The sequence below is a fragment of the Oryza sativa genome, chromosome 9 (genome assembly GCF_034140825.1).
Source record: "Oryza sativa Japonica Group chromosome 9, ASM3414082v1".
Taxonomy (NCBI): domain Eukaryota; kingdom Viridiplantae; phylum Streptophyta; class Magnoliopsida; order Poales; family Poaceae; genus Oryza; species Oryza sativa.
The window spans coordinates 18,165,248-18,236,410 of record NC_089043.1 but is presented as its reverse complement, the minus strand read 5'-3'; the positions used below and the strand labels follow the sequence as shown (position 1 = coordinate 18,236,410).

Sequence of the window (71,163 nt, the reverse complement as noted above, 5' to 3'; positions counted from 1 at the left end):
TTTGACCATTCGTTTTATTCAAAAAATTTAAGTAATTATTTATTCTTTTCATATCATTTGATTCATTGTTAAATATGCTTTCATGTACACATATAGTTTTACATATTTCACAATTTTTTTTAATAAGACGAACGGTCAAACATATGCTAAAAAGTCAATGGTGTCAAACATTTTGAAATGGAGGGAGTATAAATTAAGAGATCTACTAGTATTGTAGGATAAGAAAACGTATCATATATATGCAAATAAGCATTTGTATGCGCACACACACCGTAAACACCAATTAACAAATATTGCCAAAACATTTAAAAAAAGTGCATATACATTTAGTAGTATTATACATATGAGTGAAGTCTTATCTTCAAAATTATTATACGTAGGGAGCAGTAAAAGAAAAAGATAAAATTCTGACATATTTATACTCTTGAAATTATCAGATTTTTTTTACGGATAAAGTATAATAAATTTAAGGTTAAAACTTTACACATAAGTGTGATACTATTGGAAGTACATGTAATTTTTTTTAATTATTAGTGATATTTACTAATTGGTGTACAAATATTATATATGTACCTACCAAAAGCTTGCATGCATGGATATGTTCCCGTAGGTTAAAGACTATAGAAACCATCAAAGAGATCAACTGTCAAAGGGGAATGCTTTTACATATTTTATATATTTTTGTGCTCGTGTATCTTGGATAAATTAAGCAACATATAGATGGTGACAATTCTTATATTCTGGGGAACAGTATATAGTTCTTCCAGCAAGATCTGATTAGGACAAAGCTAATATGCTCATTCTTTTCTTCTGGGAACGAAAATTCCAAGGTCAGGTACAGCGAGGACATATAAGAATATACTACTCGTATACGGAGAAACCGCAATCCAGAGATAATGCACTACAGACTGTATTCTGTTTCTTATGTGGCTAGACAAATATATAAACTTTATTTTTCCTGGATTTTTGTACGTTGTGTTGGAGATTCGGAGGAATCAAACCATCATTAATTGGTCTCAGCTTTTACGACACTAATTAATTAATCAGCATCGTCTTCTTGTGGATGAGATATATACTTTAGCTAGTAGCTGTTTCATTGAAGTTTACATTACACATATTAGAGCAGGTACAATAGCATGCTATAAGCCAGTTATAAACATATTTTAAAGAGATAAATAAAAAAAGAGAAGAGCTGCGGGCTACAGATCTGTAGCCAGCTGCAACATGGATTCCAAGACGCAATGTGTGTATGATAGGTGGGATTAGGTATTAATAGTATAGCAAGCAACTATTATATGAATTAGCTATTACATCGGCTATAAATGATTTGGAGCTGGTAGTGGGCTATACTATTAAACTTGCTCTTAATTGTGTAGGTTTTCCTTGTTTAATACTCCATCACATTGAAGTTAAAAGGGTGTTGCTTAGAGCAAGTTTAATAATATAGCCCACTACTAGCTCCAAATCTATAGCCAATGTAATAGCCAATTCATACAATAGTTATTTAGGGCCTGTTCACTTTGATGCCAAAAAAAAAACCTTACCAAATTTTGGCATTACCAAAATTTTGGCAGGATTTCTTATATAGTTACCAAAATTTGGAAGAAAACTAAATGTAGCCACTTTTTTTGGCAACTTTACCAAAATTTGGTAAGGTTGAAAATGGCATTAAAGTGAACAGGCCCTTACTGTACTATTAATACCTGGTCCCACCTGTCATACACACATTACGTTTTGGAGTCCGTGCTGTAGCTGGCTATAGATCTGTAGCCCGCTGCTATTCTCTCTTCCTTTATCTCTTTAAAATATGTTTATAGCTGGCTTATAGCCTGCTTTTGTACCTGCTCTGGTATGCGGAGATTAGTTTGTGTAGCTGTCTGATCGCATATAGTCTCATACAATAAATTTCTACCCTCCAACAATATACTATATAAATTTATACTCTCCAATAATACACTAAAAAAATTATATGTTCCTCCATAACAAAGAGCAAAACGGCCAAACTTTTTAAATAGGAATCTAACGTTCAAAAATGATATAGAAGGGCCTATACTAAAATTTAAGAGTATTTAAGGGTATGAGTAGAACTCAAGAGCATAAAAAGAATTAGATAAAATTTTAAGAGTATGTAGAGAATTTTCTTATATATAACCTACTCCATCCATCTAAAAAATATAGCTACCTTTAACTACGAATTTAGATAAGTGCTGTTTCTAAATGTCTCTTTTAGGTGGCTCTTTATTTATAGTGATAACTAGCGGCTTGGTATGACTTAGTTTCAAAGGTAGTGCTAGTTGACCTTTCGGGGGAAAAAAGATATTTGGAGGTGCAAAGGTAATAAAAAGAGGATCTTAATGTCATGTACAATAAGGCTCATATATAGAGGGTACCAAGGAAAGCTTTCATTTGAAGGCTTAGAATTTTTTTTAAAATCAAAATCTTTCTCTTGTATTCGAAGAAAGTGGTACTTTTAATCAAAGAGAATTCTATACAAAAGAAAGTGTCACTAAATGTTCCTTCCGTAATTCTAATGAAACATTACAACGTCTCTTTTTTTCTAAATTGTTTTATTCATATGGAATACTATTTTTTATAACTTTTGGGCATCATCTGTCTACTAGCGTTGCTAATCTTTTTCAGTTGGCTGAATTCTGAACAACCAAGGCTATTGCAACTTTATGTTGGGCAGTATCACTAAGAGAAGAAATAAGAAGGAGATGTTCAAATTTCGTGCACAATTTTACACCTTGTTGTATGTGTTGGAATTAATTAAAATATTAGAGCTAGATCAGTTAATCACTTAATTATAACAATGCATACGACCAGAATTAAACCAAAGAACAACGGCCGACCTAACAAAGCCACCAGCGCCTGCATTCTAATTATATTATTGATTACCATCTGTCAATCTAATCCGCTTTTGTTGTGTTACTTATATGAAAGGGACTAATACCTTTACTTCAATTGAGGCTAAAGAGATCCTCGAATAAATTGAATCCCAATATCTACATGAGAATTAAAACACTTGGTTTCATATGCATGCATGATAGCTATAGCTAGCTTTTAGAGCTCTGCATAAGTTGGATGCCCACCATTACTACCAACGAGATGAACTTGATTAATTTTTAGATAATAGAAGCTTTATTTAGACTCAGTTAATTACATCGAGATGATACAATCAAACTGAGTCATCCCCGGCCTCCGCATAAAATGCACAAAGCCAAAAAAAAGAAGAAAGAAACAACTAGAACATCTCCTAAACACAAAAGTTTGACAGAAATATATATCTTAGTGGCTATCAATCTGTAGGTTAGACCACCACCCATGCTCCGAACTTGATTAATTATTCGATTAAACAACAGACGCACCAAGGATGAAAAGTTGTTCGGTTCATTTTGTCTTACTGAGATTAGAACTAGTACTACCTGTCCCATATCTCCAAAGGCCAAAAATATATATATGCATGCCAATCAGCCACTTTGCCAAACAAATTAATTAACTAATTAAGCGGTTTAGTTCGTACATGAGATAATGGAAGGAAATTAAGGTGCCGTATTATTAATCCATGCAGTCGTGCATGCATATACGCATGGCAAAAAAGTATGTTTCGTGACTTTCACGACGGATAGAAAGCGAGCAAGAAAGATATTGGAGTCGACGTTGACTACTGGTCGTCCTTGACACGTGGCAGCATGGCCCCTTAATTGGGACTCCTATGTCTCAGTTCATAACACGTTTTAACTTTGGTCAAAACCAAACTATTTTAAGTTTTACTAAGTATATAGACTAATATTTACATTGTCAAATTAGTTTTATCAAATCAATATGATTGAATATATTTTCAAAATAAATTTATCTTGGGTTAAAAACGTTACTACTTTTTTCTACAAAGTTAGTCAAACTTAAAGCAGTTTGACTTTGATCAAAGTCAAAATGTCTTATAACCTGAAACGGAAGGAGTACATATATGAGTTTGATTTTAAGGCCGTTTGATCTTCCATTCAAGATTTGGATGGCATTTTTGAGTAAGAAGGTTTGACGGGTGAGTAGCAGATGAAGGCCTGATGAAAGAAGCTGGATATTGTGGTGCTATTATTTTTTTTGCCCAAAATGTTACTCCCTCCGTTTTGTAATATAAGATTTTCTAACATTACCTATATTTATATAGATGTTAATGATATGAGCAATGCTAGAAAAACTTACATTATGAAACGGAGGAAGTATGTCTCAGTTCTTGGGCAGGAAAACCTAAAAGAAACTTTGTTGATGCTTTGTAATACTCTTTGGTAGAAGTTTTAGATGTTCTTTTTAGATCAGTTGCTTAGGCTCTGCAGGAGCAGCCGAAGGTGAAATGGGATGCATGGTAGATCCCACTTTTGTCAGTGTCAAGGAAATTTCTCTAGAACTATTTTGTTTTTGTTTCGGTTACGTTAATTATAAGATTTTGTCATTTCTATTAACAGAGATGGGAGGAGATAATCTCTATTTCTCTGAAAAAGAAATGTGCATATGGCTCCTTCCTCTGCCCCGATATATATGCATAACCCCATGGAAACCCTCATTTTAGAAAATTTTGGTGCCCGAAGATCTCGAGAGGAAGTAGACTCGATCATTATGTACAAGAATCTGGAATTTTCTTGGTGGCAAAAAAACCGTCAAGGATAGTATGAAAACCGCCAAGGCAATATATTTTGACGGACACTGCCAAGTCTAGAGTGATAGAGAAATTCAGATTTTGTTTTGACTGCTAACCGTGAGGAAAAGTTTTATTGGCTGTCTAATCGCCAAAAAAAACTACGGAGAATATTAAACTTTCGAAAAGCCACAAAGTATAACCTTGGTGATCTAGAGCAATAAGAATACACTTTACCTTGGGTGGTGTCGAACCACCAAGAAACTTCGCAAGAAAATTAGGTATTCTTGACAGTTTCAGCCGCCAAGAAAATTCCAGATTCTTATACAAGAAAGAGAGATATAAAAGATAACAGGGGTTGTTTGTTTTGCTATCACAATTTATCAAACATTGTGAAATTTTTAATGTAGTTTTCCCTTTGTTGCCACAGATTCATCATGTCATACTCCCTCCATTTCATAATATAAGGCACAACTATTTTTTAAGATGTTTTATAATATAAGAAGTCTATGCATGCATGCAATTAATTAGCATATCTTCTCCACTAAACTATTATTTTTAAATCCTTCACCCTCAAGATATCTAATTCTATTAGGTGCATGCATTATATTTATTAGAGTGATCCATACTAGAACATGATAATAATTGTTTCTTGATCTTTGAAGGTTAAGGGTGGTTGTGCTTTATATTTTGGAATGGATGGAGTAGTTTTTTAAGCCTTGGACAAACCATTGTACTTTCATTGATTACTCCAAAACTTAGTTAAAATATGGAAATAAATTATTAGACACACTTTAGCGAATGTGCATTAGGGTTGCGTGGATATGCCTATATTATTGAATCAAGATATGCTCCAATTAATCTACATGTGCATGCATCAATGCTCTCACTTTGCCTGCAAAGCTCTGGTCGTCGGAGAGACTAGATTAAGACCTTTTTTATTTTGAGATGCAAGAGTATTATTACCTGTCACTGAGGCAGGTCTTGATCTAACACTGTACTAAGATTTTTGTTGCTTTTAGCACCTTAATTACAATAATTGGAGACCTAACCATCATTATCACTTTCCAAAAATAAATAGTCCATCCGTATCGGTTTCCAGAAAAATATCAGTATCAGTTCAATAAAGTAAAAGAAAACTCTTCCAATCATAAATATTTGATATTTAAGATAAGATCTATAAAATTCTAAAAATCAATTTAATATTAAAATAATTTAAAATTAATAATTATAAATTAGAGTAAATTTCAGGTTATTGTAACTATTTTATCAAAATTATTAGTTTACTTCAACTTTAAATTTAACTAGACATTTCATTGAGTTGTAATAATAGAGTATGATTTTATAAGAAATTTGTAACTTTATTTGTCCAAAAGCTTCTGGCCCACATGTCTTAAACATGTAATACTCATGCCGGTGTAAGTCAGGCTCGCATATCATACACACATAGGGGGATAAAGTTACATTTTGTGATAAACTTATTTTCTGTAATTATCGTTTCGTGAAAATTACTAAAAGATATCAAAATTTTAAAGTGATCATATCTTGTGCTAAACACCAAATATTTAAATATTTATAATCGAAAGGAGTATATTACTATAAAAATGATTTTTCCATGCAGTCCCAATTGATTCTCGCAGGCGGGTGGGTAGCCCATCATCTGCATCTGGTATCTGCAAAAATCAGTATTTTTTATGCGGGTAGAGCAACCACATGCGAAAATTGTATTTCCACATGCAGACGCTTAAGCCGTCTGACTGCAAAAAGAAAAATGGCAAAAAAAAACTCCCAAAAAAAATTGAAACCCTAGCAGCTCCTGCGTCTGGGTTTCATCCTTGCAGTCGCCAACACCATCCCCGCCTCCAATCACCACCGCCGAGCTCACCACCGCTGAATCCGATGCTGCCAAGCTCCCCGTCGCTCCCGCTCCCGTTCGTCGCCAGATCCCTCCGACGGCGGTTGCTCTAGCCCACCGCTGACGGAGAGGAGAGGAGGAGGAGGAGGAGGAGGTGAGAGGTGGAGAGGAAGTGGAGGGTGGAGAGTGGAGAGAATGAGGATGAGGATAGAGAGTAGGGACTTGATATTTTAAGGATGGGCTCAATCTAGGGAGCAATTTTTGCATGTGGGAGAAGTTATGCCTCGCCTACAATCTAAAGGGGGGTCTTGTTCTAAAAAGTAGTAAAATATATATTTGTGTATTTCTAATTAAAGGTGTCGCATAGTAACGCGTGTGTGCTTTTGTGGGAAGCATCTGATTAGGGCAACTCTAAGTGGCCTTGTTACCCAAAATTTAGCAAATACAAGCCCAAGGCATCCTTCGGTGAGCTCTCTATCCTATCACACTCCCTAGTTCTCCCTTTTCCGAGCTTTCTAAATGTGAGGAGCCAAATGCAGCTCTCTATCTCATCACTCTATAATTTGACCCAACGTTGTTGGCATAATAAATTATAGAAGGATTGGGATATAGGGAGCTATTTGGAGAGCGTGCAGTAAAAAAGATTTTGGATAATATCACGGTAAGATATGCACTACTATAGTACCTTGTTAATATTGTTCTGTTGCCTACAAGATTTGGTTATAGTTGGCCATTTGTCTTAATATCATTAAAATGAATTGAAACATAACAAAGTAAAGTTAAGTGTTCAATCACGTTGAAGATAAGCTATAACACGTGCTCTTATCCTCACTGCACAATCGAACTTATCAGATTCAGACCTGTTCTTGGCATAAAAACTGTGCAGCCCACACTTAAGGTAGAGTCACTGTACCGTGAATAATACGATTATACGAGGTATATACCTAACTCGGGATTAATTCCTGCATTTGTGTATTTGTATCCCATTTGGAATACTTGGATTCAATTCATTTAGAAATGCGGTACAATTAATCACACCCTCTATGCCTATAAGCACCTTTGAACAACTGAATTAATATAACCATTCACTATATAATTTCAATGGGTAATATATGTTAGTTCACTTGTAATGTCGAGCCGACTATTTAGAAGAGCTGAAGATCCTGAAATAGGTGAAGCTAGGAGCAATCCAAAAGAGGGTGGGCCTAGGTGTCTCACCACGACCAACTTCCCGTACATATACACAATAGGAACATGATTTGGCACTGATGGTTTAAGGTTAATTTTGTTGCAATAAGAAATTTAGAAATGCCAAGTACTCCCTCCGTTTCACAATGTAAGTCATTCTAACATTTCCCACGTTCATATTGATGTTAACGAATCTAGACATATATATCTATCTAGATTCATTAACATTAATATGAATATGAGAAATGCTATAATGACTTAGATTGTGAAACGGAGGAAGTAGCTAAGGTTAGCGTGTGTTATCTCCTCCTTAATTAGCACTTTTCCTTCAAAAGGTTATTAAGTGTGTGTAATGTAAGGTCTTCTTCTCTGTCGTTGGCCGACCATGCATGCATCCACACTGCGGTGGGTGGACAGCGGAATGTACCAAACTGAACGTCTGAACCGTGCAGAGATCCATTGAACTTGCCCCGCATTTCCAGACAGATTCAGTGAACCTGGTGATGGATCCATGGGTGATCACCATGACTACTAAGCTATACTACTAGCTTGTTTCCAGAGGAATATGCATAATGAATGCCTCCATGATTTGGGAAAAAGGACAGTGGCTTGATCAGATGCATTGCAGCAACAACAACATATCAAAATTCAAACTTGTTATTCATCAGATTATTATCGCGGATTATCTACTCTCGATTATATGGATAAATTCAATATTTTGAGAAATGAACTTAGCAAATATAACAACAGGAAATCAAATCAAACTTTATTTGGACAAACCGTTTTTTTCAGAAGCATCAAGAAAATAATCCGTGGCAATAATTCAGATGAATAAAACTGAAAATAACGGAGCCTGAGATACCTTTAGACATGAACTCTGTCGGCACTATGGAGCTATATGCGATGTGGTCGATGGCCATATATTTGCCCTTTCATAATCATCATCTTTTGCCCACATTATGTGAATCGCCATCGCAGCCGACAACGATGCCGTCGACCGAAGCTGGAGTTCCGACGACGAACCACTTGGCGATCGATCGTGATCGATGGTCAGAGAAGAATACATGGACACATGGTTCCTGTCTGTTTTGATTGTTCATCAGACAAATCTCCGTCGCTGCATTACTACTGAAGCCCAAATAATTAGCTTTTTTCCTATTGAGAAAACGAAGTAGAGGAGCATCCAATGGAATAAACTGTTGTCTGTGTTTGATTGTATGCTGGGATCTAATTATAATAGGGGAATGATACCGATGGAATCAAATTAAAGGTCATGATTTCTGGTATTTGTGACATATATTTGAGGATTTATGCTCTCCACTTGGTGCATGCAGTGGTGCTGTCAATCTGATATTCTGATGGATGCATATCGTCACAGTTAAAAAGTCATCCATTTATATATGCACGGTAGACCTTTTGTTAAAGTTCCTACATGCTGAGTAAAATGCACCATTAGTACCACAACTTGTGAGATAGGTGTAATTTAGTCACCCATCTTGTAAAATGCTCAAACAAGTCACTTATCTTGTTTTAGGGGTGCAAATCACATAGAACATGTGTCATGTGGGGTGTCTGCAATGAAGTTATATGCTATGTCAATTTGTTTACAAACATGATCACACGATCCATAAATAAGCCAATGTGCAATGCGACTAAAAATATGATCTTGTTTATTGAAAGTAGAAGTAATAGCATATACATAAAAAATACGAGTGTTAATTTATAATTTTAATGCTTGCCCTGCCCACATGGCTAAAAAAATGCATGATTGGGTCAATACAACTTTCAATTTAAAAACAAACAATCCATATGACAATGTATTTGGTAGGATTTGCACCATCTAAGGAAGATAAGTGACTTATTTAAGCAATTTGCAAAATGAGTGACTAAACTACCCTCACCTTGCAAGTTGTAATACCACCGGTGCATTTTACTCAAAATCTAATAAGTGATTGCAATACTTTACAAAATCATTTTGAACCTTTTAGTTGCCCTACCCTACTCATTGTAGCTCGCTAGCTACCACCCTAGGCACCAAGCTCTCAAGATGCGATTCAGATACTTTGACTTAAGCCGACTTACTTTCACTGTCATATCGGTTCTCTTTGCTATGAACCCACATACCAGTGACTCTTCAAGTTGGGGAAAGGAGAGATTTAAATGAGGCAAATTGTTGGTGAGAGAATGTATCTGAATGGATTGGGATGAATTGGACTCGATTTTACTACATTTTAATCCTTTCACCAGCTAAATTAAGGTCCAACAAGAATTCGATTTGGGCCTTAATATACCAAGTGCGCACCATCCTTTGTCACATGATTAATCAAGAGCCCATCACTTAATTAACATGGCAACCCAACAATATATATAATGCATACCAATCATCATGTGCTTCTCTTGCTATCTAAGAACACCGGATCAAACAAAAAAAAGGCAGCAGCTGATTTGTAAATTCCAAACATGTGATTATATATCACAGTACGCACCACGTTGACAGCCAGAAATTCCGAGATTTTACACACAGCTCGAGAGTAAGACGCAGGTACAGAAATTGTCCACAAAGGAAAACATTATCAGCTTTAGAACTAAGAAAACCCCAAATAGGCTATCAGGAACTTTATTGATAGATTATGCTAAAACAAAGCATATAGGTTTCTTTCTGAGGTGAACTGAACACAGATATGTAAAGATGCTTTGTAAAGAAATGCGAAGCATAATTGAAAATGTCTAGTACCTATTTATTAAACAGATTGCTCTGAAGCATTACTAAACTGAGAAGCATGCCAGAAAACAAAAAACTGAAGCAGGCTGGTCGAAAAAAAAAGGTGAAGCGTAGAAAATTCCAATCAAATAGTATTAACCAAACTAAACAGCGTGATAAAAATACAATTATTGATACTAGTCATTAACAAAATAAACAGAGCCTATAACAAAATCTTAATCAGTGCAACCTAAAAGCAATTATGACAGTAAACTATTAAAAGAACTTCACTTGAGATAGTCGAACTATGAATCTGGCGACGGAGTTGATTTGATGTGGCTTTTTGAATCAGGATTTAAGATAATGCATTATATTGATATATCTACAAGCTGGATAAAAAATATCATCAGCATATATGTATATACCCCCATAAAACAGAAATGACAATTCTTTCATGCATATGAAGCTGCCGAGGACAACAAAACAAATTAAATGTACAGTAGTGCACCACAAGCAATCAAGCATCATTATACAGCAAAAGAACACCTTCTTTCCTGAGCCAACATCTTCAGTTCAATGGTACTAACTAAACTTTTTCTTTCACTGCATACTTGAACACATGATGCTAGCCAGCCACCAAAAAAAAAAAACTGAAAACTAGGATATAAGCACATCTGGAAATCGTAATCGTGAATGATCAAATGTTCTAGATGCTAGCGGAAGAAGGCCCACTCCTGTGCCTATAGATATGAGATCTGCTCCGGTCCAACAAAAAGTAAGTACCTCGAGGTACTGGTATCTCGAGATACTTTTTTGTTGGACCGGAGCAAATCTCTATAGATATAGAGATTTTCAGTATACGGAGTACATTAAATCCAAAGCAAAGCCTGATAAGACATTGACCACAAGCTCATAACACAATCATACTTTAATAGCAAAGGGTCATAGAGCTTGCAGCTGACATTTTCTTCTCAACTAAACAAATGCAGATTATAAAGAGCAAAACCAAGAACAGAGGAGTAAGAAATTAACACTGCCCATTGCTTAACAAGAAGAAACCTGCAATGTCAAAAGAAGAAAGATATAAAGGAATGAATGGAATATATGTGCATAGCATATATGACCAAATAAATAAAGTCAAAGCTTACTTTTGGGCAGACCGTTTATTTCTAGCCTCTAACATCGCTTTGATGTCTCGAAGCAGAGAAGCCCGTCTTTCACAGGCATCACAGAACTTGTCCAGAGACAGCAACAAGTTCCTCTCAGCTTGCTTCGTCCTCTCATCCAAATACCTATCAAATTCCTTAAGGTCGTCCTTTGAGAATTGAACCTAGGAAGACAGAATAAAACATGGATTAGTATCATCAAATCCTGTAGGTCATAAACATAAACTCATAATATCTTTTTCAGAAGAATTTGCCATGTATCAGACAAATGTGAGATAAGTCGAGGCACCACTTAAAACAAGGTGACATATCATTAGGCATTACATTAGCTGAGCTTTAAAAGTAATTTTTTCCCCCAAAATTGATCTTTCTTTTTTTTTCTTTTGCCTCTATCTTAATTAAAGAAGACCAAATGCGCTTATTTATTTTCTATGTACTTGTCTTTTTTTTCATCTGATAAGGGAGCTCCTCCCAAGACTGAATGAAGAAACACACTTGGTGTTGCAAGAGACAAATCGTGGGAAATTAACTACGGTGCAATCTATTGGGAAAAACAAAGGGGGAGAAGAAGGAGATGATTATACCTTACTGGTATCCATCCTCTTAGCGCGATCGGAGCGGAAGAAGTTGTCCAGAAGCGGCGAGGAGGAGGAGGAGGGGTTCATCTTGTGGTTAGAGGACTCGGTGCTGAGGAGACGCGGGGCGAGTCGGTCCATCACCGACATGGCCGGGCGCGGGCGCGGCGGAGGGATCGACCGCCGGAGCTCGCGGGCGACTGATCGGAGCAACGACGACGAAGACGACGAAGCCATCCTCCTCCTCCTCCTACTGAGGAATCGAAGCTGTTCTTGGAGTCTCGAGACCTAACCCTAAACCTAGAAAATTAATTAAAGCAAACAAATTTTAAAAAATCGTGTGTAAGTGCTACTTTTAGCAGAAGAGGCAGCGCTAGCGTCGTGCAGGAACCCGATATGTAGCAGTTATTCAAATCAACCCGGCGAATCCTTCTCCCCTCCTCTTTTCAAGGGCTCTACGGCACTAGAGCAGGTACAATATCAGGCTATTAATCAGCTATAAACATATTTTAATAAGATAAACGATGAGAGAGAAGAGCAACGGGCTACACATCTGTAGCCAACTGTAGCACGGACTCTAAGACGCAATGTGGGTATGACAGGTGGGACCATACATTAATAATATAGTAAGCAATTATTGTATGAATTGGCTATTAGATTGGCTATAGATGAATTGTAACTTGCTCTTATCGCCTGAATCCTCCGCAGCGCAGGAGAAAACCGTCGGTGACCTTGTTTTCAGGCCCAGCCCACATGAGGTATGATGCAGTGACTGCAGGGACAGTTTATTTGTTGTTTTGGATAATTTTTTTTAGTTTGTTTCTTTATTTTAATTTAGTTTTGCTAGACGCCAATTAATTACAAAATCATCTTATACTGGATAACATTCTACTCCTACAATGTATAGGACACCCCGCGGCTGACTTCTCGACAGTGTGGTAGCCGGTGAGCCCTAGTATGGAGCCCTTCTAGGAACTACTAATTGATCCACAAGGCAAAATGAAAACCACAGATTAACACTTGTTATCGATTGAAATGCAGTGAGCATGAACAATTGTTGAGACATTGATCAACTTGCAGTTTTTTTGATTTTTTTTTTGCCAAAAAAATTACTTATGCTTGGCAGAAAAGTGGAAATCAGCATTCGAAAATCACAAGACACTGCTTTCCAAAGGAAAAAAGAAACGAGGCAATCATAAGATCCCTTTGAATTGCGCTTCCTTATTTCCTTCGTTCAAAACGATCATACAAGTAGTAGCGGTCTCTCTAACATCAATGAGGTCAATCATTAAGGATAAGTGGCTAACCCATGAACCCACCTATAAGTCAAAATAAACGGGTTACCCACTTACACCTTTATCAATCAGATCACATCACAGAGTATATTGCTGATTTGCTGTGTCCACAACCAAGTCCTATATAGCGTGGTCAATACCTCGGGTACACTAACTAGCCAAAAGTCAAAAGTCATAACACAATCTCTCAACCAAACATATGCATCCTATCAAGAATAAGACCAATACAAACGAAGCTAGGGATCGCCACCAGATATTGTTTGACTTGATCAAACCTGTATGTACAAAAAGAAGCATTATTAGGAAAAGGGAACAAAAAACATGTGTCCAAAACAATGAACTGAACTACACACTTTTCATCATTGTCAACTTGATCTTCAATTTCTCGAAGTATATGTTCCTGCTCATCTAAGCAGTGGCACAGCTTGTCAAAAGTCGATCTCATCTTTCTATAGAGCTCGTCTTTCTTGCTTTCATGGTCTGGAATGTCAGCGGGCCTAAAAGCTCCCTCCTTGTTCTTCTCTAATTGCCTTTTGCATTTCAACAATTCATCCATTGAGTAACGTTTCTGGACAGATAGAATAAAAAAACATTAACTTGCATCTGGTGTACACAATATCAGCATATGCTATCTTTCTTTCTTTCTTTTTTTTTTGGTATAATCAGGCCATGCTACCTATGTCAGGAAGATTTTCCATGTAAATATATAGATTTAGTGGTTAGTTTTAAGCGCTTCCTATTTCCATTAATGAAAATAACAAGGTCTGAAGGTATACCAGTTTAAATTCAAGTTACTGTTCATGGTAAAAAAATGCATTTGACGTTTTGACTTCTGTGTCAGATATAGTTTAACTATGTCAAATGTGGAAATTCACTTGCAATAGTGCAATGCAAGACACTGAATCATTAAACACAACATATGTTTTATTTATTCCACTATATTAGTAAAATCTACTATTTGAATTGTTAAGCCACATTTTCTCCCTAAAACAATTTATAGATGGAATGTTATCCAGATTAAGTTATATCTGAACACTGATTACTAGAAAATTTGCCACTTTGAATAAGGCAAATGAAGAATGTGTTAAAAGTTGTAAAGAAACAGTTGCAGCATAAGGATCTAAGAGTTCAATTTTTCGCTTTGACAGTGTGTGCTACAATATTAATCACGATCTTCGTGTGGCATTTTCATGTGCGGACTGTACTTTTTATTTTCTGTGACAAACATCATTTTGTTCAATTGAAGGTAGTTGCGCATATACTGTTTTACTTCTTCCGTTCCGTTTCATATTATAAGACTTTCTAGCATTGCCCACATTCATATAGATGTTAATGAATCTAGACAAATATGTGTATAGATTCATTAATATCTATATGCATATAGGCAATGCTAGAAAGTCTTATAATATGAAACGGAGGGAGTAAGATTTATTTGTCAATCACTGGCTCACTGTTAAACTATCAGCATGATAAGGCTGCCAAGTTCTTCTGCTAAGACCACTTTATGATTAGGATTTTTCTTGTTGACATTGGTTGTGAAATCTTTTCAGCTGTTGGAGACAATAAAAACCTGTGGTGAATATTTTCATTTTGAAGTTTTGAACATGATAGTTTGCAAGAAATGGTTGAAATTGTCCACAACAAGATATCTCCCTCCTTTGGTAGTGCCCACTACTCCCATTATTTTTTCTTATGTAATTTAAATTAGCAAAGTGAAGTACAAGGAGTGATATATTTTATCCACTAACGGCATGTTTGAATACTGGGGATTTGGATTCAAATCCTTACGAATTTGAACTAAATAAGCAGTTTAAATAATTCCACACCCAAACAGTGGAAGGTCTTTTTGTGCAAAGGATTTGTGGAAACATTAATTTCTGCATTTTAATTGACTAGCCAGGACATTATCTAAAAAGAATTTTCAAAAACAAAAAGACTAGTCAGGACGATGGACATACATATAACATTTTCAGGACATTTAGAGTGACGCCGTTTTTCTTAGAATTACTCATTTTCAGAATTTACGAAAAGTTTGTCTGGATCTACAACAAGTTTGCTTAAAAGTACATGCTTCATCAAGCCATCCATTGAGAAAAGTTTCTGGACAGATGGAACAAAACATTAGCTTGCACTAAAATCTGGCGTATGGTGAATATCACAACCTTTGCTCCCCATCAGCAGGAATAATTTTTTTTAACTACAGGCAATGCTTTCATTTTGTTTTTTTTTCCTTTTCGTGAATCAGGCCGTGCTAGTATGCTGTATGCTACCACTCTCATAAGCTCGCATTAGGCTATCGATTGACTCTCACCCACATCTTATAATTCGAAGTTGATCCGAATGGAACAAACAAAACTAAATCTGTTTAATCCTGGCCCTGATTCCCCATAACAAAACTCACTAGAATGATGAATTCACACACATGTCGGCCTTGTTTGGTTTAGGTGTGGAATAATCCCCTCCAACCAATCACCCCCACTTGAGGATTAACCGAACATGGGCCGTATCTTTGGTCTCGGAGGTCCTACGGTCAATCCTCTCAGAGGGCCATCTATGGTCGTTAGCTGTCATTACTAATTTTGGGGTTTTGTTAGGAGAGTAGTGGGTTCTGCCCCTTCCCGCTGTTTAGAGTGGTAGTAAACCAGTTGCTTTCCTTGGTCTTTTGTTTTTTTCCTTCTTAGCATAAGTCGGTCTGGCTAATTGCGTTGTGTAACAGATATTATTTTCTTCTAATATATTGATGTGCAATCCTTTTGTGATGTTCGAGGAAAAAAAGAACATAGGCCGTAGGGAATTAGGGTTCCCAGAGGAGGAAGAGGAAGAGATTTATACCTGATTGTCGTCGGTACTTCCGCCGCAATCGGAGCCGAGATGGCGCCGCCGCGGGCTCTCCGCGAACGCCTGTTCATAGCCAGATTGTCTCCTCCCGAACCAAACCCGGTAGCTGGTGCTGGGGAAGAGGCGCCGAGGGATCCACCGCCGGAGCGCGCCGCCGGCGGATCGGAGCAGCGACGAAGAAGCCATAGCTTTTTTTCTTCTTTGTTTTTCCTTTTTCGGTGGGGGTAGAAAAGGAAAGAGAACCGAGTCGATGAAAGATACGTCCCGGGTCCCGGCCTTCTTCTCCTTGTGTAAAAAGAGAAAAGAAAAAAAAATCGTGTTGGGCCTTGTTTGGAATCCGGCCCGTTCAGCTTTGAGGAACTCACGTTTTTAAGGAATAAGTTCAATTTAGGTCCCTTAACTTGACCGCTAGTTTGATTTTCGTTCTTAAACTGCAATACGTCTCTCAATGGTCAAAATCGGTGCAATATAGATTCCAAGTTTGGAGATTGCACAGTGGTTTCAGCCGGCGTGGCATCTACGTGGCTAAGTTGACTCCGTCTTCATTTAACGTGGCATTAATGTGGCACATGAAGTAATATTTAACATTTTTTTTAAAAAACAAAATACATAGGCCAATATGTTAGTCAAACAATAAAATAAGAAAATAGTGTGACCCACATGTCAATGGACCCACCTCCTTCACTCATCCTCTCTCTTCTCTATCTCCCCTTCTATCTTGCTTTCTTCCCCCTACCTCTTGCTTTTCTCCTCCTCTCTTCTTCTCTATTCCTCCCATCCTTGGCTCCTCTTCCCCTTCCCATACGCGCACAAGGGAGGGAGTGAGGCCCGGCGACAGCGACCGGCCGGGAGAGGTCACGGCGGAGGTTGGAGAGGGTGGAGCAAGAGGGGTCCGCTGTCGGCGTTGGCTTCTCAAGTTGGGCATGCATGTTTGCAAGCACAGATTGGCTTGGTAAAGGAAAAAGGTCCATTGGATGTTCCTCGACTATAAGTTGAGTTTAATTTCCTCAACTGTAAAACTAGGTATGAAGGGTAACAACTTCTAATACGGGTGTAAATCAAGTCCCTCAATTGAATTACCAACGGTTTCGACTAACATGGCGCTTATTGACTTGTATTCGTCCGATGTGGCGGCTTAAGTGGCACTATACCAACAAAATTTAAAAACAAAACCCCTAATAGGATGCACATGTCAGTGGGAATCTGGTAAGGTAAAAAATAAAAACAAATATATTGGGCCCACACATGTCAGTGAGTGGTGGGACCCAAATGTCATTACCCCCTCTCCCCTTCTTCTCTCATGGCCGTGGCCATGGTGATGGTGGCGAGGGGCGATGTTTTACTGCCTAGTGCCTACTACAGAGCTTGAGGTTAAGGCTATTCTGAGTTTCTATGGACTATGGTTGGTATTTTCTGATATTTGGAACAACGCCGGTAATCTTAAGACATCAGGTGGCAGTAAATCATCTAGAATCAAAATCTGGTTGTTTAGTTTGATCAGAATCGGTTGTTTGATTTGGTCAGTATCTGATTAATTTGAAATGGCTTTTTGAATCAGATTTTAAGATAACGCATTGATATATCTACAAGCTGGATAAAGAGAATTCGTCAGCATACCATTGTATACCCGTAAGACATAAATGGCATTTCTGACATGCATACTAGTAGAATGAAGCTGCTGAGGACAATAAAAGAAAATAAATGGAGATTACTTATTAATAGCATGACTACTGGAGGCATCTCATTAATTTGCAAACAACCAAACCATTGCGATTGGGATGAATGTGGAATGAAGCTACTTCTACTTCCTTTAACAGAATAATGTTTAAGACTCCATGATTGCATAGGTAGCCAAACCAGACTAGTCATGTCAGAATAACAATTAACAGAAGGGAGTAATAATAAAGGGTTGCACTGCATTATAAAAAGAAGAACAGAAATGCACCACAAGCATCATCATACAGCAAAAGAACACCTTTCCTGAGCCAACATCTTCAGTTCAATGGTACAAACTGAACTTTTTAACTGCAAACTTGAACATATGATGCTAGCTAGCCACCATAAAATAATTACTAAACAACTAGGACATACACACATCTGGAAATCTTAATCGTGAACGATCAAATCTTGTAGATGCTAGCGGAAGAAGGCCCCCACTCAAGTGCCTATAAATATGCAGACTTTCTGTATGTAGAGTACATTATATTAAATCCAAAACAAAGCCTGATAAATCATTAGCACTGCATATTTTTGAACCATCAGGTGTAAGAAAGATATTGCCTGGTATTCGACAGATGTGAGGTACTACCACTTAAGAAGGTCATTAGCCATTACATGTAACTAGTTGATATCCCACACTTTGCCGGAGTAGTGAAAGAGGCAGCGGCGGGTGGGTGCACGGTGCGGGAGCGATGGAGAGCTCGGGAGAGGCCGGCGGAAAAAGGAAAAATGAGGAGGAGGATGCGGGGATGGATTATATAGGGGCGGAGAGGTCAGGAACGACCGGGAGTGGCCCGATTTCACCGGCCGACGTGGGGAGGTGGAGGTGGAGAGAGAGGCGGGATTCAAAATTCGAATCCCGGCTGTCTCGGGGACGCGGGCGAGCGGGAGAGGGGTTTGAGGGGTGCGGGAGGGGTGGACGCACGCGCGGGCGTGGCCGACGTGGCGCGGGGAAGGCGGGCGCGGGCGGTTGTGAGGCGGCGGCTGCGGACGGCGGGCGGCCGGAGGTTAGGGATGGGCCTGACAGGTGGGCCCCACCTGTCAGCGTCCGAGGGGGAGGGGGGCTCGGGCGAGCGGCTGGGCCGTGGCCTTCGGCCGGCCCAGCAAAGGCGCGGGAGGGGGAGGAAATGGGCCGGCGGCCCATTTGGGGAAAAGGAGGGGGAAAAGGAAGAAAAAGAAAAAGGAGAAGAATTTCCAGGGATTAAATAATGCTTGTGCTCATTTTTAATTGGTTAAAATTATTTCTAGAGCTCTGAAAATTCCACTAAAAATCTTGTTAGCATATTTCGACATGTAGAACTCAAGAAAAATCCCACATGCCAATTTCGATTATTATTTGCATTAATTTATTAGGGTTTCTCTTGCTTTGACACCGGTATTTTCTCTAGGTGATTTATAAATTCAATTTAGGCTTGGAAGAAGAACTTCAGGGTGTGACAAACCTACCCCCCTTAAACGGAATCTCGACCCCGAGATTCGGAAGAGCTGGCGAAGAGGTGCGGATGGGCGGCCTTCAACTCATCTTCCCTTTCCCAGGTTGTTTCTTCCTCTGAATGGTGGCTCCACTGAACCCTGCAGAACCTGGTGACCTTATTTCTAGTCCTTCTTTCACTGGTCTCAAGGATGCGAACTGGCTTCTCCACATAAGTCAGATCTTCTTGGATATCGATGTGCTCCGAGTCGGCTTGTTCTTCGGGTACCCTCAAACACTTCTTTAACTGGGACACGTGGAACACGTCATGGATACCGATCATGTTGGATGGAAGTTCTAGCTGATAAGCAACTTCTCCTCTTCGTTCCAAGATTTTGTATGGTCCTACGAAGCGTGGTGCCAACTTGCCTTTCGATTGGAAACGGTGTACTCCCCGGAGCGGAGTAACACGAAGGTACACGTAATCCCCTGCTTCAAAAGTGAGCTCTCTTCGGCGGTTTTCTGTGTAGCTTTTCTATCGAGACTGTGCAATTCTCAGCCTTTCTCTGACGGTTCTGACTTTCTCCTCTGCTTCAGTTAGCACTTCTGTTCCGAACAGTTGACGTTCGCCGGTTTGATCCCAGAAGAGAGGTGTGCGGCACTTCCGGCCATACAACGCTTCGAACGGTGCCATTTGCAAACTAGCCTGGTAACTGTTGTTGTAGGAGAACTCCACATACGGCAAGTTTTTGTCCCATGCTCCACCAAAATCAAGCGCACAAGCCTTTAACATATCCTCCAATATTTGATTGACCCGCTCGGTCTGACCATCGGTCTGCGGATGGTAGGTTGTGCTGAAGTTCAGCCGGGTTCCCAATTCCTCTTGCAATTTCTGCCAGAAATTTGAAGTGAATTGGCTCCCTCGATCAGATCTATCTTTTTGGGTACTCCATGCAGACACATGATTCTCGAGAGATAGAGCTCTGCCAACCTTTTGCCCGTATAAGTGGTATGCACTGGAATGAAATGAGCAACTTTGGTAAGTCGATCCACGACTACCCAGATTGAATTGTGGCCAGATGATGTCCTGGGCAGACCTGTTATGAAATCCATTCCAATTTCTTCCCATTTCCATTCCGGGATCTGAAGAGGTTGTAACAATCCTACGAGCCTCTGATGTTCTGCCTTAACTAGCTGACAAACATCGCAGAGCGCGACGAATTCAGCTATTTCCCTCCTCATGCTGGCTCACTAAAATTTTTCTTTGAGATCTTGATACATCTTGGTACTACCCGGATGAATGGAGTATTGAGTCTGATGAGCCTCAGTGAGTATAAGATCTTTTAGCTCTTTGTCATCAGGCACGCACAATCTTTCTCCCATCCAGATTGTCACATCCTGATTTTTGTTTCAGGATTTATAAATTATTTAATAAATTATTATTAGAAGTTATATTAAATGTTCATTAATTTACAAGTGAAGTTAAATGTGGGAAATAAAATTTCCTAAATATAAAGCATGGATGGATTTAATTTTTATTAAATTCTCCATGGTTAATTATACTCTCTGGAATATTCTCGGATTTTTCGGAGCTCAATTCCTAATTTTAATCATACAAAGAGCATTTCAGTAATTACCTACATATTAAATTAATCATTAAATGGTCTAATTATAATTTGTTTAAGTACTTTGAGTGTCCAAGTATTTTCAGGATTTTTCTTGAAATTATTTGAGCATTGGAAGTATTTTTAACAATTCAAAGATCATTTAAGTGATTATTTTAATTGGAAAAGTAATAAAATTCTCCTCCCTTGTCTTAGGCTGAATCGGCCCATTCCTTTCCTTCCTCTCTCTTCCGCCGGCCCAACCCGAGCCTGCATCCTCTCTTCTTCTCTCAGCCAAAGTCTGGTTTTGCTCCCTCTTCTAATCAGGCTGAGAAAAGAAAAGCCCGGCAAGAAGTCTACTTTCTCTCCCTGAGCTACTGTTCATCTTCCAGCTTGGACAGAGCCAGAGCCAGAGCCGAGCCGTGCCGTGCCTGTTGCCGCCGATCCCCTTCCAAAATCCAACCTCTCCGTTGCTCTTATTTCCGAATTGGTTGCGGGAATGGAATCCTCTCAATCTCCTCTTCCTTGTCCCCAAGAAATCCCCAAAAGTTTATATGGAAATCCTTTCCAATTTCGCGGTTCAACCTTTTCTTTTTCCGGCGAAGATCTAAACTTTCCCGAGTTTTTCCCGTCGTTGTGGGCTCGATCCCGGCCTCCCATGCTATATAAAGGACCCCCTAGTCGTCCTCTACTCATCCCCTCAAGTCCCGTCTTCCGCCGTCGCCGGAAACGCTCTCCCCACGCTCTCCCTCTCTCTCCACCTCCGGCCGCCGCTCCAGCCGCCATTCGCCGTCGCCCCGGAAGTCGGCGGTCAGCGCCGCCACCTCCCTCGGCTTCGCAATGAAGAGCTCTACCCCGGCCACCCGTTCTTTTGCGCCGAACCCCGCCGGAAGTCGCCGTCACCGTGAAGGCCGAACCGTTGCCATGTTTTAATCTCCGGCGAAGCTTTGCCGTCGACTCCGTGGTCGCCGGACCTCGCCGTATCCACTGTCGGCATCGCAACAGTGAGGAGAAACCCGGCAGCCACCTCCGCGAAGACGCAAGCCATCGGAGCACCGTCGTCACCGTGAAGCCGATCTGTTCCATCTTCAGTCGCGCCGTTCGTCGTCGTCCGTCGTCGCCCTCGGTTGCCGTCGACTCCATTGGGTTCGCAGGAGCAAGGTGAAGCCCGGCCATCGGTTTTTCTTCGCCGAAAATCGCTGAAACGTCGCCGCCATCGCTGACCCGACCCTGTCGTCGCCTCTACCTCGCTGCCGGCCGTCTGCCGTCATCTTCCATCGTCGCGCCACCCCTCAGTGAGCTTTCCTCTCTCCGATGTCGTTCACCGGTGTAGTTTATCCATAGGGTCTTGATCCAATCTAATCTAATTTGGCCTTAGTGTCGTCATCATCTTCATGTGTTGCCGCCGGAAATCGCCGTCGCCTTCTCTACCTCCCGGTGCCCTCCGTTTGCATTATTGTGCCGTGGTTCGCCGGCAACCGCCGCTCCTATGCCGTTCACCTGTGAGGTTTTCCCTAGGGCCTTAATCCGATCTGACCTAATCCGCTGTCTGTCTAGCGTAGTAGTCGTCTCCGTATGTTGCCGCCGGGTAGCCATCGTCATCTCTCTCTCTCCGATCATTTTGGTTCGGTGAGACTTCTATCCGTGTTCCCTCGGTTTAGTTTTTAATCTCTCGTTTTTGTCGTCGAGTAGCCGCCGCCGTGCCACGCTTAGCTGCTGCCCTAGCGTCGCCGCTGCGCTAGCCGCCTAGCCGTCGCTGTGCCGTAATCCTAACCCTAGCCGCGTGTCTCCGCCAAGTCGCCGCTGCCTAGCCGAGTCAAGTCGCCCTAGTGCCGCCGTGTCGCAGCTATGTGCCGCTTTAACCCAGCCGCCGCTTTAGCCGTTGCTCGGTAGCCAAGTTGTCTAGCCGTAGGTGCATCCTTAAATTCCTACCGGCCTATCGTTTGACATACCGGGGCTTTATCGTGAGTCGTGTCTAGCTCACCGATTTAGTCACAGCCGTTGTTGAGTCGTTCACTCGTTCGTTCGAATGAGGTGTTCCCCGTGCTTCGTTCGTTCGTCCGTGTTGAGCTGTTCAGAGCCGCCGGTTCCGTTTGCCGGTTTCGGTTAATCATTTGGGTGATCCCGTGTCACGTAGAATTGACTCGTTGAGTCGGTATCTCGTGAGGCCCGCTTGCCAGATCAATCTAAGCCATCCAATCTTGGTCGACTCGGTCAAGATTAATCTCAGCCATATAAATCCATTCGCTCTTTTCAGTGGCATATTATTTCTTTTTAATATATGTCATCTACCAAATATAATCTAATCTATTTCGGAGGTTGCTTTAATCTTTTATCTCAGTTATAAATCATTTGTAAATTATTTAATTAATTTGGAATAGTCTTTTCTTTAATAGGTTTAATTGGGATTAAATCTTCGGAAATTCATAACTAAATCATCGTAACTCGGTTTTGACTGGTTCAAGTTGCTAAATTCATCTAAAATCGAGATCTACATGTTAAAAATATCCACATGTACTGTTTATGCTTGTTTTTTTACTGTTTATTTAGTTTTTATTAGTCTTTTTCTTCGTTTTGCGTGTTAGCTTGTCGTTTCCGTCGTTGCGAAGGTTCGTGAGTGCGTCGGGAGTGTTCAAGAAGATTAATTGAAGACCGAATATTGCAAGGCAAGTCACAAAGATCCTAAACACAATCCTTTGAGCATGTTGATCCTATATTTAAATTCTCTATTTATTTCAACTGTGCATTTATTTTCGAATGTCACTGGGTGGTGTGAATCTATTCCTTTGTTATGGCCTGTTTGCATTGATTACTCTATTCCTTGATACCTTGGGATATTATAATTTGACTAGTTGAGCTTTATATATATTGGTTCAACTAAATGTTAGATATAATTGCTTAGCCATGCTTAGAAACATTAGCTCACTAATGGGATGAATCATATATACTACATTATTATTTATGGTTATATTTAATGGTAGCTCACGATGGTTAATCGTGTTATGATAATTAATTGGTAATTAAAATATGATTAATGGTGGGTTGTGAGCACATGGTTTTGAAGGTCGTGCTCATGGCAATTAAGGACCGGTTCGCGAGCTATTGTTGTGAAACATTAACCGTGCCAACCACAAGCCAGCGTGGGCAACGGCTTTACCTTTTGTATAACATGGTTCATTGCGGAGCACCAGACTAAGAAGTGGCGGAGATAAGCCCACGGGGGTCGCTGGGGAGTCCATGCCTTGTTTCATAAGGGGGTGATTATGATCCAGGAATGGTGCACTGTGGTGAGTTATGTTGTGCAGAGGGTATTGTCACAGCCTCTATTCGGGTACTTTCCAGTATCGCGACGCATGGTAGACATGATGTTGAGGCTGTGTCTTGTGGGTACAGTGGTACACCTCTGGCCAGAGTAAAAATATTCGAATAGCTGTGCCCGCGGTTATGGGCGGGTTGAGCAATGTTTTTCGTGATTAGTCTCACACCTCTCACAATAATTATTGATGCTATAACTGGTAATAATTTGTTTAGCTCCTGGTTTGGAGTTAGATCTGTACAGCCGGGTATGGTTGTTCAGGATAGTTGGGCCTGTGCAGCATGGGTGTGCTATTCAGTGTTGATTAAAATTTCTGATTAATTACTCGACTGTTTTACTTCTCTTAAATGTTTTGCTAAATGCTGCTTTTGCAAATGAGCCTATATTATGCCATCCTTTGGTATCCTTGTGCACTTGCATATTTGCTGTGTGGCTTGTTGAGTATGTCATATGCTCACTCTTGCAATAATCAATCAACCTCAGTTGAAGAAAAAGGATCCAGAAGGAGAAGACGTTTGGCTTATACCCCAGTTGAGCTGCATGTGGGAGTGGAGCTGAAGCCATCGCTAGACCGTTATTCCGCTGCTGTTTTCTTTTCTTTTGTAAGTGTGTAACGTTATTATTATGATGGATTTGTATATTAAATTGTCAGTTTGTGTTCCTCGGCTGATTCCTGGACGAGGATTTTATGCACAAATAAGTTCGGAAATTACTAGTGAATTTCCGGGCGTGACACAGATTGTGCCATGTTCATCCTCAAGGAAGTCTCGGGCTTTTCCGACCCTCGTATTCTTTTTCAGTTCAGCTATCTCAGGATCATTTACTTGGGCTGCTCTGACTTGATCCACGAGCGTAGGTCGTGCCTCTAGGGCGGCCACGTACCCGTGTTCAACAAGTTCCAAGTTGAAGTGTTCAAGCTCTTGCTGCAATTCCTTACACATGCCCTCGGTGCACAAAGCATTGCAGTAGCTTGTCCTGCTTAAAGCATCTGCCACCACATTGGCTTTGCCCGGATGGTAGTGAATGCTCATGTCATAATCTTTGATTAGCTCCAACCATCTTCGCTGTCGGAGATTTAGATCAGGTTGGGTGAAGATATATTTCAGACTCTTGTGATCCGTATAAACTTCGCAGCGGTTGCCAATCAGATAGCGCCTCCATATTTTCAAATCATGAACCACTGCTGCCAATTCCAGGTCATGTGTTGGATAGTTCCCTTCATGTGGACACAACTGCCACGAGGCATAAACGACCACTCTGCCCTCTTGCATTAGAACACATCCAGGCCCGTGGCGGGACGTGTTGCAGTAGACTTGGAAGTCCTTTGTTTGGTCGGGCAAAATCAGAACTGGAGCAGACACTAATCTCTCCTTGAGTTCCTCAAAACTCTTGTCGCACTCGGCCGTCCATTTAAATTTCTCGTCTTTCTTAAGCAACTGAGTCATAGGTCTGGCAATCCTGGAGAAATTTTCAATGAACCGACAGTAATAACCCGCAAGTCCAAGAAAACTCCGAATCTGTGACACGGTCTTAGGTGGGGTCCATTTGGTAACTGACTCCACATTCAATGGATTGACTGCCACGCCCTGAGCTGTAATGACGTGACCCAGAAATTTGACTTCCGACAACTAGAAGTCACACTTGCTGAACTTGGCATATAACTGGTGCTCCTTCAACTTCTCATGTTCTTCTTCAGACTTTGAATAGATAAGTATGTCGTCGATGAATACCACAACAAACTTATCCAGAAATTCCATGAACACTTTGTTCATCAGGTTCATGAAGAATGCAGGTGCATTGGTAAGTCCAAAAGACATAACCGTGCACTCATACAACCCATACCGAGTGGTGAAGGCTGTCTTGGGAATATTCTCTTCCTGAATCCTCAACTGGTGGTAGCCTGATCGCAGGTCTATTTTGGAAAACACCTTGGCTCCTTTCAGCTGATCGAACAGATCATCAATCCGCGGCAACAGGTATTTGTTCTTGATGGTGACCTCATTGAGTGCGCGATAATCGACACACATCCTCTTCGTCTTGTCCTTCTCCTCCACAAAAATGACCGGAGCACCCCAAGGTGAAGTACTCGGTCGAATGTACCCTTTCTGCAGCTGCTCATCAACCTGCTTCTTGACCTCTGCTAGCTCATTGGCTGCCATTCTGTACGGTCTCTTTTAAATTGGAGCAGTTCTCGGTGTCAAATCAATCCGGAATTCAATCTCCCTCTTGGGTGGCATAGTAGTGAGGTCCTCGGGGAACACTTCGGGATACTCGCAGACTATGGGGATATCTTCCAATTTCCTCGAACTCTTCTCCTCGGTGACCGCTGGAATTTCCACCTCAATCTGATTCAAGGAGGCCCCCTGCTTTGGTGAGACTGGTGATTTGTACACTAATGTTTCTCCCTTCTCGCTGGTCAAGGTGACTGTGCGATTCGCACAATCAATGACACCCTTGAACTTGGTCAACCAATCCATCCCAAGAATGACATCTAGGTCTTTGGATTCGAGAAGAATGAGGTTGGCTAGAAATGGTGATCTTTGGATTTCTATTCTTATAGAAGGGCTGAATTGAACCGAAGTGGAGCTATTCCCTGGGGTATGAACCCGCATTGGTGTACTAAGTTCTTCTCTTATTAACCCATGTATCCCAACAAACTTCTTTGAAATGAACGAATGTGTTGCACCAGAATCGAAAAGTACTGTTGCAGGGATTGAGTTAACAGGAAACGTACCCAGTACGACCTCTGGTGCAGAATCAAAAAGTACTGTTGCGTTGTTGACACGAGCCTGGACAAACCTTGGCCCGGCACGCCTTGGCTTCGGGCATTTGTCAGCAAAGTGGCCATGCTCACCACAGTTGAAGCAGGACCCTGGCTTTGTTCCAGTCTCCTTCTTGGCTTGGGCTGATGGAGCTGACTATGCTGGTGCCATTGGTGGGCGCGGAGCTGCACTGCGGTTGGGCTGACCTCCCTGGTGGTTCTGGCTGCCATTGGCTCCCTGGTGGAAGCTGCTTGAGTTGAAAGGGCGATGCTGGCGGACGATCATGGTGGTAGGTCCACCCTGCTGTCCAGGAAAGAAGCGTGGTCGCTGGTGGCTTCCTTGGTTGGACCGGAACTGCGCTGCCTTTCTCTTCCTGTCCATTTTGTTGCGCTGATCCTCCTGATGGATTGCCTTGTCAACCAGCTTCTCAAAGTCGGCGTAGTCTCCAGAGATCAACTGGTTGGTCAGCTCGTCATCCAGGCCTGCTAGGAACTTCTCCTGCTTCTCTGCGTCAGTGCGGACATCCTCCGGTGCATATCGCGCTAGACGATTGAACTCATAGAGATACTCAGTCACTGTCCTGTTGCCCTGGTGGAGTGCCCGGAATTCCCTCTTCTTTTGTACCACCACCCCGTCAGGCACCTGCGCCTTCCTGAAGCTGCGACAGAACTCCGCCCAAGTGACTTCTGTGCCTAGCGAACGGGTAGCCATGTGGTTGTCCCACCAAGCTGACGTGGGACCCTGGAGCTGGTGTGTGGCGAAGGCAACCTTCTCCTGATCATTGCACTGCAGGAGATTGAGCTTCTTCTCTATGGCATGGAGCTAGTCATTCGCCTCCATGGGGTTGGTGGTGCTAGAGAAGGTGGGTAGCCTGACACGTAGAAACTCCGGCAGCTTGAACTGGGGGAGAGGGGGACCAAACTGCTACTGCTGCTGCTGCTCGGTTTGCTGCTGCATCCTCTGGTGCATCTGCTGGTGCTGCTGCTGCATCATGGCTGCCATCATCTGAGTCTGATGGGTCATCACTTGTGCGAGCGTCGGGTTCTCGGGGAGCAGTGGCGGACCGTTGCCAGAGGCGCTGTTGGGGTGTCCACCATCGGTGCGTTCTTCGCTGTTGCTGTCCTCACCTGCTGCACGGCTGCCATTCCTGGTGTTGACCATCTGAAGGGAGAGCAGACGGAGGGGGAGAAAACAAGAAAAACAGATGCTCAGGAACTAAGCTTTATTATATAGGAATTTAAACTGCAATTGTTCTGATCTGAATTAAAACACTTAAAACGGCAAGCAAATCCTTATTAAGACAGTCGTATCATAGGCACATGATATCGACCGTCGACTGACCCACAAGCGAACAAACCTAGACACACAAACTAACAGGCAATTACTAAGCAGTCGATAAACTAAGGGAAAACGAGCCTAATGCTCGGAACGGCTCCTGCGGTCGGTGGAGTCGAATGCGTCCTCCTGCTCGTCGCCAGGTTCCTCTGAGCGGCTCCTGGAGTCTGGCAGATACGTCTCACCGCTGCCCGGCTCTGAGCCACTGGAACTGCTACTGCTGCGGTCGTGGCTGCCACTGGCTAGACCCCTGGCGGCTGACGCTGGAGCGAAGGAGAGAGCAGACGCGGGAGCTGACACTAGAACAGGAGCTGGGGCTGGAGTTGGAGCTGCGGGCGCTACAGGAACTGCAGGAGGAGCTGCGGGAGGAGCTGCAGGAGGAGGTGGGTTCCTGGGCGCAAGCTGAATGCGCACGGGAGCAGTCGTAGACTTGCGGGGCGTGGTGCGGATCCGAACTCCTCCTAGCGCAGAGAGACCCTTCAACTAAGCGTTCTCCTTCTTCAGGCGCGCTATCTCATCCTTTAAAGCTATGATCCTCACGAGCTTCCTGTCATTCAAGGCCTTGGATGCCTTGTGCAGATCCGAGTGCATCCTGTCCATTCCCCTCATCACGGCGCACATGTGGCCGAAGGTGGTGTCGTTCTCGCCGGCTGTCGGGCGGAAGGTGTTGACATCGTCACCACTTGCTCGACGAGGGTGGAAATGGTATGCCGTGTTGCAGAAGATGTAGTTGTGGCGCTCACGAAGTCTGGCCATCATCAGATATGCTGCCTCCTAGCAGGCATGATCTGCAGTGCCCCCAGATGCCTCAACCACCATATTAGCGAGGCAGGTGCCCACATAGCCATGAACCTCCAGACGAACACGGTGGGGAAGCTCGCCATTGAGCGGTGGAACGGTCGAGTACTCCGGCGCGTTGGGGTAGCCCACCACTAGGGTCATGCGAGCCAACTCTGCCACAAAATCATCCATGCCTTCTCCGCGGTGGTTGGGTGGGTGATCGGCCATCTAGAGAAGACAAAGGGGTAGGATCAATGCATGCTCAAATCCAATTTAAATAAAGCAGTAAAAGACTCAATGAAAGTGAACTAAAGAGAGCATAATTTTGTGTATAGACCATTTTTGCATGAGGGCGAATAAATAAGACGAACTTACATAGCGATAAAATAATGAGAAATTAGATACACACTACTAATAATAAGAGCATAAATACCTTGCAACCCATATTCCTGAGTTAGGACCTAATGCATTCTTCCCATCAAATCCCGACTGACTGTCGAATAAATCTCAAATAATTTTACTAAAACCCCAGACTGACTTGATTTGACAAATCTCACTTAAACGAGCGACCAAAATTTTTCCCTTGCACCACAAGAACAGATCCCAATTTTCCCGAAACAAATCCAATTGCAAAGAACATATGCAATGAAAAGGATTCAGAGGGCTCTGAGGTTTTTCCATTTGGCTTGTCCTACGGTCAAGGTCGGCTCTGATACCAACTTGTCACGCCCAGAAATTCCCGAATAGAATTCCAAACAGAATGTGCATTAAAATCCCCGTCCAGGACCGGCCGGTGTACACAAACGACAAATTTGACATACAGATCCACGTCTTACAAACATTATAAAAGTCTTACATAAATGCAGCGGAAAAACAAAAGATAACCGGAACTAAGCCTTGACTTTAACTGCAGCGGGAACACCACTCCATAGGCATCCTCGACGCCACGGACGAAGGCTACTCCTTGGAAAAGCCACCATCTGACGCATACTCAAACTCTGGGGTTTTGGGGAAAATAAAGCAAGACTGAGTACTACCCACTGTACTCAGCAAGTCATATCGGAACAGGGGGTATGATGCAGGATATTACGAAAGGATAGCTAGAGAGGTTCTTTTGCATAAAGCGAACATTTATAAACAGTAGTTGAAAACAGTAAAACAGTTGTAATAATTAATCAATATTAACCATCCACTGTTCAACGCTACACCACGTTGCAACAGGCCCAACCAACCACCTGAACTAATCAGTTCCATCAGACTAAACTAGGGTAAGACTAATCACGGTGAATCTGGTTGACCACCCATAACCGCGGGCACGGCTATTCGAATAGTTTTACTCTGATAAGAGGTGTACAACTTTACCCACAAGACACAGCCCCACGACATGTTTCCGTGCGCCGACATGCCACCACGACATACCGGAAAGAGGTCGTGACAAGACTCTTCGCATAACCCCCTCTAGCCAAGCACACCACACCTCAGGTTTCACCCCTGTCCCTAGCAGGCAACGGGCAGTCCCCTCTCGTGCCTAGGTGAATCCGGAAGCGACAGAGGCCGTCGCAGGGCCCGCCCCGCTCCATCACGCCCACCCTTGCCTGGATGCGTTAACTAGAGGAAAGCTACACTACAAGCCCAACCGTTGCCCACGTTGGCTTGTGGTAAGTACGATAAGTTCTTCCAGGGCATCCCGCGAACCGGTCCTTAAATGCCATGGGCGCGACCAACAAAACCATGCACCCACAGCCCACCATTTAACATATCTTAATTAACCAACACCGGAGCGATGGCATTAACCAACGTCTTACTAGAATCCGATATCTAAGCATTAATGTGATTTCCCCCATTGTGTGCTAGTTGAACTAAGCATGGCTAAGCAATCCCTAGTCCAATCTCTAGTCATGTTTATAACACAAGCTAACAAAGGAGCATGGTACAAAAATAGCATGGCTGTAACAGTAGGTAAACACCCCATAGTATCATTGTAAAACAATGCATGATTTGAAGGAAAACAATAGAACATTTGCAATATAGGATCAACATGTTCAAGTGACAAGCATGACTTGCCTTGCTCTGCTGCTGGAGGAACCTCGGCGACTATCTCAAAGTACACCAGAGCGTTGGGAGAGCCGGAATCTAAGCGACAAACAAAACAAACAATACAAACATGCTATAAGACTACTGAAACAGAGAACAAAACCATTTTTAATGGATTTTACACATTTTGCTTGATTTACTGAGACTTGAATGGGCTTAAACGGAGCTCGGATGAATTAGATATGAATTTTAGAAGATTCAATGTGCTTTTACTATGAACAGAAAAATCCTTATTTGATTTATTGCGCAATAAATAACCCTGGTAGAGAGAGAGGCGGCGCCGACATGCGGGCCCCACATGGCAGTGACTCGGGTAGGGCGGTCCACGGTGGACCGGGTCCACAGACCGGGAAGGAGCGGCGCACCACGTGGTGCACACGTGGCGCCGACGCGGCGCACACGCAGCGGCCACGTGGCAGCCACGCGGGCAGCCGAACCGACGGCACCGATCTACCCTCGGCCGGCGCGCGCAGGCGGCTCAAGCCGACCCGGGGCTATGGCACGGCGGCGGCGCGGCACCGGCGGCGACCGGCGGACAGCGGCGGCGATTCGGCAGACGGCGGCGGCGCGACGACGTCTAAGCGGCGGTGCTACCAGGGAAAAGAGAGGAGGAAGAAGGAAGGGGAAGGAGGGGCGTCCTCACCGAAGGGGTCCGACCGGCGTGGAGGGAAACGACGGCGACCGGCGACGAGGAACAACGGAGGGAGGTCGACAAGCGGCGGACGGGGTCCGGGACGACCTAAGGAACGAAATGGAGAGGATTAGAGAGGGAGAGAGAGACCATAGAGGGCGGAAACGCCGGCCGAAGGCGGCGGCCATGGCGTTTCTTACCGGCACACGACAGGGATGGGGCTCCGGCGGCGAACCTCGACGGAGGAGGGGTGGACGAGGTGGACCTCGGCCGCGCGAACCCAACGGCGGCGGCGGCCCTAGCGGCGGCTAGAGGCGGCCGGAGTAGTGAAAGAGGCGGCGGCGGGTGGGTGTACGGTGCAGGAGCGATGGAGAGCTCGGGAGAGGCTGGCGGAAAAAGGAAAAATGAGGAGGAGGATGCGGGGATGGATTATATAGGGGCGGAGAGGTCGGGAACGACCGGGAGTGGCCCGATTTCGCCGGCCGACGTGGGGAGGTGGAGGTGGAGAGAGAGGCGGGATTCAAAATTCGAATCCCGGCCGTCTCGGGGGCGCGGGCGAGCGGGAGAGGGGTTTGAGGGGTGCGGGAGGGGCGGACGCACGTGCGGTCTTGGCCGACGTGGCGCGGGGAAGGCGGGCGCGGGCGGTTGTGAGGCGGCGGCTGCGGACGGCGGGCGGCCGGAGGTTAGGGATGGGCCTGACAGGTGGGCCCCACCTGTCAGCGTCCGAGGGGGAGGGGGGCTCGGGCGAGCGGCTGGACCGTGGCCTTCGGCCGGCCCAGCAAAGGCGCGGGAGGGGGAGGAAATGGGCCGGCGGCCCATTTGGGGAAAAGGAGGGGGAAAAGGAAGAAAAAGAAAAAGGAGAAGAATTTCCAGGGATTAAATAATGCTTGTGCTTATTTTTAATTGGTTAAAATTATTTCTAAAGCTCTGAAAATTCCACTAAAAATCTTGTTAGCATATTTCGACATGTAGAACTCAAGAAAAATCCCACATGCCAATTCCGATTTTTATTTGCATTAATTTATTAGGGTTTCTCTTGCTTTGACACCGGTATTTTCTCTAGGTGATTTATAAATTCAATTTAGGCTTGAGAGAAGAACTTCAGGGTGTGACATCCTCCCACCGCTGGCCTCATCCTCCACACTGACGCCAAAGGTTTGTGTCCTCCTCCCCTCTTATTCTCCCTCCTTTCATCCCTCTATCCCTATGATCTCAACATCAGTAGTTATCTGTAGGGCAGCAGGTGGCTGAAGTTCTCCATGGTGAACAACAGCAACGAGTGGTCTTAGAATTTCCAAATCCATGTGATGAATTTTGTAAATATTGGTTATGTGATGTGTTTATTCAATGATTTGTTTTCTTGGGTATCTGTTTCTTCATTATCCAATCATCGGCTTGATTTATATGATGAAATTGTACTCCCTTTCTCTCTCGCTTTTCGATTTATTTTTGGTGGATTTGGAGCATCGGTTCGAATTGAGCCAAGTCCGTTTTTTGTTTTTCAAATCGTACAACCTATAGGTGCCGGATAACAACCAGCACCGATGAGGCCCCTCATCTGTACCGCCTAACTGAGGAACATATAGAGTATAGAGTATCATTGTTTCATATATAATAATAAACCACTGTGAGTAGAATTTTTATCCTGCGAGAAACTCAAATATTTATAAAAAATATCTTTTATCACTGCATATGTCACGTTTAGTAATAATGTAACTGTTGATGATCGTTCTCTGAAAAAATAAAGAATTTTGCTGATAGTTTGACAAATATTGGGTTGCACTGAAAATTAATCTTGGCCGTGTCTGTTCTTCACAGCCCATCAACTATCATCCACATTTCCTCTCAATGCACCGAACTACCTAATTAAATTAAGTAAGTATAGATAACAAAGCACATCATTGCTTACAAATCGACAATACATTATTAATTAATCCCAACCGAATATAAAAAAGGGAGCCAAAATAGAAGACGATATAAAATGAGTGATTACACTCGTGTACATGGTACACTTAGGGCTAACTACGGATACACCTCCAGAACATCTAATACACTACAAGCACGCAGCAAACGTACATAAATACTTATACATACATTTCTGCAATACTTATTGGATCTGCTAAATTAATTACATTTACTTGGATGCCTGCAGCCGGAGCTCCGGCTACAGTACTTAGATGGACTGCACGGCCTTGGCCATGCCGAAGGCGGCGGCGGAGGCGAGAGCGCCGATAACAGCGGTCTGGAAGGCGCTGATGAAGGGCCGGTTGCCAGTAAACCGGCCCTTGACATAGCCGAAGAAGAGAAGTGCGGCGAGCGTGACGACGACCGAGGTGGCCATGGCTCGGTCGGCCGTCGGCACAAACATGTAGGGTAGGAGTGGCACCAGCCCACCCACCACATAAGCCAGCGCGATCGTTCCCGCGCTCATCAGCGCCCTCCTTGGTTCCGGCTTCTCCAGTCCCAACTCAAACCTATAATATGTGTCCCCGATAAGTTATTATATATTTCTCCAAGTATTTAACACACGACACCCACACTGATCATGAGATGTAAATCATTTCTATTGTCATAAGAAATATGAAATTCCATAATAATGAAGTTAATTTAAATTTAATTCGATTTAATTAGTTTTTTCCCCTTACTTCATCATGAATTCGAGCCAGGCCTTGGGGTTGCTGCGGAGGGAGTTAACAACGGGCCCATACTCCTCTGGGCCCAGCCCATACTGCGACAGTATGTCCGCGATCTCCGCGGCCTCTGCCAAGTGGGGCCAAACCAATCTCAGCCGTCGAACCACCACCGTGGTAATAATAAACTCAGATGTAGTAAAAAAAAACTCCGAGAGAAATTAATTACTGTTACCGACTTAATTAATTACCTGTGTCCGGCACGGTGTCGATCTCCTCCTGCTCCCTCTGCAGCTCGCGGTGGTAGTGGTCGGCGTCGCTCTTCGCCGCCAGATACCTATAATTAAAATCAAAATAATCCAATAACAATCAAAATTAACTTTAATTCCAAGAGAGAAAAATGCAGCGAAAAAACATGGTAAAAAAGGGTAATTAATTAATTAATTTGGCTGTGAAAACGCATGCATTCATATGCTTGCCATTTTGCCAAGCAAAATAGTTGAGAAATCAAAGAAAAAACAGAAAGAGATTTGCAGAGGAAGAAGAAGAGGAGGAAAGTTTTATTTTGTTTTATTTTTATTTATTTTTGGTTTTGGGCTTACCCTCCGAGGCCCATGGAGATGGCGCCGGCGGCGACCTCGGCGAGGCCGGCGGTGAGGACGAGGGCGGAGGGGGCGTTGGCGCCGGACAGGCCGGCGGCGAGGGCGAACGGCACGGTGAGGCCGTCGGAGACGCCGATGATGATGTCGCGGACCACCTCGCCGGCGGTGAAGTGCTTCTCGGTGTGCTCGTCCAGCAGCAGCCGCTGCTTCTCCTCGTCCTGCACGAACTCCTTCACCATCTTCGATCTTCTGCTGCTGCTACTGCTTAGCTAATAAGCTAGCTCGTGGATGATTAAATCGCCTAGCTATATATAGCTAATGATCTAATCTAAGCTTGGTTGATTAGATTTTCTCGTGCTTAGTTTAGCACTTTAGCTTAGCTTTCTGTGATCGATGTGTGAGCGAAATGGGAAGGGTTGGGGAGGGGATTTATAGGGGTTAGAGCATTGGTGAAATGACCAATTTGGGCTTGGATGGTTGCCAAGAAGGGATTTATGGCTGTTTGGTCATACAAGGTCTTTTGAACTCGAATTAATGTGTTTTTCTTTTCACGACATTAATTAATTGATACCTCAATGGTAGTGGAGCAAAATTTGTTAATTGTGCCATAGTGGCATGTTTAGTTTAGGTGGTAATATTTGCTTTCCTATCTTAAAAATGCACATCGTCTATTTTTCATGTATATGACTTTTTAATTTGGAGGTTAAAAGTGAAGAACGTTAACCTAAAGTGGTTTACCTGTGAAATACCTTTATAGATTAAGGACTCTTGATTCCAATTACGAAACATGGCATGATATGCAACAGCTGTTGATTGCTTTAAGCTACTGTGGTAGTGTTTAAAACTGATGAAGATGAAGATTAAGTTGGCGCACGTAAAATGAGAAAGCTATTAGTATATTTAATTAAGTTTTAATTACTACAAACTTAACAAATTAAATGGATATATTTGATATTTTAAAACAACTTCTATAGTGGATGGATATGACAGGTATCAATTATTATTCACAGTTCGATTTCTGCTATGATACTGCCATTCACATAGGTGCCTAACTAAGCTAAATGTATAACGTACGAAATCTAACATAACTGAGTACTTACTAGCTAAGACACAGTAAGGCTGGCCAAATTTACTGCATAAAGGCTATCAATGTAATATATATCCGATAAGCCTAATGCTCGTTGCACGAACGGGTTTCAACCGCTCTGAAAAGTATAATGGGTGAACACACACGTGTGTGTTCAACACGTGAATGGATTCCGACCGCTTGTCGTGATTCCTGGATCTTAGAGGGGTGACGGGGTAGTGACTGACTGGTAATGGGTGATAGTTGATAACGGTGGCACCTACAGCGGCGGGTTGGGAGAGAACGGTTGGTGGGATCCACCGCATGGAAAAGGGTGTCAGCTAACAAAATCGTATGGGGTAATTAAAAGCACCAATAAGAGTTCCCTAGACTACTCCCAAAGCGCAAAATTACAGAATTTTAGGTTAAAGAAAATCTTTCCATCAAATCCCCAAACCCTGTACCCACAAATTGGAAGATGACCCTAGCTCTCAATCCGCCGCTTGGACCTTCTTCCTTCACGGAGCGTGTGCCGAGTGGAGGTGGAGTCGTGTGCGTATGGAGAGAGGATAATATATCCCCGTCATCGATGACCGATTCATTTTGGCACGGCCCGATGTTTAATTGTTCTGGGAAGTCAAATTATAAGCTATATGTTAGAGGCTAACATATTTTCATGTCTTTAAATCCCATTAAAGATTTTGAAAACAAGATTTAAGGGATTGAATTTCAACTGTCTCCCGGTGGTGCCTAAACTGCTATAAATGGGCGGTTTAATTAGCTCTATCTATCCTTATGCATGCCTAGTTGAAAACACTGCTCGTTGATCCTCTCTACAAATTGGATCAAAACAGCACATTATACTCCATCCATCCTGAAATATAAGAGATTTTGAACAGATGAGATATTCTCTAGTATAATGAATATGGATAAGGAGTCCTGTATAGATCTATAGTACTTGGAAATATCTCATCTGTTCAAAATCCCTAGTGTCGCAAGTGTGATGGGAGTGATCGGATCCATATCGATCGGCCGTACGTGCCCATCCAACCGACGCGTAGGGGGAGACGTATACGCGTACACGACAAAACGCCTCGCGCGCGGCGGCCATCATCCCGGGCGGGCTCCCGGGGCGGCGTGCACACGCGCGTACGCGGGCGCGCGGCACGTCGTCCCGTGGTCGTGTGGCCGCCACGAGCAGCGCGCGAAAAGGACGACGAGCTAGGGACCGAGACATGCATGGGCAGCCGCAGGCGGCGCGTGCGGCGCACTAGCGCTAGCTCGCTGGCTGATCCAAGAAAGGATAAGCCAACGACCACCAGATAAAGCTGCAGCTGCACACACACCAGCTTTCGGTTGGGAAATTAACCGGTCCAACATAAGTGCTTAACCCGATCGAATTTTAACCTACTTGTCTAGATTCAAATTTAGAAGTGGGATTTTTTGAACGGAGGGAGTACCTACGATGGGACCGAATCGATCCCAACTGATCCCGTTTCAAGCTTCAACTTGTGGAGTGATTTTATCATCCGAGGACGAAAACACGGTTGGGTTGGAATCGATGTCAATCATGTCTGCACAAATAAACGGTTCTGGGTTGATCAAAGAAGGATTTTTTTCGTATTTACCAGTTTAACTATTTAGCGACTATATATAAACCAACAGACGCGGATAGAAATTAGTGATTCGGTCTGTATGGAATTTCCACCACCGTTTTCATCGGTGCTATAACAAGTAATTTTTTTGAGAAGTTGATCGTAGCATCGAAGATCCATGCTACTATATCCATAAGTGAAGTGGTGAAAATGTGAAAAATCTAAATCTACTAATTTAGCTATATATTTAGTAATGGCATCAACATGATACTGACATAAGTTAGAAAAAAACGAATCTTATATATAGCTTGAATCGGAAAACGGTCAAACTGTAACTATTATGGAAGCGATACTCGATCGGCCGGTCTGGAATTTTTCGAAACTGTTTTCATCCCTATTTTTCTTCGGAGCTCTACAACAAGTAAATTTTCAGAACTTTGATCATAGCATCAAAGATCCATGCTGTATATTATCCATAAATTAATCAGCGAAGTGGAAAGTGGTGAAAACGAAAAGTTACCACCGACGTCTGCATGCAGCAAGCATGCAGAAGAAGAGGTCAATGCACAGCTAGCATCATGGAAAAACTGAAGAAATTAACATGCAGGCATGATGTGTGGTGGTCGATCTAGACAAAAGATCCAACCAACTCCAAACGTTGTCATCTTCTCCACTTTCTCCCTGATCACGGAGACGATGGCTAGGCTAGCTACTCACATAAATCTGCGTGCGTTTCTTCCTTTACTTAAATTTAATCATGTATACCTGCTGGAATATTGTTGCAGGATCTTGGCCCAAGTGTCTCTTGGAACAAGGGTAAGGGCGTCCCCTTCCAAGTTTTTAGTGTTTTCTAATCTTCAAAGCTGCAATCAAGGTTGGAGACTAGTTGCTTTTTTACGTGTGTGAGCAGGTCACTGCGTGCATCGCTTTCTGTCTAGGGAACGTGTCAAGATTAACATAGAAAATTTTGACAGTTCAATACAGTGCTTGTGTTTTGGAGGTGAGCCAAAAGCTTTGCCTGTAAAGTTTTGGAGGTGAACGTACGGTTTGAAAAGTTAAGAGGCAAATATTGTCCTATTTGAATTTTCAGAATTTTATAAAACTTAAAAGTATAAAATGGACTTTTTCTTGACACTTTGTTTCATGTGTACTCCCCCTGCTTTAAAATATAAGCATATATATATATTTCAGCGGATTGATTTTCTAAAATGTATCTAGATGGAGGGATGTGTCCTGGTACAACTTGAAAAGCACGTAAAAGTGCTTATATTTTGAAACGGCGTAGAACATATCTGTAGCAGGAAAAAAAGAGAGAACCGGAAATTAAACTGTTTAAATCTTGGAAAATATCTATTTCAACAGTGTGCTGGAAAATATCTCTTTCGACAGGTTCCACTCTAAATAAACTCAAATCACACGTGGGACACGGCAAATCAAATCATATAGCCCCAATCCTCTCAAGAATGATGAACCGGAGAGACAAAATGTCCATAGATATAGGCAGTAGATCGAGAGCCATGCATATTTTGACAGGTGAAAAGCAAGCATGCATATGCAAGCATAGACAAGAAGAGATATATTCCATGACAAGAAGAGGAGACAACAGGTGTCAAGGCCAAAGTAACCCAAAAGGGCCTCAACCAAAACAGCAGCCTTTCTCATCCATAATTCTGAAAAGTATAGTATTCCCTCGTTCCCTAAATGTTTGACGCCGTTGATTTTTTAAAATATATTTGACCGTTCATCTTATTCAAAAATTTTTGTGAAATATGTAAAACTATATGTATACATAAAAGTATATTTAACAATAAATCAAATGATAGAAAAAAATTAATAATTACTTAAATTTTTTGAATAAGACGAACGGTTAAACATTTTTAAAAAAGTTAATGGCGTCAAACATTTTGGGATGGAGAGAGTAGATCATTAGAGACTAATGTGTTGTTGCAACTGATCTTTCGAGGGCCCCCCCTTGCGTGTGCCTGCCACAGGCCGGCCTGAGATTGGATTAGTTCATCAGCTGCTATTATATTATACTAGTTATATTATATTCCATCACCAAAATAATGCTTGTTAATTTATGTGGATATAAACACACAAATTTATTTAGTTTGCTCACGCCATGGAGTGTGTTCGGCACAGGACATGCTGCATGGGGTAAGGTAGTAGAGACAAATTAAGTGGGTATAAGTCACTCAAAATTGAATGTGAACAACTGCAAGTGGTATTCGGTGGCTGTGTATTATGTTAATCAAGTAGGGTACGTGTTCTCGTCAACATGTTGTAAGAGTGAAGTAATTTAAGGTTTGATGAGTTGGACATTTCGGTCAACAACAATATATTGTGTCATGTAATAGAAGTTTCCGCTTTCGAGAAACACACGCTAGCACTCTCTTCGTTCTAAAATATAACGACGTCTGCCAATGTATTTGAAATAAGAGTTTGTCCAAGTACATAGCTCAAAAGTAGCTTTATTTTAGACAGAGGTATTAATATATATTTGCTAGAAAGTACTAGCGCACTATTCAGTTTGTTTTTCTTATTTGAGAACTCTATTCAATTTGTTTAAGTTAATATAACACATTGTTTCCAGGTTAATTGGATCCTCGTGAGTCATGACAGTATGCATGTATACTTGTACGTCCTGTTCAAATATATATATATATATATATATATATATATATATATATATATATATATATATATATATATATATATATATACATGTTTGTTTAGCCTAATTAGTACTCCTCCGTCCCATAATATGGATTTTGAGTTTTTGCTTGTAATGTTTGACTACTCGTTTTATTCAAAAAAAATTTGAAATTATTATTTATTTTATTTGTGACATACTTTATTATCTACAGTATTTTAAGCACAACTTTTCGTTTTATATATTTGAAAAAAATTTAAATAAGACAAATGGTCAAACATTGCAAATAAAAACTCAAAATCTATTATATTGTGGGATAGAGGGAGTATTACTCTGCCTGTCTGTCATGCTGTGCAAGAGTCACAAGGTCTGACGACGATCTGTGCAATCTTAGCAGCCTTGACAGATGACCTTCTGCAATTGTTTAAACCTCCCAACCAAAAGTTTGGGAAAGCTTAATTATATATTAGTGACATGCTTATCACTACTGTTATCTCTTACACCTAAATGGATCTTATTGTCTACGAGTGATGCATCATATTTAAGCATGCACTTGCCCTAATATATTTACATATCCTCACACCACAATTAATACACATATATTTGTTCTGTCATGACTCATGATATGATTATTGCTAGTAGCTATTATATGCACACATGCTTATAAAATTAATACTGATCACAATGCCTCCTGCCTTGCTTAAAATCAACCTAGATGGATGATGGTTCCATGGACCAAGAAGGCACTACCACCAACACCAAAGATCAAAATCATAGCCCACAGGAAGAAGATGAAAAACAAAAGGCAAGAAAAAGAGATCAATTCAAATTAATCAAACCAATCCTGATAGGTTACATGCTGCATTATTGGTTTTTTTTGGGGTTGGTAAGGGTTGGTGGGGCCTGGATGCCATGGCTGAGCTAAGCCAGTAGCTGAGGTAGATAGAGGGAGAGAGGGGAGTGTGGCTACCACACGCCTCATGCCCTTGTCCTGCTGCTTTTGCTGAGGTTGATGAGAGGTGACCTGACACTGCCCATATCATCACGGCAAGCTTTGGGGAGAAAAGAGCAAGGCTACAAAACAAACGGACAAGTTAGGCTGACCTGGAGACAGATTTAAAGATGATTTGGAAATGTTCAAAGAAGAGAGATGGAGAGATTCTAGTTCATATTCACCTTTTTTTTTTTGCTTGATCCCTTGTGTGGTGATGATGGCTCGCATGAACATTGATGCCCACTAGCTGCTGTCGTCTCTCCATGCGTTTCAGACACCGGTGTGGTATGTTTGAGCTTGGGGGGGGGGATTTTTGTTGCCGTTTTGGCTGAATTTTTATAACGGGATAAATTCTAGATATAATGAGAGGTACAAAATACCTCATAAGTATCGGCTTATAGAGAAAAAATGGTATCAATACTATAGGTGCCAGTTGAAAAACCGGTACCCATAAAAACCACCGCTCCGTCCTCGAGCCGAGCCCTCTCCTTATCCACCACACCGCTCTCGCATACTATCTTATCCTCTCCCTACCACTCTTTCTCTCTCTCTCAACGCCACCTCTCCTTTCACTGCCTCTCCTCCTCCTCCCTCTCTGTCCGCCGCCTCTCCTCCTTCTCCTTTGCCTCCTCCTCCTCGCCACTTCCTCGCCGCCTCCAAGCACCGGATCTGGCCGCCTGGAGGTTAGGGCCCGCTGGATCCAGCCTTCTTCAGGTCGGGGCTCGCCGGATCCAGCCGCCTCCAACCTCATCGCCGTAGATCAACGCCTCCAGTTCCACCATGTCCACATCGTCATCATCTCTGATGCCGACACCGCCGCCGCCACCGAAGACGAGATACAGTCTATGAAGACTGTCATCGTCGTGGCACCAACAGCGAACACAATGGGCACGCCCGGCGCATGGTGGAACCGCGAGGCATCAGCTTTACCACCTTCTCCGTCATGCATGGCTACCGAATCTGACCTCTTGAGGTCATGGCTCACCGGATCCACTGGGATGGTGAGTCCGTTATGTTGAACATTGAACATGTAATGGTCAGCCACGACGAAAGATCTTGATCTATGATGTGAATTGTTCTGATCCGTGATATGATTAGCTTGTTATTGTTTTCCTGGTCTGCGTTTGTTTTCGATGTGTGCATATGCTCTTGTGTTCTTGATGATTTGCAATGTGGATGGGGAAATTGCAGATGTGACTAGGCATCAAGGGCCGCCGATGCTTTGAGCCATGTTACGGTTGATTCAAACATCAATATAATCCTTTTTTTAATTTTTTTTAGGATTATAAGTGTTATAATCTCTATAGACGCCGGTTCTAAAACCTGCATCTTTACGGATGTGGCAAAGGTACCACGCCAAATTGGTGTTGATTAGAAAACCGGTATTTATGATGGCTTCCCAACCGATATCAATAGAGGTTGAAATTTCAGATGTTGGCTTGTATTGGCCTCGACAAGTTAAACTACTCATCATTTTCACGTTAAGCTACAAATAAGTGGAGCATATATTTTTTTTTTGTTTGTTGATAGTACAATTTTTACAATGGGTCTATATTGGTAACAAGGACGCGACCTCCATTAATCAATCAAGTTGGAATATTGTCATGCTTGGCATTGCATTGGATAAACATTGTATTGAGTGTATATGTGTAAATAGTCTTGAAGAAAAAGTTATCACGGAACTCATGTCTAGAAAGGTACATTGGGAACAAGCATAGGTCAACAAAATTTCATAGTGCATATATCGGTTTCCACATCTCATGGAGCAGCGAAGCATCTTTTACATTATCATCATATTCATATTGGTACCAAAAAGCATATATCGTATTCATATGAAGAGGATTCTATTGCCCTTTACGCTACTTTTAATTAAGGCAGTGTTAAGATAAAAGATAAATATAAAGGTTAAGTGTTTTACGCAAAATGAGGTAGTAATAAAGTGTGATTAATTGAGTTTTGATTATTACAAACTTGAAAAATAGATTAATCTCATATTTTAGAACAACTTTCATATAGAAAGTTTTCGCACAAAACGCACCATTTAGCAGTTTGAAAAGCATGCAACTTTTATCTTAAAGTTTATCTAGTTTTTGATGGAGAAAAGAACATGGCCTAAGATGGACATTGGCTGATAGTTTCATAAATTAATAGTTGCACTCAGATGGTTTCTACTGGTGAAAATTTTGACTCAAATTTTAAAACTCAATTTTAACTCAAAATTTAAACTTTTGAACACAGATATTTAAACTTTTGAACCCACAATTTGAAATTAAGAATTCTACCCAAATTTCAACTTTCAACTAAAATTACAAAACTTTTCCACTCAAACTTTAAAACTCTCAAATCATTTTTTAAAGAAAAATCCACCCAAAAATTTTAAACTACAGTATTAACTTAAATTGCAAAACTTTTCAACTCAATTAAAACTTTTAATTCATATTCCAAAACTTTTAAGGGCCCCTTTGAAACGCAGAATATGAAAAACATAGGAATAGGAAAAACGTAGAAATTGAAGTTGTATATTTTTCTAATCTTACAGGAATTGAAAACACAGGAAATGAAGAGAAGAGTCCTTTGATTACACCACAGGATACACTCAACAAAGGAAAGTTTCACAAGAGGTCTAACCTCTTGCTTATTTTTCTATGAAATTGTTCATAGGAATGCAATCCTATGAAAGTTTTCCTATCCTCTTCCTATGAATCAAAGGGCTCTATAGGAAAAAATCCTTAGGAAAATGAATCCTCCAAAATTCCTTTGCTAATCCTCCATTTCAAAGGGGCCCTAACTCTAGATATTTCAAACTTTCAATTCATATTTTAAAATTTTTTAGCTTCCTATTTATTCATACTTAATTGTAAAAAAAAAATATTAGCACTTTACTGCAAAGTACAAGGATGCAAGTAGCACACGCGTGCCCGGGCACGCGTGTGCTACTTGCATCCTTGTACTTCGTAGCAAAGCCGCTCCCAGTAGACAACCACACGTACATGGCGCACATTTCCGTCGGGAAATCAATTTAATTCCTAAATGTACAGTACTTCAACTAGTGAAAAAAAAGGGAAATGCGTAAGCGACTAAACATGCTGCTGGGCCTGTGAAAGTCACAACTCGAGGCGGCGGCACTGTGGATTCATTTGGCTTTTTTTCATTTTTATTTTCACTTGTGTACTGTTGATAGGAAATAAGAGAAAGCAGGGATGTGTAATAAGTAGAGTCCCATCTCAATTTTGTAGTACTCCGTAGAGTGGAGAAAGGCGTGCGCTTACTAAGCTACGAATGCGAGATGATGAGAATTTTCAATTGTATGGGGCGCTTCTTTGTCTGAAAATATAAGAATTTAGTATTGGTTATCCACCATCATGACTTCCACGCCTTCATTACTAAAATAAATAAATCTAATATATCACATAACATGCTAGTTTCATTTATTTTTGGACGAAGAAAGCTGTATACGTGAGATGTGAGATTTTCTTTTATGAATTTAGCTTACATGAGTTTTCATCTAAGAATTTTCGCCGTATATTTAGGATACGTTCGGTATGCACAGCTGGGAACCAAGTAACTGTCCCCACGGGTAAAACGGAGTAACTAGTGCACAATTAACTATGTTTTAGCTTAAAAGTTTTAGAAATGGATTAATATGATTTTGTAAAACATTTCTTATAGATAGTTTAAAAGAAGAAAACACATCGTTATTAGTTTGGGATGCGGTGAAAAACGAGAGTTAAAAGTTGGGAAAGAATAAATATATACTCCCTCCATTTCTAAATATTCGACGTCGTTGACTTTTTAAAACATGTTTGACCATTCATTTTATTAAAAAAAAACTAAGTAATTATTAATTCTTTTCCTATCATTTGATTCATTGTTAAATATACTTTCATATATACATATGGTTTTACATGTTTCATAAATTTTATTATAATAAGATGAGCGGTTAAATATATGCTAAAAAGTTAACGATGTCAAATATTTAGTATTTAGAAACGGATGGAGTATATAGTACGAGTGCTTTCTCGTTGTTGATTGATTGGCTGTACTTGCGGGGCGCTCGGAGGCGTGATTCATGCACCGGAGTAGTTGGGTTTTGGACGCCGTAATCATTTATACTCCAAAAACGTGGTGGTTTAGGTGATTAAGGCCCTGTTTCTTTCAGCTTGGAATTATTATAATCTAGATTATTGAATCAGGTTACTATAAGCTAGATTGTTATAATATGTAGTAGAATAAGTGGTTAGTTGTTTCTTTCCTAGATTATTATAGCCTAGATTATTGGGTTTGCAAATCTAAAGAGGAAGTGGGGTGGCATGGTGGGTAATTTTTCACCCAATAGTCTAGAAAAAGCTCACCTAAATGAGCTTATCAGATTATAATAAGCTGGGCTCCAGATTATAATAAGCTACTTCAATAAGTTGTCTGTTTCTTTCAGCTTACTTCTAATAATCTGGATTATGATAATCCCAAGCTGAAAAAAACAGGGCCTAATTACCACCTGGTGCTACATGCTATGAGCTTTGTCGCGTCTCGCGGGTGATGTTTAATTCTGGTCATCGTGTGTGAGATCCGGCGACAACGAGCGACTAAATTAAATTAAGTATTCTTTTAGTGCCTGATTAACAGAGTTCTAACTCCAACTCTATCAGCTTTTAAATCTCTCAATCAAACGGTGTGAACTAGACTGACCTGAGCAAATAAAAAACAGGAGTGGACACTTGTAGGAAAACCCTATAGGAGTGCACCAGCTGGTGCCAAAAAACTGAAAAAAATATATATTTTTATTAGGCACATATAAAAGGTCACACTTTACATCCCACAACTCACATGATTGTTTTAACACATATTCATGGGCATGTGCCAAAGCAACATTCAAATCTAAGACCTCTCTTCATTCAAAGTCTCTTCTCGTCATCTTACTTAAGAACACCTTTTGTCTTATAAGCAAATGCTATTTTTTAGATTACTATCATCTAAAAGTTATAATCCATATTTAATATAATAGATGAGTTCAAATGGAATTTTTGTCAACTACAAAATTGTAATTTTGTAGATTGCATCTCGATATACAACTTTCATATAGATTTTGTCTCCATCTGAGATTGTTTATAAGTTCTAAAAATTCACTTATCCAAATAGATTTAAGACCTTATAACACATTTTCGGACATCCAAACGACCTCAAATCAAAAGTTAATCAACTACAAAATTGCTCTACAAATTTGATATAATGTTTATCTTTATCCAACTTTATATAGAATATTTAGATAAAAACACACACATATTAATGATATCATCATAGGTGCCGGTTTTTATTAACAATCGGCATATATGTGATGACCATATGTATCGTTCACAATAAAAAAAAGGCACCAGTTCGGTTTATTATAATAAACCGGCACCTACAACTTGGGGGACTACTGGTATAGGTTTTCTTATGAATCAATGCCAATGAGTGGTTATATGTGTCCGTTCTTAATTTTATTCTAATAAAAGATGAAAAAAATAATTTAGGTAAATCGGTATCCATAAGATTGATCTCTATACGATGTTTTGTAGTTTTTATAGTGGAAACAGGGTTTGGACACACTCATCCGTGATAGGCTTTATCCTTATCTTTGTCGGGCCTTAACACTGGACCCGCCACGAATGACCCTCACCGGTAATGGGGCTTTATTGTGGCCAGTTACCGATGACCTTAACGGGCATCAACATGACGGGCCCTACCTAGGGACTACTGGGGACTAAGATTCTACCGCTCTCAGGTTATATTTGATGAGGCTTTTTGCGGCCCAACAAAGATAACTATCTTTGTGACATGCCGCTTGCCTCAATCATGGATAGCCCGATTGGGATATATAGTCGGTTCTGTACTAGTGCACACACTTCGGTCTTAAAATTAGATTTAGGAGTTCAAACTGTGCCATGCTTAGGCCCTCTTTGTTTGGGCTTATAAGCCAATTTATAAGTCGAAAAGTCTAAGCCTAAACAAACAAGCAGCTTTTCCGTTTGGCTTTTTTGAAGCCACAAGCCACTCTAACACTATTAAGCCAAAAGCTAGGTTGGAGAAGCTTTTTTGGCTTATGTGAGGTAGATGTATGACTCAACCACTAAACTTAGGACATTAAATCCATTGGCTTATAAATCATATAAGCCAATAAGCTGACTTAAAAGTCTAGACCAATAAGCCTAAGCCTAAACAAAGAGCGCCTTAGTCTTGGACTCACGGTACATAGAGAGTTAAAAAGCTCGGTATATATGCAAGTTTGTTTTGAGAGTCGATAAGTTAATTATTAAATTTATTTCGGTATATATGCAAGTTTGTTTTGAGAGTCTCAAAGTAATTAATTAAGAGTTTCAAACGAATTTATTAAGATCTCAAAGTAATTAAGTTTGTTTTTGTCAAAGTCAAACTGATAAAGATCGACTCTCAAACTGATAAGTTACCAAATTAGTTTTATTAAATTAATAATTAATTATATTTTTATAATAAATTTATTTTGGATCGAAAATATTACTATCTTTTTTATAAACTTGGTAAAACTTAAAACAGTTTGACTACGATCAAAGTCAAAACATATTATAACATGAAACGAAGGGAGTAGTGCTACCGGATGTGACATATGTCATATGACATATATATTAGATATACTGTTTAAATTTATAATAATAGAATATGTCACATGTATTAGGTATGGCGAGACGCACATTGAAAGGTCACGCGTATACTCTGCGACGATGTGTTCTTGCTGATCAGTGTAAGAACTGGAACACACATTTTGACCGGTTGCTGCTGCAGCGAACAACACGTGAAATGCTGTACTTACTCTAGTAGAGTAGTACTCCCTCGGTAAAAAAAAAAAGACAAACACTGCGTTTCCGTGTATAACGTTTGACTGTCGTCTTGTATGAAATTTTTTTATAATTAGTATTTTCATTGTTGTTAGATAATAAAATATGATTAATACTTTATGCGTAACTTATCTTTTTAAATTTTTTCATAATTTTTTTAAATAAGACGGACGGTTAAACGTTGGATACGAAAACTCAGGGTTTATTTTTTTTTTTTTTTGCCGGAGGGAGGAGAGGAGTAGTACAATTCACCAGGGAGAGATACTGTAGTAGAGTACAGTATCATACAGGCAGATGACAGTTTCATTCGTCTTGGCTTGTACGGCTGGAGTAGGAGACGAATACGATAGAGTGTGTGTATTTTGTCAGTGAAGTGAGATTGGACGACACTTGGGACTAGACGAGCCAATTAAGCTAATTATGCATTCAGGAGATTTGGGCCGGGACGACTCCATCCATCTTCGAGTTGTCGATGTCTGTAATTTGGATATGCTTCAAAATTACTAAGAGAGATTAAAAGCTATGATTATTGTTACCGCCCAGATTGATGTCCCAACAACGAGAAACAAAATGCTATAATTATAGTGTCTTGAGTTAAGTCACTGTTAAAGCGCATCTGGTGTAGTGGTATCATAGTACCCTCCCACGGTACTGACCGGGGTTCGATTCCCCGGATGCGCACTCGCACTTATTTTTTATTTTCGTTTTGTTCGTTAATTACAGTATACTTATTTTTTTATTTTCTTTTTGTTCGTTAATTACAGTATTTTTTTTTTATGCAGGCAGCCCTGTGAGTCTGTGACGCACAGGCGTTTCACAAACGGTTCTCCAATTAGTTTTAACCAGAGTCACCCATGTGCTATTACTTTAGAAGTTTTGGTTGATATTAATCCATTGAGCAAGTAGGGGAAATATTCTTATCATCATCTATGCTTCAAATAAAATTTTCTCTTAAATTACTCATTCAATTTACAATCCGATTACACTGTTGTGTTCGTAACAATTAAATATTTACAACAAGATCTCACATGATTATATTTTGATGAAAAATCACAAATTACTTTTATGATATGTCTAATTTACATATATTATAGAAGTAACTTAGAACAAAACGAAAGTAACTTTAGCAACGGATTTACTTCAAATGACATGCTAAAGTTACCTTTGTTTTGTTCTAAGTTACTTCTATAATATATATAAATTACTTTTAGCCTTTACTGAATTTACTTTTATATGTCTAAGAAATAACTTAATGAAATCTAAAAGTAATTTAGACATATCATAAAAGTAATTTGTGATTTTTCATCAAAATATAATCATGTGAGATCTTATTGTAAAGATTTAATTGTTACGAACACAACGGTGTAATCGGATCGTAGATCAGATAAGTAGTTTAAGAGAAAATTGTATTTGAAATATAGCTGGATGGTGCCTCTTATAGATGGAGTGGTAGCTGGTTTAGACAAATCAGCTACCACTAGCTACGTAGTTACGTCCTTTCAGAAAGTATGAAGCAGGGATATAAAAACGATTCGGATAGTTTCTGTGATCCCGATGTTTTTTCAGAAATAGATTGTGTCAATTGGGTATTTTCTAAATAGTTTATGAAGCAGAAATTAATTTGGATTTTTTTTCAGAAACAGAAAACAACCGGAAACTATCCGGATAATTTTCGAATAGTTATACGGAAACAAAAATCTAGCACACTTATCTTCAATTTTAGGCCCACATCTTTAACCCAACATGTTTATCAAATATTTTTTATTGTATTCCTTTTTGCAAGAAAAATATTTTTATTTTAGAAACATAATAATGTTTAGCTACTATCATATTTGCTAGTTCCAAACTACACACTAATATTCGGTACTATTATTAATATTATAAACATTATAATATTAATATTAATAGTAAATAAATTGTTTTTTAATGGAATAGCTTTTTTTTAAAAAAAAAGACTATATCAATTACATTTGATAATTACTAATTTTAGAATTAAATAAATAACATTCAAAATTGAGATTAGAACATCATATTCACATTTATATAGTAGAATTTTTTGTTTCAGGAAGAACGTCAGAACGGCTCTGCTGCAGCAAATTGTTCTGGAGATTCTGAATTTCTGATGCCTGAACCCTGAACCTGAACCTGAACTGAATTCAAGGAGGCACTGATCTCGCTTCTTTGTCTGACCAAAAGGCAAAGCTGATTCTTTGAGGAGTTTAGTTAGCATCAAACGACTGAACACAATCGGTGAAAGCTGAAGCAAAAGACGAAGAAATGTTGCTCCTGTTTCTATCAAAGCAAAATGGAGAAGAAAATAATGACAAATATACGAAGTTTGAAGTGACGGGTGCATGCGTTGTTTACTGACGATCCACCAACGTATTGGCATCAGAAATGCAAAAGCAGGATGGAACCGCAGCATCTGAAAACCAAGTTCCCATGCATGTTTAGATCATGTTATGTAGTGGCATACATACAAGTGGAATTTCACCAAGAACACACTCTAAGCAGCCATTTCCCCTTAAATACACCCGTTGGAGCAAGACCAATATCATCGATGACAATACAATTTTATTCAGTCCGCTTCCAACCTTAAATTGTATTTTTCTTCCTAATTCAAGATAGAGCTTCGAGAAGGGAAGCAACAAAATGCATCTGGACCTCCTCATCGATCGTCAAGAACAGGGGCACATGTACAAACAGAGATTTGATGCCGTGTTGCTCTGCAAACCGAAGAGAGTGATAATACACATAGTTGCATACGAACCGACCAGCATCGTCTGATGGCATTACATCATAGCCTGTCTTCCGGAGTGACTTGGTTAACTCATTTACCGGAAGGGTAGTCTGCTCATTCATGAGGAGTTCAGAAGAACATGATTAGTCTCAAGATTCACAATGCTCTCAATCCAAGACATGAAATATCTGATGATTGAAGCTGCATTCATTCAATATAATGTGGATATTAACTATCCATGCTTGCGTTACTGTGCAGGCAACAAACTGAACTTACATTCGTTTCTTTTATGATAAGTTTGTAAACAGAAAAGATGGGTGTTCTGAACATCTGGTGAAAAGAACAGGGGGGGGTATCTGTGATTTATTTCTGTATAAAAGTTTGTACTTTGCTGTAATCAGGCAATCACAGATTACCATTGTTCTTTTGAATTTACAGCTAACTGATTTTGTTTGATGGAAAGAAAAATGAACAAAAGAAATATTCAATAGTGCTTCTGAAACTCGCCCTTGTGGCTCTAAGGTAGTAACAAGGTAACTGTGAAGAAAGTGAATTTATTGCAGCAGACTTAACAATCTTTGGTGTTCTACTTTGCAAAGTAAGTGAATTTATTGCAGCAGACTTAACAATCTTTGGTGTTCTACTTTGCAATTTGTTTTTTTTTCTTTCAATGGGAGGGAGTCTTGTGGGCTCATAGCCATAGAATTATGTGGAAACTAAAAAAGAAACAAGTAATTGTGCTGTTTGTAGCTATACTTCAAACATCATTAATTTTCAGATGAAAGTTTTAACATATACCTCTCTTGTGCGTGAGATTCCTCCATCAGATGGCACAATGGGAGCCCTCTGCATGGAACCATCAAACCGGTAAAACACAGTGTCGATATATATAGACAGAGAGGAGTAAATGGATGAACCCGCAACCTGAGGTTTCCACCCTAGCTCATCTGGACAACGGAAGGTGGCTTCATTAACAGCTTGATTCTCAAGAGCAAACCTTGTTGCACCACTATTGACTCCAAAGTGGATCTGAACATTTTTCGAATGATAATTAATTCAACTGTCTGAGTGGCATTGAAGGCAAATAGTTATTTTTCAGACAGGAGAGCATTGCAATATGCAAGGTGCCGACTGCATTACAGCAGTATCTGATGTGGAATCAAGAAAGGTGGATACTAACCCAAATTACTTGCCCCTGAGCCGATGACCCATTCTCCCTTTCCGCAATGGAAGATTCCAAAACCTTATATAATGTGCCAAGTGCCCCCTGCCCTGCAGTTTCAAGAACTGTGCAGCTTCCAAGCACAAGGTTTTTTGGCAATCCTTTCTTTTCCACGAATGATTTAAGATTGGTCACAATTTTCTCAGTTGGGTTCTCAGCAACCCCATGAAACTTCTTAAATCCAGTCACATGTACAGTAACAACTGAAGGTCCTTCTGAACCCATTTACACTTTTGAGAAATAACAAATAGCCTTATCCCAAAATCCTGAACTGAACAAAGATCAACAAATGGATTAGTAAGACATAAACTACACCAGACAAAAAGCAGGATGTGAACACCAAATTTTTTTCATGAGTACGTAAAAGGCTTGCGTGTCATTGAGGATGTACAACTTGTTAAAAATCTTAAGCATCAGGCAAGCAGAAGAAACTATAGCAGACAGTTTCATCTGCCCCAAGGATAGGGGTCCAAGCATTACAACATGAAGAAAAGTTAACAACAGGGCACACAAAAATCTGTAACACTGTAACAGTAGAAAATGTCAGATCCCTGAACAAATTTAAACAAGAACCATATGATTTTTCTTATCTGCACAGATGTTGTATTAAGAACCACAATCTCATTGTTTCTTTCAAAAAGAAAGGCAATAATTGTTCTAAAGATTTTATTAAGCAGTGAACAACTCACCAAACAATAGAATCTCACAGAATGCAAAAAAAACAACTAGTTACTGACTTACTGTAACCTAATAATGCTGGGGTTCAACCGACGAGAACGTTATCCAAGTTCAACACTAACTACACATAGGCACCAAAGTACAAAAGTCTGAAAGCCATAGCACATATCAGATGCCTATCGTCTCTGCAAAGGCAAGCCTGACCAGTGACCACAAAATCAAGAGCATAAATGTCTTCCAAACGGTGAAGCTCCAACCTCAGAAGAAACTAAACAAGCAGTTGCTAGTTGCTACCTTGCCATCTAGCATTGCCACAACCAATTCGGAACTGAACCATCGGCTGCTCTCCTATACCTGCCGTTCTTGAACAGATCACTGAAATCACTTCATCTCGCAGGCGTAATTGCACTGAAACTGTATACAAAACACACATTTTTACAGGGGCAGACCTACTCCCATTTGTTCCCAAATAGTCAATTCTTTCTCTCTTTTTTTCCCCTTTTGGGAACAAACTAAAATGCGATTAGTACTAGGGAGGGTTTAAGGCAAAAATTGAGAGACAAACAGCTTCCAGATCTAGAAAGAGAAGCTAGTAAGGCTAACGCAAATTCGAGAAAAAAAAAAGAGTGTGGGATGGCGCGTGGCGGACGGAGATGCTCACCACAGCGGACAGCGAAGCGAGGGCGCCGGCGGGGCGGAAGCAAGCAAGCGAGCAAGCAGCAGACGCCGGCGGCCGCTGGTCGCGCTCGTCGCGCGCGGGACGGAGACGACGAGTCCAAAGCTCGCGCCGCCGCAATGGAGACGAGACGACTCGGTTTTTCTTTTTCTTTTCTTTTTTTTTCTTTTCTTTTTCAGGAATCAAAGAGAGTCAGGGTGGAGCTGCACAATAAAAATGCGGATAATGCCTGATGGAATATGTGCAGGTTATTGCAATCCACTGTCTACTCCATCTCAAATAAACAAAAACTAGAATATATTTTTTTGACCAGATTCGTTATGTGCTCATATTTTATGTTTATTTATTTTGGGATAGAGGTAGTACTCATGAGTGTGGACCGTCATCTCATTGTTTAATCCACGATTAATAAGTTGATAAAAATATTAAGAAAGCAAACTAAAAATAATTTATAGATAAAATGTTATGCTTAGCGATTTACTTAAAAAACAACGTAGTAGGAGAAAAATTTGTTATACTGCATCTGTAGTAGCTACTGCTGGCATGTGAGATCGGATTCACTTGTCAGCCACTGCTACTGCAGAGGATCTATATCCGATAATAATTAGCTTCAAACTAAAGAAACCCTATATTCTCACGGAACCACGCACTGCAGCTACCGCATTACTCCCTCCAAAAAAAAAACAACTAGACTTAGGTAAGGATGGGGCATGTTCAAATTCGTTGTTCTAGATTACGTCCCATCCTTATTCAGGTTGGCTTTTTTTTTAACAAAAGGAGCGTACTCTACCCTGATCATTAGAATCTAAAATTGGGCGAGATCGATGTTTGTGTAGATAGAGTACTCCATAGATTCACTTGGGCAGACCGTACATGGAGCAGAGGGCGGAACAGGCTAGAGTCTACATCCCATAATCACACCTTCTTCCTACTTCCTCCGTCCCATATTAAGTACTCCCATATTTTTAAATCTCTTCATTTGTCCCAAATAAGTTCGTTTATAGAGTAATCATTACATTGGAGTTTGTAAAAGTATGTAATAATTATATTAGAAGTAGATAAAGTGATAAATAGTTGCATTGAGATTTGCTAAAGTAGAGATACTCTAATCTTTTTACTTTTGTATTGGCATGTGTTCCATGGATAAAAAAATAAATTTATTTTGGGATGGCTATTGTCATGAACCCCAATGCAATGATTGTTAGAAATAAAATTATTTTAGGAAAAATAAAATAGTGTAAAAATAATCTTATTTTAGCTATTGAAAAGGTTTTTCTTAATTTGTAGTATCTTTTTTTAAAGAAAAAAAAGGGGGTTTTCCAAAAGCTTTAGGCCTGGGACTGAGCCAGGAGGTATGGTGCACACGAGGCACTGCAGCTTGCCATCACGACCACTGATGACCACTTGACTCAGTCATGTCTATGGCTCTCACTCTCATGCTCAAGCTACACTATTACTACACGAGTCAAAAGCGACGCTACCCTGCCAAGGTAATGTTAGTTTCTCGGTGTCTCTTCCACCAATTCACAATCACCTCAACGTGTTTCTCTGCTTGTAACTCTGATAGCCTCTTGCCCTTTAAAACATCATCCCCATCGTTTCGTCCATAGTTTGTTTAGCGAAAAAATATTTATGGATAAAACTTCTCTACATGTGTTCTTAATGACTCAAAGTTCAATGATGAAAAATAAACTTTGATAAAAAAAATAAAAATCAATTTTTAAATTTTATTTTTTAAAAAACACGGTACAAATGCAAGCGCTCACGAGACACGCACATTCATCCTTGTGGACGCACACACGCACACCATATTCTTATGAACACCTTCGGAAAACTCAGCCGGCATATCTTGAAGTTGATGAAGTAAACACAAACAACTCTATAGACATGAACATCATTTATAAAAAAAAATAATTAACTGTAAATACGAGCACCACATCGAGTTTAGGATTTAAATTTATGTGGATTGGTTTAAGAAAAAAATAACTAATTGAGCTATACTCACCTAGCTTTAAAAATTGACCGTGGCTAACAAGTTTTGAGCAAACAATGAGCTCTGTTTTTTCGCTAGGCGAGAGCCTTATGACATGATGATACTGTCCGAGTTACTCATGCCCATGTATATTCTCAACATGATGTCTGAATAAAGTAGTGAGAGCATCCAAGCGAGAGGTCTGAAAAACCGGAAAGCCATGGTAACTTTTCGGTGCCGACATATAAAATTACTCGTCAAGCCCTGATCGATGCATCTCGCTAAAAAAATATGCTTGTTAAGCTAGATCCTAAGCAATGTGCAAATTACTTTATGCATAGACTAAACTTTATCACTACACTTGTTGTTACTCCCAGTATATATACATGGAGAGACAGCTGGTTCACAATGAGGACAGCACAAGAAATCAACAATGCAACATCATTTTGCTCGTTTTTTGTCTGCATGTGCGCATTGGGTTTCCTTTTATTTTTGTGTTTGTGTTGCATCTATGTAGGGCTAGCTTGATCACCCCGGTACTATAGGACACGTTTCAGGTAGTTTATTGACCGGATTATTCACTTTATTGTAGGACTAATTAAATAATTAAAAACCAAATTTAACAAATAGCATTAAAACAAGTGATTTAAGCAAATATAGTAGAAAAGGTTTATTTAAAAATGTAATTTGAGGAGCGGGAAGCAAATAATTTGTAAAAATAATCTAGTAAAATAGACGGATAAAACAGGGCAAACACGCTAGTTTCCGATTGGACGAAACAAGATCAGAGCTTGTACTGATACATACGAACTTTTCACTACATTGCAGATAGATTGCCATTCTCTGTTGAAAAACACTGAGGATTTGCTTGGTTACCATTCCCTCAATTCTAAAATAAAAACATTGCCCACATGGCCACATCCCTATATAAAATGTAATAGTGAAGAGTGTTGGTTAGAAATATTAAAAAGATCAAATTTCTCGATTTGTAAATCAAGAGTATGGACTTGTTTAGTTCCAAACTTTTTCTTCAAACTCCCAACTTTTCCATCACATCAAAACTTTCCTACACAAACAAACTTCCAACTTTTCCGTAACATCGTTCCAATTTCAATCAAACTTCTAAATTTGACGTGAACTAAACACAGCCTAGTCCCTTTGTCCCAAAAAAAAGATAAACCCTGGTTTCCGTGCCCAACGTTTGACCGTTCGTCTTATTTGAAAAAATTATGAAAAAAAAACAAAAAGATAAGTTACGCATAAAATATTAATCATGTTTTATCATCTAACAACAATGAAAATACGAATTATAAAAAAATTTCATATAAGACAAACAGTCAAAGTTGGACACGGAAATCCAGAGTTCGTCTTTTTTTTTTTTACGGAGGTAGTATGTAAAAGAGTAGTAGTATGTAAGAGGATAAAAATCAATTCACTTTAGAATAAATTCCGAGCTAAAGTGGTTTCAGCTAGGGTTGTCCAGACTGCACAATATTCATCCGGCTGCCACTGCTGCAAGGTTTCTTTTCAGTTCACGAATTATTACTACATTTTTTTCCTTTGGAAATCTTCATTACAGTTGTGTTTAGTTTACGCTAAAATTGAAAGTTTGGTTGAAATTGAAACGATGTGACGAAAAAATTGGAAGTTTGTGTGTAGAAAAATTTTGATGTGATGAAAAAATTAAAAGTTCGTAGAAAAAGTTTGGAACTAGACTCGGCCTACATTCGCTAATTTTCAAGACGAGGGAAAGAGAAAAAAAAACTGAGTCGCTTACATTATTGATTGACATCGAGCCGCGTACAGCTACAGGATCGGGCCAAAATAGTCGTCGTGCAAATCCAAACCGTGCTCGACAGTCGACACACGAGGCAGAACATATGGCATCTTTGTCAACAGACAGGACATGAACTTTTGTCAATTGTTATACTGTAGTAAAAAGAGAGAGAATCTCTGTCAATTGTTAAGAGACCAATGTCTAGTCCCATCGATCGCATTAAAGAAAGGGTTTAGTGGCAAAGCCTACTCCAACCAACACATGCTACGGAATTGATATGCGAGTCTTTAACAAAACAAAGAAAATTTGGTCTCTGCCCGTGCGCCACTTGGGAAGCCAAACGAGGGCGTTGTCACTTCTTCCATTCCTGATTTGAGTCTAAATTCATCCATATATTTCAAGTTTTTTTAAGAGCAGGTAGAATAGCAGGCTCTATTAGCTAACTACAAACATATTTTAATAAGATAAACGATGAGAGAGAAGAGCAGCGGGCTACAGATTTGTAGCCAGCTGCAGCACAGACTTCAAGACGTAATGTGTGTATGACAGGTGAGACCATATATTAATATTATAGTAAGCAACTATTGTATGAATTAGCTATTAGATTGACTATATATGAATTGGAGTTACTAGTGGGCTATACTATTGAACTTGCTCTAAGGGAGTATCAGGTATAAAAACAATGGGACGGTCTATGTGCCACCAGACTAAAAATAGTCTGAAAATCAGTTAATTCTTTTTGCCATCGAATTGCAAATGGGCCGTAGATATTTTTTATGTATAAAACTGAGAGAAATTGGAGCGATTTCTCATAGCTAAGTGGCATCATGCAAATTTCTCATAATTAAGTGGTATCATGTAAAAACCAGATCCACCCCCTACAGCTATGCATTGGCCGCACAATTCCTCCACCCGCACCCAAACCTGAACCATGGATTTGCAACATAAGTCACCCAAATTGATCGGTCTAGAAGGTATTCCCTCCGTATTGTATGATGCCATTGACTTTTCGACCAACGTTTAATCATTCGTTTTATTCAAAATTTTTGTACAAATATGAAAATATTTATGTCATGCGTAAAAAACATTTGATGATGAATCATGTCACAACAAAATAAATGATAGTTACATAAATTTTTTTAATAAGACGAATGGTCAAATATTAGAAAAAAAATCAATAACGTTATACACAAAGGTAGTATAAGTGAGCATACACAAAGGAGTCAAGCACATCGAGCCAAACCTCGTGTAGTCCAGTCCCTCTCCGGTGCTTTCTACTCGGAGTAGAAATTAATATGGGCCATTGGTCGTATTTAATTGTAGGGCTGAGATCTAATTCTACTCCCACCAGTATTAGTGGAAGTAGAAATATGGAAGGGTGTTTTCGTCAAGAGAAAAAAAATCTCGTAGGGGTATTATCGTATTTTTTCGGTCTCTTACTCACCCTATCCTTATCCGATTCCTCTCGTCACCACTTCCCGTCACCAGTCCACCCCATCCCCACCTCCGCCGCCGTCCATCTCCCTCGCCGCCTCCGTCGCCTGTCCAGCGCCGTCGCCTTCTACGCTCCCTCGCCACACTCGCCCTTCCTCGCCGCCTTCTCCACCGCCAGCGCCCCTCCGTCGACGTCCGCCTCCCCGCCTCCCCTGATATCGGCGGCTTCCCTCCGTCGAAGCCCTTCCTCATCGCCCTCCCCTCCTTCTCCTCCGCCCGCGTCTCAGCGCCGGCTTGTGAGCCCCCACCGTCGCCGTCCTCCTCCCCCGCCCCCTTGTCCAGCGAGTCGCGTGACGTAGTCGCCCCTCCACCCGCCTCCGCCGGCGGGCGACGAGTCCTCTTCGCCGCGTCGCCTCCCCGCGCCACCACCGCCACGTTATCCTCCCCATGGACCGACGCACCCTTCTCCACTCCACCGCTGTCGCCATCGACCTAGCCGCCCCCTTCTCTGAAGTCTGAACATGCCCTTGGCAACTGATTTAACCCAGTGTAAGCGATACTCCATTAGTTAGTAGGAGTACTACTAACTGGGTCATATTAATCACAGTTCACCAATTCTATTGTCTTGAATTGCAGTTTTTTTTGGTTAAGTTTCAATTTTTTCCCTCTTCAGTGTTCAGATACTATGCAAGGAATCGAGAGGAGACAGCCGAGCTTCAGGTACATTCTGAATCCTCCAATCTTAATATACCAACCACTACTGTTATGATTTTGCAGATAAAGATTGTTTGTTCTTGAATCCATTGTATTGTATATTGATTATTTGATTGAATGGTTGATTGATCCACCAGATGAATGGACTGTTTGAGGACTGCATGTTGGCTGCAGCCGTTGCTTCCTATTTGATATGGCTTCGGTATTGCTTCCATGCATTCTGACCTATCTCACATTCTGCATATGTGCTTGAAAGCTAATGCTTGGTTCTGTTTTATTTAGTGCCTCGGTTTGATTTAGTACAATAAATTAAGCGCTCAATTGTTAAATAGTCTTTCAAAATGATTATGCAGTCCCTTTTCTTTTCCAGACGTGCATGAATCTATGGTTGGCTTAAAAATTATAGTTGAATGGGCACAACATTAATGTTCACTGTGTACAAAAAACTGTGGTTGTATTTTGAATTTTGTACATGATCCACGACAGGTAATCTGCATTGGTTATTTGGTATATTTGTGGAGCATATTATAGATCAAGATATATGTGAACTAATAGCATTTTAAAATTAAAATTTGTCCAGATCACCATATTTGCATGAATATTTTTCCTTCAAAGTTGGTCCATTTTGTTCAGACAGGACAACATTGCACTTAATTTTTTTTTCATATTATGGTTCAAGTGCAGATATTGTGGATTGCCATAACACTATCACCTTCCAAGTGCAAATTAGCACTGAGATTTCTGGGTTGATCAGTCGTTGTGAGTATGGAATTTTGATTCTATGTTCTTCTATGATTACCAGGCTCTGGAAGGATGTAATCTATGATATATACAGGTGGTGATCATAGCATGATAGCAATCAAATTCCACAGTGTTTGTAGGAATCAAATTTCACAGGTTGTTTGTTCTTGAATCCATTGTATTGTATATTGATTATTTGATTGAATGGTTGGGAGCAGGGTCAGTTTGCAAGACGGTGGCATGCGCGAAGGGTGGCATGCGCGAAGGGATCCGCATGCCGGCGAAGGGGTTATCGTTGTTCAGGTGCGACATTGTAGCAGACGCACGTCGGTGACGTCGACAGCTGACTGCGCTGAGTCACCCCGAAGCGTAAGGTTTCATATACCGCTCCTTCTCAAATGGATTGAAATATGAACTATGAATATTATCTCAAAAAGGCATCAATGTTTGGGATCCATAAAATACCCAAGTAGTATATAAATTATTTAATAAGGGTAAGAGAGCATAGTAAGGTAATTGTGGTAAATGTATGACAGATGATCCATTTATGTCGTGGTTGGTAGCAGTGGACGATCTTTAATGTTGTTCAGTTCGGAGTTGATCAAAATTCCGGCTAAGTCCTGTCGAAATGTTTTTACTTCCTTCTGCATAATGTAAAGGGAGTGCATTTTAAATGGTTTTTCGTATTAGGAAGCAGTGGTGCAAAATATGAATAGAGGTTGTTGTAGTTACCTGTAGTTGAATTTTTGGGAGATAAGATCCAGTCCAATGCTCCATGAACTTAAGGGTGTACAGGCCGCACGAGACGCTACAAGAATTTAGTCGTTAGGATAACACGTTTCTATAATTGAATAATGTGAATATCATGTGGAAGAGTTTGAGTCACCCACCCGTCTCCTTGCTTTGGCAATTTTTGGACTTTGTTGTACTCCCATTCGGTAATATTGAAATCAGGCCAATCGTGTTTTAACTGTGGGTGCTGATTCTCTGTCCCGTGTAATCCCCTCTCGATAGCTAGTAGCTGGGAAGTTTTGTGCAACGTTGGTACGGTTAAAATATAGCAAAACCGATTTGAATTATACAAGTGGAAGTGCATCGCTTACCACACGCCTTAGATCGGGTCGATCTTTACTGATTGGCTTTGCGAGCGAATCTAGTATTTGCACCTCACGTCGCTTGGCGTTAAGAACGGCTAGGTACCAGTGTGTATCTTTAATATTAATTGGGAGGAAAATCTGCAGATGTTCAACAGTAAGATTGAGTCATAAATTGAATTACCCATTACATAGATAGCTTAAATAAGTATTACCATGTCAAATGGTAGATAGTCGCGTGCCATATCTCTAATCCATCGTTTATCTCGAGATTCGCTTGCTTCGACATGCGCTCCCTCTACATTTAGTAGACCTGTTTTAATGGCCATCTCTAGGAAGGCCTTGCCATCTCCCCTGATTCCTTTCTCTTTATAGCGGAGGCATTGAATGTATGCATCCATGACCTAAATTTGAGTTTAGTTGAGTTACATAACAAATATAGTTATAAAAGAATAGTAGGCTTGTTAAATAGGCGAACTTACATCATCATTCAAGAAAGCTGGTTGTGTTAGTACTTTCATTTTTTTCCGTTTAACCTCCACTTCTTCAATATGCACCATCACTTTGTTATCCTCGGTGTTATTAATGTAGGTAATGAAAGGCTCTTCTTTTTTAAGTCAACTCTACATAGGTACGACAAATTAGTAATAGATCTATATAAATGTTAAATGGTTAGGCATTACCTTCTGAATTTTTTAACGGTGTCTGGCCATTCGTTTTTGTCTTCTTTTGACCTCTTAAGGCGTTCTTTGGTGGGCCTTTGTCTATGATTTGTTGGGTAAGATCTTCCTTCTCGATGTACACTAGAAAAGGGTAAGTCAAATCAGTAACACAGAAACATAGAATATAAGTTAAAATTTATGGATGATGTAGAGAGTTCATACATTCAGATATTTCATACGGTGTTTGGTTGTTTTGTTTCCTCTTTTTTTCACACCGTAGTTCGTCTGTGTCTGGCATGTAAGCTTCTTTATTCGTTTGTGCTTGAAAAGGAGGAAAGTTAGTATGTAGCGCCCGTTCCGTCGTGGCGCCTAGCGGGAAAATTATCTCTTAAAAACCCTAATTGCGAAATTTGTTTCTTTGCTTGTTGTCTAGTGTCCGTGCCATCTCAGTTCTCAAATCCCCGATCTATCGTCGAGTTCAATCCCGAATCCAAATCCTTCCCAAATCAATTCCTCCGCAAAAGTCTATTTTGCCTCCCCCGGGTTCGATGGGCCGAATCTCTCTCGGCCCATCTCCCCCTCCCTCCCCGGCTATCTCTCTCTCTCTCTCGCTCTCGCTCTCCCCGCCTCCATCCCTGGCGAGCTCCCCGCCCGCGAAGTCGGCCCCCGCGCGCCGTTGTTCGCGCGCGCGCCCGCGTGGTTGCCGCCCATGCCGCGCCTGCGCCGTCCGCGTCACCCGGCCCCGCTGCCCTGCCGCGCCTGCAGCCGCGCAGCCGCTCGGCCCCGCAAGCCAGAGCGCGTGCCCGAGCCGCGCCGCTCAAACCGCCGCGCCGCCCGTTGCTTCCCGCGCACGCGTGCCGTGGTGGCCGACCGCCTGGTCGCCGCCGCCGTCAGCCTCTGCCTGTCGCCCGTGTCGCCGCTCCGCTCCACACCGCCCCGCCGTCATCGCCGTCGTCATCGCCTCGGCCCCGCCATTCCGCGCGCAAGCTGCCAAAGGACGGAGGCAGAGCTCCTCCCTCTGCCGCGTCGCCCCCGCTCCCTCCTTTTCCCGAAGAGGCAAGGGACAAGCCCCCTTTCCTCTCCCTATTTTCCCCTTTTTCCTCCCGCCGGCGTCATCCTCCTCCCTCCTCCCTGTCGCCGCTTTGGCCGCGACCGCCGAGCGCTAGCCCTCTCCTTTGACCGCCCTAAGTCGGTTCCCAAACCGACATTGCCATCCTATAAACCCAAGCCTCCCCCTTTCCTTTCCTCTCCCATTCGCCTCCACGCCATTGCCGCCGCCTCCCGTGCTCTGTTCGCCGTCGCCGTTCGTCGTTGCGCGTGTCGGAGGAGCCGGCACGAGCAAGGACGCGGAAGGGGACTCCGGGCGCGCCCTCTCCTTCCTCTTCCCCGGCCCGAGGCCGGAGAGATTACTCCCGCGCCGTCGGCCTCTCGTCATTGCGCCTCGCCCGCACGGTGGTGCATCTCCCCGTTCTCCCTCCTCGCTCCATCTCCTCCCCTTAGACTCGGGTAGTAGCATGAGTAGCCTCCCCGTAGCTAGCCGGCGCCGCCCCGACCGTTGCCGCCGCTCGCCATGTGCTCGCCGCCGTCGCCGCCCGAGCTCGGAAGCGCCTCTCGTCGCCGGCCTCCCTCGATGCGTTTCCTCCTAATCCAACGCTAGCATCGGATTCCCGTAGCCGCGTAGATGCTCTCGCCGCTGGGAATCGGCCCCTCGTGACCTCGTCGCCGTTTCCCCCTTCTCCCGCCGCCGGTTGCCGCCGCCGCGATTCGCCGCCGTCAAGCTCCCTCCGGCGAATCCAAGCCGTTGGCTCGTCTCCCCTCATCTCGTGCAACCACCCGGTGTGCTCGCTTTCGCCTGTATTGCCGTGGTTCGCTCCGCCGCTCGCCGCTGTTGTCCGCTGTCCGTTCCGCCCGGCGTCGTCGTCTACCTCCCGCCGGCCCGCGTGGCAGCCACGTAGGCGCCACGTCAGCGCCAGCTCGGCCAAGGCCGGGTCGAGTCGACCCCGGTCAGCCCCTCCCCGTGCGCGCGTTCCACCGCGAGCCGTGAGGCTGCGCGTGGGCCCGCCGCATCCGTTCCACCGCGAACCGCGCGCGTGCACCGCGTCCCTCCCCCGCCCGCGCGCGTGCGCCGCATGCTCGCTCCGCACGGTGAACCGTGTCACGGACAAGCGGGTCCCACCCGGGACCACGCGAGGTGAGCCCGGTCCACCGGCTCTCTCTCTCCTCCCCTCCCGCGCGCGCGTGCTTGGGCCACCTTGGGCCGGCCGGCCCATTTAGCTCGGCCGAGCCGCCCCTTTTCTCTCGGGCCGCGCCCTAGCCGCCCGAGGAAAAGTCTAATTTCCCTCCCCCTCTTCTTTTCTTTTTCAAAAAGGATTTAATTAAATCCTTTTCCTTTAGACCAAAAATCCAATAATCTTAGAAATTCAATATCTTCCCAACCGTAAATCCGTTTGACTCCGTTCAACTTCCAAAATTCCTCAAATCTCGAGATCTATCTAATGGCACGCTTAGAGGTCATTAATAGGGCTTTATTTTCGCCGTTTGTTGAGTTGTCCCGTTTCGCGTGTAGTTTCGGAGCCCGAAGACCCGCAGTGCGAGGATTTCGAGGATCAAGCCCAAGATCTCGAGCAAGGCAAGCCACCTTTGAACATCTTGAGCCTATATTTGAACTTAATTATGTTGCTTGAAAAATATTATGCATTGATAGGATCGCACTTAATCTGCTTGTCCCGTCTGCAAGGCAGATTGGCAGCCTACCTAATTTGTTGCATTTGATCCTTCCTTCGTTAATTGTTATACCATGTTCCCTTGTAACCACCCAGTTGCGCCTCGGAAATCGTGCACTCTGCACGAGTATCGACGGTCGCCTTCAAACTTAAAATATGATAAACATCTTGGGTAAAACTTGGGTTTTACAAAAGACTTGGAAAACCCGACACCTGGGTCGGTGCTTGCGAACTAAATGAATTTCCAAAACCGCGGACCGGGGAACGTACCGGGTGTACGGTTTTCCGCTCTTGCACTTAAGGACCGTTTCCTTGGATTTTCATCCGAACATAAGACAAGTACGACCACATGGGTGGAATGGGACACCCCTGGCTGAGTAACTAGCTTATCAGGGGAGCCTTGATGCCGAGAGACATGTGGATTCGCCGGGGTGGTGTCGGGGAGGACCCCTGGGCTTCCTGGCACAGTATGGTCTGGGACCTAACCTGTTGTTGGTCTGGGACCCCTCTCGTCGGCATATGGTAAACCTGTGTCGGCTTTCGAGATGCCTTGTCATGAAAGCTTGGAGGTCTCCCGATGTGGCTGATCCCCACGGGCTGGGTGATCCGGGTTAGTAATGTCGTGTGGGTAAAGTGTACCCCCTCTGCAGAGGTTAACAAACTATTCGAACAGCCGTGCACACGGTTATGGGCGGATGTGAGGTGATTCCTAGCGTAGTTTTGTTTGACTACTGCCTTGTGAAATTGCCGTTGTGAAAAAGGGGATCGATGTTTGAGAAATCTGCAGCTGATGGGATCAGCTAGGCCCGGGTGGCCGTTTGAAAGTTGTTGGCCCGGGTGGCCGTTTGAAAGTTGTTGGCCGGGTGCCAATCTTGATCAATTCAAAAGACTGATACATTGCACATACTCCGACCGGACGAGACGCACTGTCTCATCCGTGTCGTTTGAGAAGCACTCACTTAGTTGTTTTTAGAAAAGAGTTCAAATAAAATCAATTGCAAAAACAACAGCCCTTTCTTTGTAGCCTGCATTAAACACTTATTTCCCATGGCTTGCTGAGTACTCCCGTACTCACCCTTGCTCTATATAAATAATTCCCCCCCCCCCAGTTGCTGAAGAAGATGAAGCGGATCCTGCTGATGAGGAGTTCTTCCAGGAGCAAGCCGGCTACGATGAGTTTTAGGGTTTCGGCTTAGTTCCCAAGTCGCGCCTGTGTTGTTTGGTCCAAGTCCTGGCTTCCGCTTCCCTTTTGTAATGCAGTTGTGAGCTCGGGATCTGTCCGCAGCCCAACATGACTGTACCTCTACTCTATAATAAAGAGACCTCTGTTGCTGTGATAATCTGTCTTCCTGTGATACCAGCACTGTTTCCTGGGACTGGTATCGATTAACAGGTTAATTTGGAGCGTCGCGGGCTAGTTCCGGTCGGTACTAGTTCGGGGCGTGACATAGTACCATTGACATGAGCATATGTAAATATGAAATAGCATAGTACCTATCGTTTTCTTTGTCTGTGCTTGGGTTCTTATTATGTCCTTCTTTTTACCCCTTGTTTCGTAGATGAAGTCAGTCCAATTAGTTGGTTTGTATGTTCTTCCTTTAGGACCTGTAAGCCTCTTCCTGCTTTGATTGCTCTAGTTACTGTTGTCCTGTTAGGTAATAAAGTACACGTCAGTATTATGATAAGATGTAGTAATGTTAGCGAGAGAAATAAAATTTAGTTTACCTTCGTTTCACAAGTCATGTTTACATTTTGGTTTATATAGGACTCTTCGTTATGATTTGATACATGCTCCCTGGGATCATTTTGTTCTTGTTCAACATCCTGCAATAGTGTCAACCTTTTTTTAGCGGTGTATATACGTAAGTAATAATGATTAACAGTCTAGCATATGATGTTTACCTCAAACACATGCGTACTATCTTTTCGCTTTGGGCATTTTGAATCATTTTCCATGCAATCTAGTATCAATGATCGCATACGTGGCCAAAAATCCTTTGTGAAATCATTGAAATTATCTTGTAAAGTTTGGATGCTTTCTTGTAACCTTTCTTGTAAAGTGATGTCGGCTAATTGTTCAGTGGATGTTATAGAGTGTATCTGAATAGCACAAGTGAGAAAAGGATGTCAAACATATTTTGTTAAATAGAGTTCGTATTAAAACCCCATAATATATACCTCTTCAGAAGTGCCTTGAAAATCTTCATTGCTACGTGTTTCTGAGTCATTGTCGTGCGCTTTTTCATCGGGGATTTCATTGCAATGTATAGTTCCCCTAATATCGTCGACAACCTATTTTTAGTGAAAAAGGGGTATTAGAGATTTTACAGACAGTTGATATAATTAGTACATAGTATTAAAAATGAGATAGTTACCTTCCCTTGTCCAAAAAGGTAAGAAATTCGCTTTTTTTCTTTTTTTTCCCAGTACTGAATTAGTGGCCTTTGACGGCTAGAATGATATATTGTCGCAGCCAATTTATCTATTTGCACTTTTTCCCAATACCAAATCTGCAAGCATTTGAACATTAGATAATGAGTATTGCTATGAAAATATGTTCATGACAATTTTGTAAACATACTAAATTTTGAAACGAACCTGTAAGAGGCATACATTCCCCTCAATGTTTGTTGTCTTCTCTCTAAATTTTATTATGCCTTTCAGTAACTGATTCAGTGTTAGACTAGACCAGTTTAGTTCCCTCATTTTGTCAACGTCGTCGACGAGATTGAGATATTCTGAGCGCACATATCTTTGAGTTGTAGGACATATGAATGATCCAATTGAGAAAAGAATAAATCTTCGAATGAAGTGGTCATCGTAGCTCGAGGAGTTGATTATTGCTTCCCGTAATGCTTGTAAAGTAATTGTTGTTTGGCCTTCCTGTTTGTACAGGTTGAACAATTCTGGTTTATTGATTTTTGGTGCCTCAAATATGTCATCTCCTTTTGATGGCAGTCCAAGCAAACAATCAACATCATCGAGTGTCATCGTTACGAAGGTACCATTAATATTGAATGCTTTCTTCTCCTTGTCGTAGCTTCTTGCAATCTCATTACACAAGTTTCGGTCAATATGTATGTTGTCAATCTTTAGCAAGTTGCCAAGACCTGAACCCTCGATAGCTTCCTTTTGACGTGGACTTAGATGGAGTATTACCTCGTACATGGCATGTGGAGAGCAAACTAGAGTTCCCTGATTAACAGAAAAGATAATAAAAGTTTAGTCCTTGTGAAAATTTATACAAGTGCTCATATATACAGCAGCCATGAATCCTAATGGTGCACTGTATTGCACATCATAAGGTACTAATCCATATTAATTTTCTTAACATGAGAACCAATGTGATTGAAGTGAACACCTTATTACCATTTGGGGTCATATAAATCATAATGTACTATATTCTTACTGATGTGATAATTATGCAAGCATATATTTTTTTGTACTATATCTTTCTTAGTGGGGGTGGGCGTGGGGGTGGGGTGGGGGTTTGGCTCGACAGGGATTTCTGAACATATAGGATGAAGGTGTTAGTCAATATAAGAGTGCGTAATTGGAGACAAAGCAGTAATTGGTTCACGGGAAAATAAGGGTTAAGGTCGTAAATGCTTTTTGAGCTTTCATATGGTGTTTTCTTTTCTTGTGTCTGTGGAAGGAGCTTTCATTGGAAGGTATTAGCAATGAAAATGTATTTCATATTTATCTCTGCAAGATTAATAAAAGATTTTATATACTAAAGTACAGTTGCAAAATGGGTATAATCATAGTATACTTCTGTCCTGTTTTTGCAGTTCCCTCTAGTATGTATGTGTGGAACAATACGAAGAATGGTAGCTGAATCCAAGGATCCAGATCTCTCAAAGTTGGAGCTTGTACATGTACCAGGGGGAGCTTTAGCATTTCAACTTGCTGCCAAGTTCTGTTATGGGAGCTTTAGCATTTGTTTAATTCACTAAAAAATTGATTCTATATACGCTCTGTTAGGTGGGAAAATCAGCTATATGTTGGGTAACAAAAGTGTATGGTGCTGCAGTATGAGTTAAACCTGACCCCTTTAAACTGTTGCCTGTATTATCCCATGTAGCAGGCCCATATTTCTTGGGACATCTTGCCATGGTGTTTTCTCTGTGAGGCTGCTACGTCCTCTAAACATTTGATACAGAGACTAGCCAGAGCTCAAAAGAGGCACGCAGTTTCATCAGGAAAGAGACTATCTTCCTAAATAATCTAGTTATATCTGCTATACTTATCATAGCACCTCAGATCGGATGTATTTTTTGCTTGAGGAGTGTATGATTTCCAGCAGTGATGTATACAAGAGCTGAGAGTGAAAATTTCATGTAAAAAGACGTACCCGTTTTTTCTTCTGTTGGCTTGTGCCCGTCATCGCGGGAGCATATTGTTTTTGTTTGCTCCTCATGGGGGGCTCATAATTTGGCCTCATGTTGTAAAGAAACCGAGAACTGTATCATATATCGACATATATATTACACCTGGGATTAGCTTGTTATGAAAAAATAGAAGATCAATATGATACACAGTTATTAGCTATTGTAAATCCGCGGCTACGAGAAACATAAATTTCGGCAGGGAAAAATAACAGATAATTCGGTTTAAAAAAGAACAGATAATTCGGCATAAAAACATATGAGCAAAATTCTGCAGGAAAAAAAAACAGATAATTATGCATGAAAAAAATTCAGTTAGAGTACGGAAATTCTGTTATACTTCTACTACCTAATCTCAGCCGTGTTCGGTAGTATTAGTTTTAAAAACCTCGTGAGTTTAAAACGGAATAAAAAGATATCGTTAATATAACACAGGATAAGTTCCGACAATTTTTTATAGTTGTGAAAAATAATCTGTTCCGCTATATTATACGAGCGATCGACCGGAAATCCATGTTTTTAAAAAAAGCGACCCTCTGGACGGTGCGATTTAATTTTTTATTTGTCCAAAATTAATCCGTGCCGCTATAATATACGAGCTATCGACCAGAAATCCATGTTTTTAAAAAAGCGACCCTCCGGACGGTGCGACTTAATCCGTTCCGCTATATTATACGAGCTATCGACCGGAAATATTTGTTTTATTAAAAATCGACCGTCCCGGACGTAATAGTTATTTTGTCAGAATTAATCCGTTCCGCTATATTATACGAGCGATCGACCGAAAATATTTGTTTTATTAAAAATCGACCGTCCCGGACGTAATAGTTATTTTGTCCGAATTAATCTGTTCCGCTATATTATACGAGCGATCGACCGGAAATCCATGTTTTTAAAAAAGCGAACCGGTCCGGACGGTGCGACTTAATCTTTTATGTGTCCAAAATTATCAGTTGCGCTTTAATACACTAGCTATCGACCGGAAATCCATGTTTTTAAAAAAGCGAACCGGTACGGACGGTGCGACTTAATTTTTTATGTGTCCAAAATAATCTGTTGCGCTGTAGTATACTAGCTATCGACCGGAAATCCATGCTTTCTAAAAAATCGAACCGGTCCGGACGGTGCGATTTAATTTTTTATGTCTCCAAAATAATCCGTGCAGATATATTCTATGCGCGCTCGACCGGAAATCATTGTTTTCTAAAAATTCGACCGTCTCGGACGTTATAGTAGTTATTATGACCGAAATAATCCGTTGCGTTTTACAGCGTGCAGGTATATATATATCCACAGAAAACGGAACAACGAAAACATTGGAATGCTCAACTTGAGTTGTGCACGGTCACATGTTGATCCGGCCGGATGTAGCGGCAACAATACAAATAGATATAGATTCCAGGAAAATAGGTATTTGTTATTCTGCTTTTCTTGTTGTCTCGCCAGATTAGTTTCAATCATGAAACTTGCCGATCGCCAGCAGTCTCCGGTGACGATGTCGGCAGCGACGGACCCGACGGGGTCTCCGATCACGACGTCTGCAGCGACGCACCCGACGAGGTCTCCGATGACGACGTCGGCAGCGAACCATCCGACGGGGGATTCTTCAGCGGCACGGTCTAGGGCCAGTAAGACTTCGAAGGATGATAGCACTTGCACCGTTTCAGATGACCCCGTCGTTACGGGTGTTATCGATGCTTTCCGATCTCCACCGATTCTTCAAAAAACTGCGGTATTTTTGCTCACATTCCTGTTGTCATAGATATTTATTTTTAATAACTCTCATTGTGTACTCCAATTTTTTTTGGTACATAGTCCGCACATCTATATCCATTTTTTTAATCATAAACTTGTCAATTATATAACATTGCAAATCCATGTCTAGCACCTCTGTGTTGTATCCACCATATTAGCCGGAAGCTATAATGACGTAGTGACAATATGAAGCAAATGATTGTGATTGTTTTTTTAGTACGTGATTTTGTATACGGGAATAAATGAATGTTTGTTTTCTGGTTTTGTGCATGAATAATAAATTAATGTTTTTATTT

At 41.5% G+C, this 71,163-nt stretch overlaps 5 protein-coding genes and 1 non-coding gene across 7 annotated transcripts in view; 2 read left to right on the top strand and 4 right to left on the bottom strand.

Annotated features, from left to right (window-relative positions):
* Nucleotides 1-10,904: 10,904 nt before the first annotated feature.
* LOC4346980 (uncharacterized) lies at nucleotides 10,905-12,534 on the bottom strand. The gene is made up of 3 exons (XM_015755454.2): nucleotides 12,128-12,534; nucleotides 11,526-11,707; nucleotides 10,905-11,436 (listed from the first exon to the last, which is right to left on the bottom strand). Exons 1-3 carry the CDS (start codon nucleotides 12,353-12,355, stop codon nucleotides 11,349-11,351), a joined length of 498 nt encoding a protein of 165 aa, XP_015610940.1. The 5' UTR covers nucleotides 12,356-12,534; the 3' UTR covers nucleotides 10,905-11,348.
* A 782-nt stretch (nucleotides 12,535-13,316) lies between these two features.
* On the bottom strand, nucleotides 13,317-16,454 carry LOC4346979 (uncharacterized). The gene is made up of 3 exons (XM_015755288.3): nucleotides 16,246-16,454; nucleotides 13,767-13,981; nucleotides 13,317-13,688 (listed from the first exon to the last, which is right to left on the bottom strand). The coding sequence occupies exons 1-3, from the start codon at nucleotides 16,435-16,437 to the stop codon at nucleotides 13,601-13,603; spliced, it is 495 nt and encodes a 164-aa protein (XP_015610774.1). The 5' UTR covers nucleotides 16,438-16,454; the 3' UTR covers nucleotides 13,317-13,600.
* A 17,299-nt stretch (nucleotides 16,455-33,753) lies between these two features.
* Nucleotides 33,754-35,557, bottom strand: LOC4346978 (vacuolar iron transporter 1.2-like). Its single transcript, NM_001422758.1, has 4 exons — nucleotides 35,136-35,557; nucleotides 34,785-34,870; nucleotides 34,549-34,663; nucleotides 33,754-34,377 (listed from the first exon to the last, which is right to left on the bottom strand). Exons 1-4 carry the CDS (start codon nucleotides 35,372-35,374, stop codon nucleotides 34,077-34,079), a joined length of 741 nt encoding a protein of 246 aa, NP_001409687.1. The 5' UTR covers nucleotides 35,375-35,557; the 3' UTR covers nucleotides 33,754-34,076.
* Nucleotides 35,558-48,901: 13,344 nt separating this feature from the next.
* TRNAG-CCC (transfer RNA glycine (anticodon CCC)) lies at nucleotides 48,902-48,972 on the top strand. Its single transcript has one exon. It is a non-coding gene; the product is annotated as a tRNA-Gly (tRNA).
* A 1,745-nt stretch (nucleotides 48,973-50,717) lies between these two features.
* LOC4346976 (uncharacterized) lies at nucleotides 50,718-53,725 on the bottom strand. Of its 2 annotated transcripts, none has more exons than XM_015755119.3 (5): nucleotides 53,593-53,725; nucleotides 52,212-52,524; nucleotides 51,956-52,060; nucleotides 51,830-51,877; nucleotides 50,718-51,141 (listed from the first exon to the last, which is right to left on the bottom strand). In XM_015755119.3, exons 2-5 carry the CDS (start codon nucleotides 52,476-52,478, stop codon nucleotides 50,911-50,913), a joined length of 651 nt encoding a protein of 216 aa, XP_015610605.1. In that variant the 5' UTR covers nucleotides 52,479-52,524; nucleotides 53,593-53,725; the 3' UTR covers nucleotides 50,718-50,910. The 2 variants fall into 2 exon arrangements, with proteins under 2 accessions (XP_015610605.1, XP_015610606.1); XM_015755120.3 differs by having other exon boundaries at nucleotides 52,212-52,519.
* Nucleotides 53,726-70,531: 16,806 nt separating this feature from the next.
* The window catches only part of LOC112936388 (uncharacterized), a 2,456-nt gene continuing 1,824 nt past the window's right edge, over nucleotides 70,532-71,163 (top strand). The window contains exon 1 of the mRNA XM_026020237.2: nucleotides 70,532-70,844. Coding sequence (XP_025876022.2) covers nucleotides 70,572-70,844 — 273 coding nt within the window. The 5' untranslated portion in view covers nucleotides 70,532-70,571. The remainder of the gene's footprint in view (nucleotides 70,845-71,163) is intronic.

Excerpts from the sequence above, each read along its gene's own strand:
- LOC4346979 (XM_015755288.3), bottom strand. The coding sequence starts at position 16,437 with ATGGCTTCTTCGTCGCTGCTCCGATCCGCCGGCGGCGCGCTCCGGCGG. Across the intron at positions 13,982-16,245 it reads GAAGTACCGACGACAATCAG|AAACGTTACTCAATGGATGA; the intron begins GTATAAATCTCT and ends CTATCTGTCCAG. Across the intron at positions 13,689-13,766 it reads CAAGTTGACAATGATGAAAA|GTTTGATCAAGTCAAACAAT; the intron begins GTGTGTAGTTCA and ends TTGTACATACAG.
- LOC4346978 (NM_001422758.1), bottom strand. The coding sequence starts at position 35,374 with ATGGTGAAGGAGTTCGTGCAGGACGAGGAGAAGCAGCGGCTGCTGCTG. Across the intron at positions 34,871-35,135 it reads ATCTCCATGGGCCTCGGAGG|GTATCTGGCGGCGAAGAGCG; the intron begins GTAAGCCCAAAA and ends TTTTAATTATAG. Across the intron at positions 34,664-34,784 it reads CGACACCGTGCCGGACACAG|AGGCCGCGGAGATCGCGGAC; the intron begins GTAATTAATTAA and ends CCCACTTGGCAG.
- LOC4346980 (XM_015755454.2), bottom strand. The coding sequence starts at position 12,355 with ATGGCTTCGTCGTCTTCGTCGTCGTTGCTCCGATCAGTCGCCCGCGAG. Across the intron at positions 11,708-12,127 it reads AGAGGATGGATACCAGTAAG|GTTCAATTCTCAAAGGACGA; the intron begins GTATAATCATCT and ends CTGTCTTCCTAG. Across the intron at positions 11,437-11,525 it reads AATAAACGGTCTGCCCAAAA|GTTTCTTCTTGTTAAGCAAT; the intron begins GTAAGCTTTGAC and ends TTGACATTGCAG.
- LOC4346976 (XM_015755119.3), bottom strand. The coding sequence starts at position 52,478 with ATGGGTTCAGAAGGACCTTCAGTTGTTACTGTACATGTGACTGGATTT. Across the intron at positions 51,878-51,955 it reads AGCTAGGGTGGAAACCTCAG|AGGGCTCCCATTGTGCCATC; the intron begins GTTGCGGGTTCA and ends GGTTCCATGCAG. Across the intron at positions 51,142-51,829 it reads GAATCTCACGCACAAGAGAG|ACTACCCTTCCGGTAAATGA; the intron begins GTATATGTTAAA and ends ATGAATGAGCAG.